Genomic DNA, 71,586 nt, shown 5'->3' on the forward strand with positions numbered 1-71,586 from the left:
CATGTATGTTTATTCCTTCATAAAATCCTCTGAAATCTCTCATAAAAAGATCTTTGCTGCTTCTTGCATTTGCAGCAGGACTGGTAACTCAGAGAGCAAAGATATTCAACTAAAGTATTTAAAAGCACTTTAAAAGCTCGATTTCCGAACTAATGTCTCTGTCCATCCACCTCAGAGACCCCAGCAGACAGAGGAAGGGACGGGATGGCTGTGCTCTTCTGCCCAGGGTTGCAGAGGAAGAACTCTGCAGCATTCGGTACCCTCTGGCATTTCTGGGGCTGGAGGCTTCATGCCCAGACGTACTGCACTGCTGGCAAGCAATACAAGCATTCATAGGGCCATGGCTTCACTTGTGAGGATACAGCTCAGCAACACCCACAGAGCAAAAGGAGCTTTAAAAAGGCAAAGAACAGTTTGTTCCCCAGGAAGGGTTCCTTCAAAGACTTTTAAGCATCTGAGTCCTATTTTCTATAGATGATTCAGACCTTAAAATAGTGGCATCTGGGGAGTAACAAAATACATCCACTTATGGATCTGCAAAAGTTTGGGTCAGGAGTTCAGACCGTTGGAAAAATACCTTCTCCCTGGGAGGAAAAGGAAAACCCAGAGACCCCAGTGATTTTGGGATAGAGGCTGGATAGCCCGTATTTCTTTGGAGGCTCAGTCAGCTCTTTAATTTATACAGCCACACTTTACCACACGTGTAAGATGTACCTCCCTGGTATATTCTCCTTCCTGGCCTTTCAAGTGCAGGATCTCACCTGCCTGCGTGTCCCTGAGTGATGCTCAGTGGAAAATAACCCTTGCAATGCCAAACAGATGTGAAAACACATCTGGGGAGGAATGTATGGCGGGACCCATCTGTCATCACCCCTTTCACCACCTCCTCTCCTCACCTTTCATCCGGTGCCCACCTCTGCCAGCTATGGCCAGAGGAGCTAGGTGAAATGCGAGACAAAGCCCCGTTACCCTGACCTCCATTTCTGCAGGGTGAGCTCGCCACTGGCCTATGCCTAGTCGTCTGAAATTCAGCTTTGCTTCACTGAACATTTGTTTTAAGGTGGAAGAAAAGTGCTTGGGTATTTTGGGCAGGTTGCTGTTGAAGAGTTGGTCCGCCTTAACAAAGATCGTAAAGATGAAATTTCATTTGTACTTATAAAGAAAAAGCACAGTCGCTACCACCACCACCCACACATGTAGCCAGTCTAAGAGATTGCTGCCTTTATTCCCAGCTGCCCACATTTTTTTCATTTCATTTTCTCTTTCCTGACCTGCTCAGAAATAAGCTAAACACTTCTAAACAAACAGTGGTTGGCATTTTTTTTGCTTTGTTTTTAATTTTTTATGTCAGAGGAAAATGCTTTTTTTCAAACAGATGTTTTTCCTCTGAGATGTTTTATATCAAGAAAATTTATGTAGCAAAATAAACACAGCCCTTATTACAGTGATTATCAGAACTTTGTTTGATGGAAATTTAAATGCAGGTAAAAACTAATAAAAAGTATATGATGGGTTTCTGGTTTAGAAAATAACAACCACACACACTCCCTCCCCAGAAGTACAAGAAACTTACAGAGGATCCCTAAGGACTTTTTAAAAATACAGAGATAGTCAACATTTCTCAGTGGAGGTTAAAAATAAGATCACTCTGAAACCGAGTAACACCATCTTCAGCTTCTTTTAAGAAGTTCTTTGTTCTTCTTCATCCATTTTGCTACATGATAAATTCCATTTTCTATAAGTAATTGAACAGTTACAGTAACTAAAACTCCCCTACAATCTTCTTAAATTATCGGCATTTCTCTGCAAATGCTTTGAAAGTCTCTGACTTCCAATGCTCTCAAAACAAAGACCAATTCTCTCTATCCCATTCTTCAGTGCCAGAGGGAGGGAAAGCACATTCCTGTTGCCCATACTGAGAAAAGAGAGGCATTGATTTGCTTCCTGCGACTATCAGAGCAGCCCCATTGCCCTAGAATCATTCCTAAATTTTTAACACCACAAAAGGAGAGTTACACTCTTCTTCACACGCAGTCATTTGCTTCTCTCTAGAAGTCCCCAGTGTCACTCTGGGGATTTGACTCACTTTGCTGCCACCCTCCCGAAGTACCCGCTGTTAACAGATGGATGGCTCCAGCATGCCCTGCTGGCTCCAAAGCTGAGCCTGGAAGATGTGACCCTGAAAGTGCACAGCTTGCTACTCAGAGACAGGCTGTCCACAGATGGGAAAATGCTGAAGAGACCCCAACAGCAGCTGCAGCACTGGCTGGGGGCAAAGGGCCTTGGACCACCAGCACCACTGGGGAGCTGCAGGAGAGCAGTCTGTCCTTGGAGAAAGGGGCTCTTCCAACAGCAAGAGCCATTGCATCAGAGCTGGACTTGCATTAAATGCAGAAGGTGCAAAGACGTGCACAGCTGTGAGCCCAGCCAGGCTTTCAGATGAGCTGAGGGCCTCCACCAGGAATCTGGGGAACAGGGATAGGTACCAGGTGAGATCCTTCAGGGCAGCCTTTCTCCAAGCAAGCTCCCATTGCCCAGGACACAGCTGGCTGCCTCCATCACTGCCCCATGTGCTGGGGTGCTGCCCACCCTGTATCCTCCATCTGTGCAGAAGCAGCACATCCCACCTCTCTGCTGGCAGCCCAGGAAATCTACTCTGTTTCTGCTTCCTTCAAAACAAAATTATGGTTCAGAAGCAGGGACTGTTGATAAAAATAAGCAAAACAAATCATTACTTAATAAGAATGGGCTGGATACGATCTTACTGTTGGGGAATTTGTGGAGGAAGCTTTACTTTAGGCAATAATATGTGGTCTCTCTCTTTTTCAAGAGGCTCTTGGCGTTCTTCAGTTCTCAATTTGCCTGAAACCTGAGCCATGTTGATATGGATCTTTTAATTAGTGTCCTCTGTTGACCCGGACAAAGCATTGTGAGAAGGCTTCAAATCAATCATTCCACCACTTTGACTGAGTGCTCACCTGTTCAAAGGTTCAGTTTTGGTTGGTTTATTTTTTTGAAAAACATGCAAGCAAGCAGAAAGATGGAATATTTTGTACCGTCAGTTAGCCCTTTCAAGCAACCACTGTAAGAATGAGAGAAACGTTTGTCCTACTCACTGATCCGAAAGCTTGGAATTAAATTCCCAGAGACAATAATAATTAAAACCAGAACAAAACAAATGAAAAAAAAAAGAGAAAACACTAAAAAAGCCTATGTCTTGGTTGATTGCACTGGAATGAATTCGACCAACAGATGGTAGCTATGAAAAGTAAGATGGGTCACTTTCCCAGCCATGTAAACAGAATGAAAACACTATAACACATCTGCCATTTAAAAATATTATGAGTCCTGCTCTTGAGACAAGTCATATAAAAATATATTCTCAAGTCAATTGGTTTTGGCCTATATACAGTAGAAAATGCTGTGCAATGCTGCTCATCGCCGTGCTGCACTTCAGCTGCCACAGTCTCCTCAGAGGAGGGAAGAGCATTCATGTCCTTAATGCAGAGGGTCCCATGAATGAACCCCCAGGTATCCTCCCTGCCATCTCCACCAGCCCTGACCCCCAGCCAGGTGGAAGGTATGAGTGGCCCACAGTGCCAGGGGAAACCACAGAAGGGGGATCAGCTACCAGCTGTAGTGAGCAGCACGCATCCACTGCCCGTGGGGTGAGGGGAACCACAGCATCTCCAGCACGGCACTTGCAGATGATTGGCAGTTCTCTGCCTGCTGGCCCCCAGCCATGCTGGCAAAGCACTTGGTTCCCTTCATGTGCAAGGGCAGCATGGGGACAACACGTGCCCTCCAACACAGCCCCAGTTTCAGAGACAGCATAGGGACAACCTATGCAACATGAGTGATTCTGAAGAAGCATCCCAGAACCAGGCTGCGTTTTGCTGTGAGTTGGTTTCCCCATCTGTAAGCATGCTAGAGCATTCACACCGCAAGGTGCTCTGCGAGGTGCAGAGATTTTCGCAACTGCCTTTGATATAGCTAATGGTGATGAGCTGAGCCAGGAACCTGGTGGGGTCGGGTTGTGTTGCCATGCACGCTGTCTCTAGTGGAACCAAGGCAGAGGCTGTAAATGTCAGGAATCTGTCTGCCAAATACAGCATCATCTGTCAGCAAAGCCTGCCAGCGTGATGGCTGTGATGGGGAGAGGTAGTTAGGTGAGAGATTGCTCACTGAATCAGAATGATTTATCTTGGGTTTTATGGACATCCCCAGCCAGCCAAGGAAGAAACAATCAGCTTGGAAGGACATGCACAATTTGTAGGGATGCAACAAGAGCACCATAGCTACAGCACTGGCTGCGCAGTGTGAGCTGCAGAGAGGTTTGCCAGTACCGATGAGCACGGCAGCAATTTGTGCACCGACACCTCTCACCTGCCTCACAGCTCCGTCTGCACAGTGTCACCTCCCCGGGACACAGTGCCGCTGGAACCAGGACTGCTGACTACGTGGTTTTTGCAGCTCACATGAGATTGCCCTGAAAAGCCTCATCTTCTGGTGGGGATGTGTTCTTTTTGTCTTCGTTGTTTTTATTTTCTCTCCAAAACTGCTTCACTCAGTGAGTCTGAATTTAATAAATTTCCTGCAGCAGCCAAACTCCTTTCCAGTCTAGGGGAACACATATACACATGCTTTCCTGAATGCCTATCTCCCAAGCTGGCTTGGACACCACTGATGAAAGTGAAGCCCTACATGTAAACTCAGTCCTCAGATGAGTGCACCTCGGAGCTGTGCTTCCTTTCCTCTTTTCCTTTCCCCACCCACACTGTCACACACACATTTTCCAGAAGGAGCTGTGTTTCTCATCCCATCGCCTTGCAGCACCACGGCAGCTCCTTGCACAAGTGCCAGTACAGGAGCCCACGTTTACAATCTATCACTTCTCCCAATCCCATCCACTACCAGAGCAGCAGAGGGTCAGGGTACACCAGTATTTCTCAGCTCTGTCCTTCCTTAGACTCTAAACAGGGTCAGACTCCAGGAGGCAGCTGCCCTGCCTGGCCTCTATCCAGCCTCCAGGTTTTACAAGTAGGAAGAGATTCTTCTCCGATAAACTGCCAGAGGTAACTCCAGTCCCTTTTTCTCATAGATCTGCCAGGTTTTCCCAGCTGTTCTCAGTGGATGTGAGTGCCATTCCCTGTTAAGGAATACACATCTCTTTCTGTCTGCAGGATCCATAGGTCTTCAAGTCTAGAAGAAAATGTTACAATCTAGTGTCTGGCATCGCACTGGTCAGAGATCATTATTCCCTGTGGTGGGACGAACCCATCCTTCTGCTGAGGAAAGCTGCAATTTAGAGACACCTGGTCTTGATTTAAAGACTACATGTGATAGAGAAGCCTGTAGAGCCTCCAGTAAATTATTTCAGTAGTTAATTCTCTTAACTGACAAAAAATCTGCACCTTATTTCCACACTGAATTTGTCTGTCTGCAGCTTCCAGCCCCTGGATCTGCTTGGACCACACCTCCAAGAGAAGCGCTCTAGCATCCAGCTTTCTCCCTCGGCAGCTCCTGTAAACCAGGATCTGGTCACCTTTAAAGCTTTGCATGAAGCACATCTGCAAAGTCTTTTAATAAAGTGACTTAAACCCCACCCAGCCACATGCACTGCGCCAACCACAATGCAAGGCAGATGCATACATCAGGCCCAAAGCCCACTCCAGCCTGATCTCCGAAGGCGTTCAGCCACAATATTTAAGTAAAAACATAAAACCCCAGAGAGGCAGAGTGACCCCTTACCTGGGGCACCTCCCCAGTGTCACTCCCCAGGGGCTTGGAGGCGCCAAGCTGAAACTCAGAGAGGTTTATCACCTCATGTTTGCATGGGTTCCAATCTGCTTGGGCAGGTTGAGCTCACATCTACCTGCACAACGCTTCATAGGCATAAACCTGGAAAAGCATAATGCAAGAGGCCGTGGGGCAGGCTTTCCAGAAACCATCCCTTCACCCGCTTTTGTCTTCTCTTCGTAAAGCTCAGTCGAAGTCCTGCGACTTCTCACCAAGAGTCCCCAGTCACTTTCCTCTAAGCTTTCCTTGTGCAGAGCGTGACCAGGACCACGGCTTGGTACCTATCCAGTCACACCTGTACTAAATTAAACACGGGGAAAAAGCTTTTGGCTGCATTTTGGCTGTCTCCTGGACCCAAGGCTCAGCATTTCTGGCTCAGTTTACATCACCACTACAAATGCCCTAAATTGACAGTATCTGGTTTACATTTATGGCAGTTTATACAACTCCTTTGGCTGGCTTTTTGCAAAATTTCCAGTGATGTATATAGCCAAATGCCAAAAATCAGAGCAGATTATTGTGTTTTTCCCTGACAAATATCACAAGCTTCTTTCCTATGCTTACTCTTACTACAGTGGCAGATAGGCACACCAGCCACACACCAGGACCCCTTCTGTGCTTGACACTGTACAGGTACAGGAAGACAAAGCCACTGCCTCACAAGGTTATGACAGCAAACACAAGTGAGAGCCCCAGAGGAGGCAGGAGTGCTCTGGGGCGCTGCCACCTCCCAGAATGAGGCGCTGACTCCTACACAGAAAGCTGCCAGCCACAGGGATCCCCGCAGGTCACCCACACTAGAAGAGACACCTGGTAGTTTCAGATGCACTGACTGGTGAAGCCATCTTAAGAGTCTGGCCAAATTTGAAATGCACCAAGTGCTAGCAAATCTGAAATCGGCTTCACCATTAGAACGTTTGTAGGAAACTGTAAAGCAGAGCTGAACTCAGTAGCCAGCTCTGTTATGGACAAAATCAGATTCTTGCCCCAAATGACTCCAAACACATTGCTCAAAGGATCGGTCCTACTTCCCTGCACCACCACTTATCTAGTGTTAGCCTTCTCCCTTTCTAAATGAAATGTCACTCCCATTTTTTGCTGGATGTTGCTATCCATTAGCTGTACCTTCTAGTTCAGTAAATCACATAGGCTTAACTCCATTTCTTCCAGTTTACTGTCCCACATGTGCTTTGGTTTAGTTTTATTACAGGATTATTTTATCTAAGTCACTGTAAATAAAACACAGAAGAAGAGGGATGTCTCAGGTGAGGGCCGCCAGCACACTGCTCCCAGCTGCTCACCTCGATCGCCCACAGGCATCGCTCAGCCTGCTCTTGAACTGCCTGGGTCTGCACGCTGAGGCTGTGCGGTGTGCACCCACCCACCTCGACGTGTGGCAGGGGCAGCTCGGGCAGGGGAGGACCAGGCTGTCCCACCGGGATCCAGCTAGCACCTCCCAGCTTTGGAGCTGCGTGGTTAAAGCCATCCCAGGGAACTTTAGGCGCCCAGCCCGCACCTCTTGTAACCCAGTAAGGATGGCTGGCAGCGTGCCTCTGTAGTGGGAGGTGGGCTGCAAGTCAACACCTGATTACATGCTGGTAGTCCAATGCCAACATTCAACTCCTGCATATAGCCAAAGGACACACATTCGCTCGGCATGCTCTGCCAACAACACCAAGAAGATTGATGGAGCATAACGGTGTATGGAGAGCAAACCAATTCTTACCATGACATTGCTGGATTCAGCTCCACTTCTTTGCACCCATCCACCCTCAGTGAAGCAAGCAGCACAGGGGGCAGCTGGCCGTGGTACAAGCTCCTGGAGTGCAGATAGAAAGCTCTCAGCTTTCTGCAAGCATTCTTGTGGCCAGAGTTTTACTCACAGGAATATTTGCGGAGAGCATCTGAGTGTGGGGAATAGCACGAACGTGGCTTCTCAGCTTTTGTCACACTCAAATTTCAGTATTTCCCTCCTTTAATAGATTCACCAGTCTGATAAAGATGTCACAGAGAAGCAGTGGAATGTTTTCCCAGTTGCAAAATGTAAACCAGCAATACAAGTGTTTGTTATTATGCTGGTACCACTACTACAGCACCCCACATGTGCGACAGTGGAATTAAGTGGTACCTTCTGTAGTAGGCTGTCAATAGGCAGTGCTCCCTCATTATAAGACCCTGGGACTTTGCACACACTGACATTGCAATGTAAGGCTAAGGCCTAGCACAGTTTGCTGTTAGTTGCAAGGCAGGGTCCAGCTGCCTTAACCCCAGCTCTCAAACGTGCTGCTTGCCAAGGTTTAGCACCAGTCACCACGGCAAGGCTGGCTCAACCTCCCGTGCAGTTAGAATGGGCCGCCCATGCCCGTGCCTTACAGACAAAGAGGCAGCAGAAATGAATACCCTTCTGATTTCTAAGAAAGGATAGCAAAAATGAGTGAGTTTACAAACCGCCCTCTTCACTTCTCTCTTTCTAATAATCACGGCATAATCACAGACTCTGTGACCGCAGTAGCCTGTTAACACAGCAATTGCTACACACACTAGGCAAACACCAGTTAGCTTACAAACACAGAGAGGCAGAGCTGGAAACACTGCAGTGTTTAAGCTGTTTTGTTTTTAAAGTTTCTTCTGCAAGCTCGTTGCCCCTCTTCTGAGCCCAAAGAGCCCCAGTTGCTTACAGCACAAGGTAAAACTCCACTGCATGTAACAAGGAAAACTCCTGTGTAGAAAAACGGGATGGAGTATCCAATAGCTCTGGGATGATCAGAGGAGCAGATGATTACCTTAGCACCCTCAGCTACATGTGCTCACTTTAATTTGGTGAGACAAGGAGAGAGGGCTATAGAAAAAGAAATCAAATGTAAAGCAACAACTTCACAAAAAAGAAAGCTGCCATTTATTCAGTCCCATTGCTGTAATGCTGATCCTGACCTGACAAGCCTCGAGGCTGGATCATGAGATCCAGTGGCTTGGCTCTGGCAGCATGCTGCAGGGATTGCAGCTGCTTTTTAGTGCCTGGGTATCACACACAGCTCATGAGCTTTCACAGCTGTGCAACTGTGCTCTGCAGCTTCAGCCAGCAGCTATTTTGATGCTACTGTGTATCATAAGTCACCTCTACAACACCTTCCATCCTGTGTCTGCAGGTAGCACCATAATATCAAGCCTGTGTACAGTCATGGTGATTTCCAAAGGGTCACTGGAGGGCTCAGGGGCTGCAGGTATGCTTTCCCTCTCCATAGCTTAATGCTCTTTAAACTCTTCCCCAGATTTTCTCCCCAAGAGGGACAAACATCTGAACTTCAGCCCAGCAGACCAGGGGCTGTGGGGTTTGTGTCCCTGCAGCCTTCCAGGGGCACCAAGCATCCTGTCGGGGGCCCAGGGGCCGATGCAGTTGCTCAGCATGCGGCCGCACTGTCAGTCCGTTGGGACACCCCCAGCTTCTGATCCCCTTACCGCTGCACGCGCTGCCTGCACCAGCGCTCAGGAAAACCTCTGGACTACTGTTTCCCCTCCCACCTTCTGACTATCCCTGGCAAACTGCAGCATGTGGAGGTCTCCTCCCTCCTCCTCTCAGTACATGAGTGTGCTACAGCTGGTCAGCAGATTATTTTTTAATGAAAAATGGCTGTAATATAATCGCTTGCCAGAAAATCAATTTTCAGAAGCAATAGCTAATCTTTCTTCTGAAAACATCCACACCCTCTCCAATATTAGTTGTTGACTTTTCTTTTCCTTTTTTTTTTTTTAAACTCTACCCTCTTAAAGTTTTGATTGCAAAGCACACAAACTCAACATGATCCAACACTAGAAATTTGGGAAAGGAGGTTATGGCATTTTCTAATGAAAACTTTTTTTTTTTCTTTTGGGGGGGGGGTAGAAAATGTCAACAAAATAAAAGAACACTGAAATAATGTTAATAGAAAAGAACTTGCAAAACCAACACCCTCAGCACCTGGACAAGGAATACCAGATGCAGGACGGAACTGAACAGTTGGCAGAATCATGAGCCGCTCCTCCTAGTGCACATCTGCAGCGTCCTGCCTACAGCAACACCATGACTTCACAACACCAAACAGAACAAGCCCTTTATCCTACTTCAGTTCTGTACCGAATAATGAACTACACTGGATAATGAGCTACAGTCATCTCTCCACAGCTTCAAGAGGAAGCAGCTCTGAGTTTATTTGGGCCCCTACTGCCCTCAGCATGAGAGGATGTTGATCTTTGCCGAGTCCTGGGCTCCAGTCTTCATAATCTCTATGAACACCACAGTTTTCTGCTGCTACCAATTTATTTGTCTGTTTGTTTCAAGACAATATATTTCATCTGGATCTGGTTCTTTGAAACAGATTGATACAGCTTGTTGTACCAGCTGCTCATAGAGACTAAGGGCTTCAGAAATTGATGCTTAGCCCATGCTGAGTGTCTCCACTTCCCTGCTCCTGGTAGCGGGTACAAAGCTTGCAGCCTGACTGCAGACTCATTGCCTGATGACAGTGCTGAAACCCCACAGTTACAGGAAGCCCAGATGCTTCCCAAGATCTAGATGGAAGCTTCCTAACGGCAAGCGCTGGCGCCAGGGCTGCTGCCACCATTCCCCATGCTGCGGGCAGTGGCTGTGCTGCGGCTGCCATTGGGCAGCCACCGCTGCTAACCACAGAGGAAGGACACGAGGAGGTGCCCCACAGCACCAGCCTCCGGCAGCCCTGGTGCCCCTGTGCCTCCTCTGCCACACCGACCAGGCCGGCTTCCTGAGAGAGGCCCAGCTGCCAGTGAGGCCTAAGCTGAACATTAATCACTGCCACAATGGGTTTAAAAATAATTACCTTACGATGCAAGAGGCTCACTTTCCTCGGCATGCACTGTCTCACAACTCCCCCATGTACTTCTCCACTAACTCCTCTAGTGACCATGTGCCAATTCACCCCCTTTCACAGTAAGCTCCTGAAGATCTATCTTCAGGATATATCTTCACTTCTATCTAAGTGAAGTTCCCACTCATTTTCTCGTCCCCGCAGACCCCTGTATGTGTCATCAGGATACAGCACTTTGTGCAACTATGTATTTAGGTGTCACACAGAGAATAGCCCTTATGGCCCCTTGGTCATGCTGCACCAGGCAGCTGAGCCTGATCTCCACTGCAGGCCTTCTCTTCCCACCAGGGCCATAAATGTCCTCCATTTTTTCAGGAAAATAGCTGAAATTCCTCAGAATGAAGAGTCTAAACCAGGCATGAATACGTGACCCTACAAATAAACAAACTTCCACGCATATTGTTTGGCTGCCTTAATATTTCAGTCAACACAGGAACCTTCTAGTAAAGGATGGGGCAATATTTCAGACAGCAAAAGCAGACTGTTAGTCGGCAGCTGGGCAGGAAAAGGTCCCTAAAAACACAAAAGGGGCTGGAGAGTCCCATGGATGAGCTGTGCTGTAGGTGGGGAGGCACACATCCCCCTGCTTGAACTACAAATAAACAGCAGACATCGATAATAATGATGGCCTTACTCTTAGAGGGGTAATGGATGGCACTCCCACAAAGAAGGCAGGCCACCACAGTCTCAATGCTCAAGTCATGCAAATAATTCAGTCCTCAAGCAGTCAAGCTTACTGATGCACATTGGAAGTTCAGGTCAAATAAATAGGTGGTCTTTTTTTTTTTTTCTTTTTCTTCACTGCTTTGTTTGGCACTGAAGTCACTGTACTGCAGCTGTTTCCAAACCAGGCCAAACTGTTTCTCACCTGTTCTTGTGGGGAAATCCCTCTCTCCACATAGCCACAAGGACCAAAGCGGTGGCAATACCTCCTGTCAGCTGAGCCAAGGCACAAAGCAGATGCACTTCAGTGTTTTCCCAGGGGCAGGACACGGTGTGTCCTCCCCACCTCATACAGCCAAGGCCTCTCTGGCCCAAGGTCCTTCTGCACCTTCATCTCATTCATATCAGCAGAAGACGGATTGCTCCCTGTCCATCCATGACCCTCTGGCGCTGGACACCAACAGCCCTCAGGCCATTGTCCCTGAAGACACTGTCCCCAAGGGGTGTGAGTGTGGAGGGAGGACATTTTTGGAGGACCCCCTTTGTAGAGCTCCCCAAGTCAGGTGTCTCCTCTCCCACTCTCACAAGCAAGAAACAAACAGCAGGGAAAGCATGTTTGGTGTTCAGGGAGCAAGCAGTACCTCCACCCTAGGGAGCTGCTATGCTGCACTGACCAAGTGCATTGCTGTTCACCCCAACTGCCCACCAGAGATGGGAGCAGGGACTATGGCACAGGGAAAAGTGGACAGGCCCACCCAGCCCCCTGAGGAGCCCCTGGGGCAGTGGCTGTGCAGGAGCAGAAGATGACCAGAGCAGCAGCAGCATGGTGCTGACATCTGGGCCCAAGCGGGGGGCCAAGCTCCACGGGGTGCGGCGTGGGGCCAGGCTCTGCCTTGGCAGCAGACAGGCAAAGGCACATCTGTGATCTATTTCTTGTGCTAACAAGGATTCCCCGCATGAAGTCCTTTCACTTCCTATTCCTGTTCTTGAAGATGAGGCTAACGATAGTCCTAGGATCTCCTATACAGAAACAGGAATCTTCATTAATGCCTGCAAAATCCTTCAGAAAACAGCCTGAGGATGAGCAAGGATGATTTCACTGATAAGCTGTGCATTAACCTGCAGCCTGAGGAGTCGGGTTTGCTTCCGATTGCTAAGCAGAGCAGCCAAAGGAAAGTAGCTGTGTTAGAAATGCTTCTCTTTTGCCCACCCGGATTGCAGTGGGATCAGCTCAGAACTGAACTAAGCTTGGGGAGTCATTGAACTCTGACCTAAACTAGAATAATAGGATGTGTTTATGTCTGACAATGGGGGAGCTCTGCAGAAACCTCCAGTGAGCTCCATATGCAGCACTGTTTTTATGGTCCTCCTAAGAAGGGAATTTCAAGGGATCGCATATGCCTTAAGTGTAAATTATGACACGCATTAAGGACCACCCGCATCAAATGGACGGTTGCCCCAGCCCAGGGTTTTCATGGTGAATTGAGAACAAATTCCACAGCCCCTCTGGTTTGTGCTTCCATGGAATTATATATTTTCAGGTCAGCAGAGCTGTCTGCTTCTCACACAATAGGTCCTTTCTCCCTTTTCCCTGTACCTGTCAATTGCTCTCTGCCTCTGCTGTAATTTATGTTTCACTTCCGAACTGTACAACTAAACTCTGGAAATGTGTGCGCATACAGCAGCTAAAAAAAGCCTGTTCCCAGTCATGGTAAGTGTGGTGTTACCACTCCAGAGATACAAACAGGCACAAGGAAGCCTTAGAGATGCACTGTATTACTGCATAACACGTGTCCAAGGTGGAAATGCCTGTGCTGATGGGGCTATGATTTGGAACTAGATGACCTTTAATGTCCCTTCCAACCCAAGCCATTCTATGATCTTCTCTAGAATAAAGAATCACTGAACTTTTTTTCATTGGCTAAATTTGAAACTTGTTCCTTTTAAGGATTGATCATTACTATTATTTTCAAAACGGAAAGATTTATCGAGTGCTGAAAATTGTTCTACTGCAAAAATACCCTTTGTAACAGATTACATACAGTCCTTCCAGAGGTTGCTTCTGTTGTCTCTCTCTAAACATTCCCTCCAATTCTCATATGCTTGTAAGCAAGACAGTGCTGTTGCACAGGCAGTTTTCCTGTTACTAATTCAGATAGGTATCTATATTTCTTGCTCTGCCTCAAACAGCTTTTTCCAACATGATATTTTCCACTGTTTCTTCCCCAAAGTGGGGATTTGGAGGGTAGGGTGGGGTTGTTTAATTTGGGGCCAGTCAATAGTTGTTAGCCCCAACAGTAGGTCTATAGTTGTTCTAATGTACTGCATTTTTACACTTTGAGCTTTCTGTGGCTCCTGTCTTTTTTCCATTTGCAAGAACATAATGGATCTTTGAATTGCTGAGCCTTTCTCCAGTGCTCATCTGGAGAATGGTTTAATGAAAGAATCCTCACATGGGACTGCTTTAGCATGACTATTAGACAGCAGGATACATCTTTGAAGAAGGGATGCAGTGCAGACCCTCTCTGCTTTTCTTGCTTTATTTCAGGCAGTAAGTAGCAGTGGAAAATGCCAGGGAACTTCCTGCTCTGGTGGAAATTCTTTCTAGTCTAGATCCCAAGCACTGGAGTTACTGGGCTCCCCACGGAGACTGTACTCTTACGTCTCAGACCCTGAGAGGCTAGAGATAACAGAGTGGAAACAAATCTGGGATTTGGGGTTTCCAGGAATGAACTGAGCACTGAGAATTAGCCCTGAGAAACAACTGCAATATAAATGACCCAAACCCAAGGGTGGCCATCGTAATTAAGAAATACCTCAAGACGTAACTTCTCAGCTTCCCCATAACACCCAGGCTCTGGGACGTGACTGTTATCAATCTGGATGAGCTTGTTACTCCAAAGAACAAATAACGAGTATATTGATGGACTTCTAACACTACTCAGTCTTGCACCCTGCCCTCCAAGCCAGTGAAACCACCTGTAAGGACCTTGTTTTTAGTGAATTTTTAAATTAATAATACAGAGCACCAAATATAACTGCTACCTAATTCTAAACTTTGCAGAACTATCTCTTACTAAAAAAATCCCCTTTTGTTGTTACTCTTTTTTCCCATCACTAATTTGCTCCTACCTTCCATCAAGTTTCTTCTTCCTACCTCCTTTTTTTTTTTGTGCATATAATTCATTTAACATCAGGTGCACCATTTTATACTACATGTTTATATCACAAAAGTGTTGAAAACATCTTGTCAGTAGGTTGCATTTACTGCCAATACTTACAACCTGACCTGTAATAAGCACTTCAAGTTTTTTTCAAGTTAAAATGATTTAACTTTTATATAGCGAATATTGTGCTGACTGCTTTTCAAACTGCCAGCCGCCTGTCTATTATTAGCATCAGACCTTGACAATGGGAATATTCTGCTCATTAAATCACTGCTAAGCAAAGTGTTTAGGTTTTATCATTAAGAAAAAGGAAAGATTTCTCATGTTGTGAATGGTTCTCAGGAGATACGTGCTACCATGTAAAGCCAGAACTAATAGGGTCCTCAGGAATCACGCAGTTTCATGTTTCCAGCTTCAAAACCAGAGGAATGCAGGCTTGGAAAGGACTTGCTGGATCATCAAGTCCACTTCTCATAGCACCACATAGAACAGTCCCTAGAGGCTTGGCTCATGTTTGGTTTCTCCATAAAGATTGGTAGCAGATGGTTGCAGTCATATAGGCAGTCAACTTCAAGGTACCAGCCTTTAGTCAAAAGGAGTTGCAGATGCTCTGTAAAACTGAATAGTCAGGTCATTAATTTAAGTGTTGAAATACTTTTCCAAAAATCTGAAAATGATAACTTGATCAATGCTAAGCACTGGACCCATCTCAGCTCTGCCATGGAGAGGCCTAATCTGCAAAACCAGACTGACATTTGCATCCTGCCTCCCCTTGTGACTTCAGACACAATGCCACAATCGGTCTTTGCAAAGCAATAAATCCAGCAGCATTTCCTCTGCAGCAAACCCTCCTAGTAGCTAGTCTCTTTGGAAGAGGCAATATCCCTCCAGACATGTCCCAAATCTTGCAACAAAAGCTCAGCAGCAGCCTTTTGCAGTTGGTAAAACCCGTATTTAAGAAGAATCATGTAAGCACATTCCCTGCTTGTGCTGAGGATCAGGCAATGGACTTTGGCACACTGAGTGAAGCCAAGCCACTGTGCACACTGCAAACCAGGCAGGATAACTGAAGGGAAGGTTCACTTCTGTGAGATGTTGAACAGTGACCTCAACCCCACAAAATCAACACTGATTTCACTTGCCTGAGTGTGCATCAACCTTCCAGAGTCAGCTCAGATAGACAAAGGGCTCAGATATATCATCTTTGCTTTGAGAATGATCTTTTAATATTAGGAAGGTAAATAAGTGAAGAAAAAAGCCAACACTAGAAACTAAAGGAGGAGTTCATTCTGCATCCAGTTGCTGTTCAGAGGAGCAAGACTACTTCCAAGTTATTAATAGCAGCATAGTTCAATAATAATAATAATTTTTAAAAAACATCTGGATGAGATCATATGAGGGGAGCAGTACCACATGTGCACCAGGAACCCAGGCATGTCCCAGGCTCACTCACATATTTTGGTACAGCAAAGCCAGAACATTTCTTAGAGAGGGGAGGAAGAAAACAGCCAGAAAGTACTTGAAACATGGAGCTGTGCTACTTTTAAACTAAACATCAGTGCATTTCTGCTTATCTCCTTACCCCTGCAAAGACAGCTTTTGTTGAACATCCAAATGTTAATGGAACAAGCCCACAGGGAAGGCAGCCAAGCTGAGTATCCCTGCCCAAAACTAGTTTTTCTCCTTGATTGTTCCTTTTTTTCACTTGTCCAATGTTTCCCAGCCTGCCTCTTTCTCCTTATTATGCACAAAGATCTTCCTGACATCCTCCTAATTCATCTTGACATGTACAACAGGCTCCCCACCCCAGCGCCCCTGTGGTTTGCAGCGATTAGGCAGAGCAGATAACAATTGCTTCGCACATACAAATCCCAGGATGGATGTCCCTTGGCAGGGAAAAGGGAGCTGCTTGCATTGCTCTGCCCCTGAAGGAGGAAGAGGAGCCAAGATGGAGTAGCTCAGTTACTGGGGCAACATGAGCTGTCTCAGCTATGCACGAGCTGAGACATCCTTAGACATGAGAGTGACAAAGGCCACACCATCCTGGGCTGTATTCCTTCTACTCGTCGATCAAGTCCAGTGGATGACCAAACTCCACTTTTGCTTGAGAGGACAAAACCAGCCAAGGCAGCAAGCCAAATATATTGCACAAGATCACTTGAGGGATCTATATGCTTCTTAGGCTGGCAAGTGTGTAAACATACAAGGGATGAGTCAAGGCACTCATCATTTCTGTTGAAGGCTGCCACAGAGCAGGAAAAATCTGAGATCCATAGGACCACAAGGGAGGAACAAAAGCTGTGTAGATGAGTACACTCTAGCAGGAAAGGCTCATCTGTGCTCCAGAGATAGTTTAGACTATCTATATGTAAACTATATATATAAACTATATATATAAACTATATATGTAAGCATACTATTTATATGTAAAGATGACTGCCACCAAATTGAGTATCAAACATTCAGCCATGACCCAGAGACAAGTCAAGAAACCTCCTCGTGCTCTGCCACAGCAGAGGAGCAAGTGAGTCCCTCCCACTGGAAAGCATGTTTAGAAACCCCCAAACAGCAGAGCAAGTGGAAGGGAAATATTTGAGAGGAGGGCAGCACATGGGCCCTCTCATGGCATGCAGCACTCCTAACTTTACAGGGCAGCCTCTGACTCTATTCCACCAGTGTTTCCTCCATCCTCTTAAATGGTAATCCCTTCACATCTGGCTGCCAAAACCACAGGCTAAAAATCACTGCCATGCCTCCATGGTAGACTGCAGTTTTACCCCTATGCAAGCAGAGATCCAGGAAAACTGCCTCTGCCCTAAGCAGCTGGAGATGCTCTGGGGCTCCTTGCTGCCCTGGGAATCACCCCGACCACCCCTTGACACCCTCAGCTGCCTGCACCCTGTCCATGGTGTGACAGAAAGCTGGGAAACCAGAGCTCGCTGTCAACATCTGGGCAGACCCTAAACACAGACCCTCATAATCTAGGTCAAAGTGTAATGGGTTCATAATGCCCATAATGCCATCCAGGACTACTCTGCTCCTTACACTACACTGACATCCTGGTCAGAGGACTTTTCTCAGAAGAAAAAAAGGACTTTTTCTCATATGAGCAGGCAGATAAAATCAAGGCGGGAGGGAGTAGCTTTCAGAAAATAAAATATAAATAAATACATAAAAAATTACCAGCAACATCCTCTTAGAAGCACTGGAGAGCTGACAGCATTCCCCACGTGATCTGATGACAAGATCATGGGAAAGCTGCAGACTGACTCCAGCACAGACATGAGACTGAAAATAAGGATTTATGGCTCAGCAGACAGGAGGTGATTAGTTTTTCTCAATAGTTACCTGGGGACTAATGACCTTGCACAGATGAAATAGTGGGGCTATTAAAGCTGATACACTGAAAATGCTCAAGTACTCCTTCGACAGCTGGACAGACAGGGACCTTGCTGGAATTGCTGGCCAGAGCAGCGTCAGTCAGCACACTGCCAGGAGAATATGTTGCAGGAATGGGGTCTGCTTCACGTGATGCTCACAGAGCTTGCTGGAGCAACTTAGCCTGTGAGCAATTTGTAAGGATGAGAACAAGGAAATCCCTTTTCCATCATCTGACATTAAGTGACTTCCTACTTTCCCACTATTTTTGTGAAGTCCATTATCATCTGTTAAATAAATGCACAGCCTAGGAAGGAATGTTATTAGTATGGGACCAAGAGAGATTAAAAAGAAGAAGAAATGATACTAGGAGGCTGCACACGAAGAAATCCAGTGACACATAGGAAGAGGAATTTCAGGTAACTGGATTTTTCCTGGGGCAGACACTCACTGTGAACAGAACAGTGCACAACAGAAACAAGAACACCAAATTGCAGATCTGCATGGACTTCTTGTCCCAGACCACAGTCCTTAAGTACCTTCTCTGAAGGCTGTAGGAATTCCTTTATAGTGGCTGCTTCTCAAATAAAATATGAGCTTTTTCCCTAAATAGAAATAACATGGAAAACTGATCTAATTTTGAGCCCCAAAATACAATACGTCTATATTACCAAGGAGACAAGAAAAGGAAAGAGAAATCTTTGAGGAAATAGCAATAAGATATGAGCACTCATTTTTACCTGATGTCTAGTGAACAACTGCAACACAAGCTAATGTTTTTAGTAACTCAAGAATGAAAGGACACCACAACCAGAAGCTACTTAAATGCTCATGTGCAAGTGGGTGGGGAAAATAATATATATATATATTATTGTCTATTATAAATGTCAGCCATTTTTCTAGTCCCTAGTGAACAAACAGCTCTGTCCTGGCTTTCTGAATATCAGCCAAAGAACTCAGTTATAAGCTCTGCGAAGGACCAAAAATTGAAATAGTCTGCCACTCCTCAAAGGATCAAACTAGAAAAACAGCCCTGATAATTGGAGAGATGGTCCTAACCAACAGGAAACATAGTAAGTTCAGGTGTACTGTATCACCATCGCAAGGAGAAATCAAGTGCAGAAACAGGAGAGAGGATTGATCATTAGCTACGCACTGACTGAACAGGCAACTGCAGTGTATAAAATGATCAAGTCATAAACTCAATGAGACAGCGTGGTGTTATTGCAAACAAGACAAACTGACTCCTAAGATGTATAATCAAAAGTATTATGTGTATATAACACAAGAGCAATGATTTCACTTGTCCGGAATACTGTGTTCATTCTGGGGCACCACAATCAAAGAGAGATGTAGGGAACTGGAAAGAGTCCAAAGGACAGTAACGAGAATGATTGAGGCGTAGAAAATGTGGCCCAGGAAGAATAGATGAAGGAAGTAGATTTGTTTAGTCTACGAAAGAGAAGATTAAGAAGAGATGTAATACCAATCTTCTCGCGTTTAAAAGGTCAGGAAAATGGTGATCGATTGCTGTCCATGTTCACTGAGAGTAAGAGAAGAAAAACAGTTGTACTTGAGGCAAGGTGGATTTAAAGGGGACATTAAGAAAGCTTTCTGACTATCGACATAATTAAACATTGCAGCAGGTTACCTAATGACCCACTTGCCTAAGTGCAGAGTGATGAAGGAGTTCTCTGCAGGCTCATTCCAGCACTACAAGACTGTAATGAATCTGTGATTTTTCATATTAACTTTAGCTCTAGGAAAAACTCAACACCTCTGGCTTCTTCAGCTGCAGGGAGGTTAAACTGACCTTAAGGGGGGACAAATTCCATCCTTGGGTCACCTGCACCTTCCTGCATCTGCTGAGCACAAATCACATTAGTATGTTTAGCAGATGAAAATTGATAAATACATAACATACATGCAAATGACCATGAATGTACACGTCTAGCATGCTTTCTTCTATGCCCAGAAGACAGTATAGGTTGGCTCTGAACACCAAGCTTCTCAGACCTGTTGGATTCCCTTTCTTCCTGCACAGCCCAACAATAAGACTCTTGGACAGCTGTGTTTCATGCATTCATGCAGCAGAAGACACGGGTTTCTCTCTCCAACCTGGTGTATCCCCTTGAGGGACTGCAGATTCCTGATTTCATTGAAAACCTGCCTGACTCTCACCTTTACCTTGCTCTTGCCTCAGCTGCTCCAGCAGACTTTTCCAGTCCCCCTGCCAAAGGCCTTTCAATCCTTACGCTGCCTGTGGTCTGTTCATAGTCCAGACTTGTCACATTACAAAACGCCATAATCAACCATATTAACATGGAATTGAGAAGCTGTCTTGAAAGAGACAAAAACCATCCCAGCCACTCCATCCTGCTCCTTCATTGCCCATGCATACATGCAAGTCAGATGAAAATGCTGCTCAGAGGAGCATATCAATGGTGGAAGAGACAGAGCAAGACGATTTCAGGGAGCCAGCTTGATTTGCGGTTGCACCAGGACCAAAAAATAAACGACATCATTATCAGCAAATTGAAAACAGATCAGGGGCTGAGCACGGGCTTGAATAATAATAGGAGCCCAACACTGCTAACAGGGAACACGGGCTGGGGGAGTTCAGAGAGGGTTTGTCGTGATGATAGATATCGTCCCTGGATATTTATCCTGTGGTATTAAGCTGCTCACCAAATGCACTGAAAGCCTGATAGCCAACGTTCATAAAATTCCTATCTATGCTCTGGCAATACATCACTCTTCAGGCTCTGCAGCTGCAGGGCCCCCACTGCCAGTGGAGGGGTTTTGTGCCTCCGAGGGCGGGGGGGGGGGAAGGAAAGCAGCGAGGCAAGGCAGCCCCAGCCCTCGGCATCCCATTTCCAGGCTACTTCCATGCCGCAGACGGATGGAGGCTGGCGTGTCTGTGGTTCAGGGACGTGGGTCAAAGTCGGGGCTGGTTCACTGAAGAAGTTCACTGAGGGTTATCGAGTACAAGCACTCGAAAGCCACAAGTATTTAAATGTCTGTCTACAAAGCTTGGGGTTAGATAATGCCAGGAGGCAGGAAAATTTGGGGTGGAGATTAGGCTTCCTCTGCCTGCCTCAGAGACTCTGTGGTGGCAGAGAATCCAGCAGGGACCTCATCTGGCCACCCTCCCCAGGGACTTTAATGAATCCCCCCCCCAGTAGACCATCCATAATTCCCCACATCTTCTTACCCTACATGCATTTCTCTCTCTCTCTAGTCAGTTATTTTCCAGGTTGCTGATTTTGACAAAAACATATATAAATAAAATGTTATTGAGAATTTTTTTTGGCAGAAAATACTGTTTTCTGCAACAATATTTATTAGCATTTGTCGACATAATGCTATAAATATACATTTTCCCATGTATCCAAAAATTTAAAACTGTGTGGAAGGACACCAAAGCTTCAATTTTTTATCCCTTCAGAGGAAGCTTTCTCCATGAAGCATGCAGACCTGCCTCCTGCAGGTACCAGCTCCACAGCACACAGGATGAGACAAGGTAAAATAATGGCTCGAGGGAATCCAGTTCAGCATCCTTGCCCATGTGACAACAAACGTATGTTCTAGTGGTGTTACAACAGGCAGAATATAAGGCGTCTGAGCCTCTGCAGCACTACAGGCACCCCACACCTTAAGGCCCACCTGTGGTGTTCCCAAGCCCCTGCTGCACGGTCAGACCCCACTCCTTCCCAGCCCGAACCCCAGTGCAGACCATGCAATCTGTTTCCACTGACAGCCAAAGCTTGCCAAGCCGCCAAATTTGCTGTTTCCTTGCCAGGCCCATATGTCCTCATCCTGAAGGAAAGCAGAAGCTGTAGATTAAAATTCCCACAAAAGACAATCCTTATATTAAATTTTTGTTAAGGGCTGCTTCAAAACTGCCAAAGATGTCTTTTCTTCAAATGGGCTCCCAAAACCTTCCGACATCAGAAGATATTTTAATGCCCACAGAAATAACACTGCTCTAGCCTCTACAGTTTGTCCCATCCAAGCCTGAAAATCTCTGCATATCTTCTCTACAGCTTGCAGCATTGTTAAGTTGAGAGCAGGGATTACTGCACGGAGCAGGATACCTCATGGAAGTTAACTGATGTGCCTGAGAGCATACAAAGAATTAGCGATGAAGTCAGATGAAATCCCAGAAACCCTGAATTTTGACACTACATATTTCAGTCTAAAGCAAACGAGTGACTGATTCCTTCAGGCAACTCTGGAAACCCAGGCTCCAACCACAAGAAGGGCACTTGGTTACGGGTGGTGGAAAAGACTCGTGTCGCCGAGGCAGCTCCAAGCATCAGGAGTTCTGGATTCAGTTCCTGACAGTTTGTTTTTCCTTCCCCTGTATGTACTCAAGTACTCTTTAATTTAGCTTGAGTGACAATTCCTGCCTCAGAGGTGGTTGGTGAGCAGCCAGCAGCAACCCCGTAATAAAACACCTTCCCGCTGCTGATAAGAGAGCATAAGGGAATTGTGCTGTGAAGCACCCGCCCTGGAGAAAGAATGCAGGTAGCCTGCGATGGATCAAGCCCAGCTTCCTCACCCCCTCCCTTCCTTCCTCCCCCAGAGTAGCCTGAGCAAAGCAGCAAATCCCCCCCTTGCTGGTCTTGCTCATTTGACAGCTGCTTTTTTGATTTTGGCTAGAACAGCCTGCGGTCAGGACAACTGCCAGCAACGCTGCCCACTTACCCTCTTGCCTTAGCCACGTGGGAAACTGGGCTACATGGGGGCTGCCGCTTCCTGGGGTCTGGGGTGCTCACTCAGGAGCTCACACCAACAGTCAGGCTCTGTTCTGTGCTATGGTTTTTAGGGCACTATTCAGCTTCTTGTACAAAGGCAAAAGCTGTGTGACCACCACATACCATGGCCTGGAGCATCGTTTACACCAGGCGGCACAAACAGGACATCAGGACCGAGCACCCCAACCTCACACCAGCTGGTGGACACTCAGATGCTACCATGGACCATTTCCAATTTTCCAGGTAGCCATGTACCAGGGAACTGGTCAATGTCAAAGAGAGACTGTCTTCCATTTCCACTCCCTAGCATGTGTCTGTTTTGGCTGTGAAGTAATGTGAGCAGTGCCCTGGAGAACATGCATGGCCCTGGGCAAGTGCCTCCAACAGTGGTAACCACAAACAGCTAAAATTGTTATTACAAGATGGTCAGACACCTGGTTATGAAGTCCCAGAGTCCGACTGCTTGCACCGTTTTATAGCAGGATACAGGAAGGCAAAGCCTGCATGTGATGTTTCTGTGCGTTGACCCAAACCACCATATCATCCCAGATGCCCACAGGAGGCCATCCCCACCCCAGCAGGACACACACACACCCCAGTGCAGGAAAAGAGGTGGTGTAAAATCTCTGAAGCACATGATTAGGTCATGAAAATATACACTTTATCACAGCTAGATCATGAGACAGTGTTTACCAGGAACACAGGAGTTTAGAGGATGAAAATCTGAGGATGATCTTTCAATAGTGGCTGCTTGCTACCACAGCCCAGCTGCTGCCAGCTTGCACAGAACAGACACATTGGCAAGAAACAACTCAACCTCCTCCTCAAAATATTCACTTCTTTTTTCTCCTCCCTCCTAAATTTATTATTAAAATCATTGGGATTGTCTGAAAATTTGGCTATGAAAACAACATTATGCAGAGCTCCCTCCAGAACATTCACATCTCTATTTCTTTCATGTCTTTATTTCTAGTGTCCAGCAAGCTGTACACTCCAAAGGGAGCTCATCCCATAAGTGGTAGGATCAGCTCACAAAACTCTGCCTCTAGGTCCAGCATCCTCCCAGCCAAAGCCAAGCCTGTTATTTCTAGGAGCACAATCAGACCGCAGCAGCGTTTCCAGCCAAGCAGAGATGAAGTAACAGACTCAGTCTGGTCCTGTTTGGCTTCGGTAACTACCAATAAAAAGCAAGAACCTGGAATGGTCATAGGCCTGCTGATAATTTGGGATGTTTCAATTTGTGAAACAAGCTCCATGTTTCTCTTATGACTAGCTGCGGAATAACAAACACACTGATTTAGTTTCACTGCTGCCTGGATTGTCAGTTTGATTTGTTCACAGATGTTTAGGGTTACATACTGCTTTACAGAGACATTCAGCAAAGCAGAAACACAGAGAGCTCCATGGGCTAACACTGAATTTCCTACAGACTTCAGTTGCTGCAGTTACAAATTTTTCATGAATTTGAAGCATGGAGTTCTCCCCTGAGCCCTCGTCTCCCCCCCACCTTTTTTTTTTGTGTTGGTGTAAGAGGGTTATAAGTTTATAATGCTTCATGAGTTTAGCTCCCTGAAGATTTTTGCCTTCACTGGTATCATTAATAAGGTCCTCCCTCCTCTCTCTTGACACTTTCACAAAATACACTGGAACACAGTTACCTTTAAGAAATTGTAAATTTGGATTAAATTAGTTGCCACAGTAAGAGACTGGATAGAGGAGATCAAAAGAAATTCATGCAGTTACAAATGGAAAAAAATTCTAATTAATTTTCTTAGAAATTTTGAAAACCCATGTTAAATAAAGAACTAAAGCTACTGAAAATAAGGGTGTGACTACAAACATTGCAGCCAAAACACTAGCCAGCGAATAAAGGTAGCGCATGTGCTTTCTGCTGCTCAGAGGCCGATAGGATGTTCTATTCTTCACAGGAGAGCTTGAGCTTTAATTCATTGCCTGACATTATTTTTATTAGTAACCTGAATGGCTCTGGAAAGAAAAGGGTTTAAATTACCAAAAAAAATAGTTCAGACTCAGCTGGCTTTGTGAACCCATAAACTGTTTGCAAGGTTCATAAAACCTCAAAAGCCAGAAAATCCTCCACCCCCTATTTCCGCTCCAGCCTTACTTCAGTTCATTGTAGGAAATTATGAGCTCCCTCCTCTAATGGATGGTAACTTCCATAACTTGGAGATAATCACATTGCCTTCACCCTTCCTCAGCATCTCCATGTTGGATTGAAGCTGGCACTTGAGCAGAATTCCCCGTGTAATGAACCTGACCCTCCAGCTTGCTTTCCAGTTGCAAATCGGAGCTGATGGGGTTACTGGGCTTTGCTCCAATGCCAAACAATTGTTGACACAACAGCATACAAGTCCCTAATGCCTCATTCTCTATTTTTCTCTTCCATTCTGTTGAATGAAATATATATATGTGTATATATATATATTCAGTTCCTGGGCAAGGGGAGTGTATCCTCTATTCTGCAACACCACCTGGGTGCCAAGTGATCTCGGGGGAATAGCAAAGTTTTATATTTTAACTCAAGCAGCAAGCTCCTAAGAGCCATAATTTCTTGTCCAGTTAAGCCCCCCAAAGGATATTTTTAGAGGGAAATAACTTACACTGAAAAAAAGCACCTGTGAGAATTTGGAGGGCACCAAATTCCTGGTAAATCCCATGACCCAGCACATGCACCAGAGCTGGTACAGCCCATAGTCTTCAGCTCAGGCCACCACCAAGCCCCACCTGCACTAGCAGCAGGTTGGTTCAAGCCTCTTCTGTGAAACTTTGCTGCAAGGGAAGCCTGTAAGATAATGCTGTGGGCAGACAAAAGAGTCTGGGCAGTGGTGCATCAGCCTAAGAATATCAAAGAACAACGAAAAGGTGAGCAAAACATCTCCCAGCTGATGCCAGTAAGAATGAACCAGGCACCTGTCACCCCTGAACACAGGCAGAACAGCAGAATTCTACGTTTTATTAAGAAAAATGCATACACTGGTCTGAGGAAGGCAGCAGCACCAGAAGCTTCAACTCCAACAGCACGAGGCTAGCAAAGATAGCTGCTGCGAAAGCCATTCACATGCAGGTGCTGGGGTAGCGAGCAGGGAGCCCAGCACAGCAAGAGGCAAGGGCACAGTGCCTCAGCTTCAGTCCTCCCCAGGAAAAGGCTCCCTAGGCTTTGAAACAAGTCTTCACCACCCAGCTATCATCTAGAACGTGATGGGAGTGTAAAGCAAATTGAATACCCTGCAGTAAACACTAGCTAATCAGTCTTGATAAACAGAAGCATAGTTAATTGGAATTTAATTGCTGTATTAGTCATTTACCAAACATATGTCTTGCATTAATGGCGGCTTTTCCTCTTCCCACAAACCACATTCAGTTTTCTCACAGAAAATAAATGCCTCTAAAATCTCCCGAAGATCCACGATCCTTCATGTGCAGCAGCTCCATGTCCACAAGAAACGCCGAGCTGTGTGAAACGTGGTACTAATCACAGGGACTGCCAGCAGTCACAGACCTCTGTGCAAAGAGGGAATTTTAACTCACTGAAACAAATGACTTACTTATGGAACAGGAACCCCCCAGTTTGCAACCACTGCATTCAAACAGGCAGACAGCTCCTTTCTGCAAGCCAATACAGATAAGTGGCTGCAATTTTCTCAAGTTGCCTTTAAAACACAGGTTTATTTTCAGTTTAGCCAGAAATGACCTTGTGAGACTTTGGTTCTAGTCTCTCCTCCTCAGCCTGCAAATTATTTTTCTGTAATAAGCAGGAGGACCTAATTCATGTTACCAGCACAGTGTAACTGATGTGCTATTTCTTGGAAAGAAGCAGGCTGCCAGAGTCCAGGGCTAGAGTCTGAGGGTACTCAAAGTTACATTCATTACACAGCAAGAGCAACTGAGAAAAATAAACACTTCTAGAGCTTATGACTAATCAAAGCTGTAAATTTCAACCACTTCTTACAGAGTCATAGCTTAGCAAAATGACACAGGATGTGTTATGTATCAGAGGGTAACCTTTAAAGAAGGTCTTACACACTAGGGAAAAATTTTAAACAGAACAGGATGAATTTTGTGCCTTTTTTTTATGTGGTTCTTATAATTAACCAAAAACTGTCACAGAAAATCATCCCAGAGGTCTGGATTCAATCCAGACCTCTAACACATCCAATCATCATCTCTGCTGCAGTATCCACAGTGTAAGTTAAATAATTAGAGCTGGTGAACAGCTTTTCAGCATTTTGTTTTCAACCATTCACTTCCCTGTTTACAAGCTTCCTCTGGGTGGATTTTGGGGATTTACCCCTCTTAATTTAATAGAGCCCAACATAACTTCTCCCAAGGGACCAGAGCACCAGGTGATTGCCAAACTGCTCTTAACACTGGATACCCAGTGCAAGTAATTTAATGCTGAGGCTTTGTGGCACATGGCATGGTTTGTGATTGTGACCTTACTTGACTTTAATACATTACCTTCATTTCAGAGTGAAACAAAACCCAAAATTTATTTCCTCACAAAATTAGCATTGGCCACAGGCTCAAAAATCACTCTCCATCAACAACGTAAATCTTCCCATGTGCAAGAACTTGCAGAACAGCAGAAAGGGAAAGCTGCACAAAGGGGCCAGATGGTAATTTAGTCTCTGGTTCAACAAATTGTTTGCAAACAGCTTTCAGTTTCACAACTACCTCTCCGTGTGATCATAAAGTACAATGGGTTCTTGAATTATTTTTTGGTCCAAAGCATTTGACTGTTCAGACCGGCATCTTGGCTTTTTCCATCACAAGGATCCAAACAGAGGGAACCTGCGTGTTGGAAGGAGGCTAAGGACAGCCCTTAGCCTGAAAAAAAAAATTGGCTCTGCATATCAGGCATGGGCTGTCATTCACTGGATGTCACAGCTGATTCAATAGTGACATGTCCAAAATTCTCTCAGACATCACTATTAAAAGAACAGCTGGGATGAAAACATGCATCAACAGAAATGTACACATTTTCTTCTCCATTTTCTTACCATCTCTCCATTGCTTTACTCAAATTCAATCCGTGAGAAAAATCTGTTGGGAAACAGGTAGACACAAGTGTGTTTAGCCATGTCAATATCTGGAAAATGCCTGCTGTGTAAAAAGTTAGTGGAAAGAAACAGCCAGTGACTGCACCATTTACAGCAAGAGAACAATCTCTTGCCATCTTGATAAACATTTAAAAAAAAGATGTAATGGAGCAGCAAGATATTCATACTTTATACTAGTCAGTGATGTAGTGAGTTGTGTGAAAAATCTTAAAACAGACTGAAGTTGGGTTATAAGATAGTTCTTACAGCAAACCACTTATGCTGAGCAGCGACTGTCTCCAGCTCTAGTTACAGTGTAATTGTGGAACCACAAGCCTGGAATGGTTAAGGTTGGAAGGTACCTCACCTCAGGAGGTCATCTGGTCCAAAATGTGCACCTTCTCCACGAGTCAGGTTGTCTCCTGCCTATATCCTGACAAGGCTACGTTGATTATACAGAGCAGTCTGCAAGAGCAGCTAACGTACCCACTCATTCTTAGTTTTGTTTTTGATTCACATTGGCAGTTGTAGATGCAGTCTGCTCTCCAGGTATGCACGTGGAAGTGACTGAGACATGCCAAATTTACCAGCAGCTTCTCATTAGTGGCTCTTCCTTGATTATGACATCTGTTGAGGTTGATGACAATAACAGAAGAAAATGTGAAGTTCAGTCATTTGGAAATGACTTAAGTGGAGGCCGTTCTGCACAGTATGATGTTGAAATGAATGATTGAGGCCAGATTTATAGCTCAAGCAGTCTTGCATCTGTGTTTCATTTGAGAACAACCAATATGAAAAAACACCTTTAAAAAATCTTAATCATTTCCCAACTGACCAAAACCTCTGGATATTCTGTCAGCAATATAATCTAGACCACAAAATCTTGTTGTTGAAAGGAATTTCCAGAGCATTGTTATATGGCTAGTCCAATGAACTTGTACTAGTCAAGGCTGTCAGTATGCCACTTTGGGCTCTACGGAAAAGTTTTCATCCACTGGTCAGTAGAAGTCCCTAAAATGCTCCTAGAGAGGACAAGGAGACCATTCACAGACTTAGATATGAAGAAAGTTTGGAAGCAGCTTATATCTCCCCTTCCTTGATAACTAGTGGCCATTCTGCAGTCTAGCTGCTGTAGTTTCTCCCCCAACACCCTCCACAGCTCAGTATGATTGAAAAGCATGCAGCCATAGGAGAAGAGCCAAGAATTTGGTGGCCAGACTTACTAAATTAACTGTTTTTCAGAGTTATGCATAACTCCTTTCATTTGCATTGATGTTTTCTGAGTGTTGGATACTTGCCAGTAAACATCTGATCCATTGAAGGCTCACAGTGAGGACAAACCGAGCTTAAACTGTACTTACAGCTACCCAGGTAGACTCCATACACAGCCCAAAGCAGAAAGCTCAGTCAAAACTTTATGTAACACTCGATTAACATGCCACATACAACTAACAATGGTCCAAGGAGATCAGGTTTATAAGTTAAGGGAAGACATCTTATCAAGCCAGCCAGCATAAAGCACGTGCATATATTGATTTTCCACAATAGTTAAGCTCCTAATGAAATACCCAATCACTTTCACAGGGAGAGTTCAGCCACAATACAAAAATGCACTTAAATTTCTACAATGTTCTCAGAAGAACAGAAAAAGTGTTCCCAAGGATGCATCTCCCCTGCTTCAACACCATGTAAGGCAAGGTGATAAGACAAAAGTCTTATCCAAGATACGGTAGATAAGTATGCAGAGCAGAGACATTTCTAAAGAAGTTGAGGAATCCCTGCCAGCAAAGGGAGGTTTTTGTTATTTTTGCATACATTTGAAGTCCACAGTCAGGTCATAAACCAAGATGCTGGTGATTAGCTTCAAAACTCCCATTTGCCAGTATTATAAACCTTTTTGCTAGGAATCATCTTTGTTACCTGCCTGCCAGACCCTCCTACAGGCTCCTTGGGAAACTTGATGAGTTTTGGTGGAAAATTTCTGACAGGATTTTCTGATGGGTTGCTGTACTCCCAGAACCGTCCTCCTGCACACTGACAACGTTTAGCATTGCATTTGCAAGAAGCAATTGGAAAAGAGTAGAGATACCTCCCTCTTCTCACCATCTTTTCCCCCCTTCTACATGCAGGAAGGTGGAGTACATTGCCTGCAGTGATGGAAACTCGGACTGAGGAAGGGGAGTTCTCTGAACATATGCCTATTGCTTATAAAGTAAATTGTTTACTACGGTAAAGCATGAAGCACATCGTAATATAGAAAACTTTTGCTGTATTTATTTCTAAACCAGAACTTCTCCCTGCTCTGAAGGATTTACCATCTCCTTTTGGCACCCTGGTCATGCAGAATTCACATTCTCCATGCTCTAAATGCACATCTTAACATGCACTTAATGCGCTGACTTAGCAGCAACATGACCTCTGAATTTTCCATATTGTCTTGGAAAGCAGCATTAACCACATAAAGGTGGAAAACAGTAATCAACTGCAAATAACTCAAAGTGGCATCTTCATCACAAGGCTAAGAGGCTCTTCTGTCTTGAGCATGGAACAAAAAACATTTTAAAGTGAGCTTCATACATTTCAGAAGTCTTGTGAGCTAGTAAAATTTGAAGGTAAGTGGCATGCTCATTACAAGGCAAATGAGCATTTAAATCACCAGTTGTGGTTGCACGTGCTGAATGCCGCCATGTGGCTGAACAATGAACAGAAGATCTGACTGGGAGCCTGATCTGGTTTTATCAGACTGATTGTTCACAGATTAACACATCCCCGTTGTCTACATGAATCTTTCTGGGGCAGGCTCCAAGTCTCAAGAGAAGTTCACATCCATGCCAGTGAGAAGGCTGCCTGATAAGCAAGTGCTTGTGCTCAGAGCTGGTCCTGTAGGGAGCTGAATGCCTCAGACAGCTACAGGCGTTAATATTGCTGAGATGCAACCCTAAACAGACTAGCACTTCATTTGGTGACCAACAAATGATATCTTAATTATTCAGGACCACTTGGGCTGAAGATTACTCCCAGATTAGGCCACAATCCAGTAAACTGCAGACTTCAAGGTAAATGTACGGGCATACCCCTAAAGTCAAAAGCTGGTCTGATATACAAAAAATTAGAAGTGCTTTGCTGAATCAGTGGTAATTACAAAGAAAGCAACAGTCTGCAGTAAAGGCCCCAGAAAGGCATCAGTTTTTGGCAAACTCTTGACTATTAGTAAACAAAAAGCAGTAACATCAAGAAAAAGTAATTGTCTATACAGAAAACTGTAATATGAAACATGTATAGCAATGAATAAAAAGGCTTTGTGAAACTGTCCATTTCTCACTTAGATGCATGTGAACAAGTTGAAACAAACTAAAGATATGCCAGGAGTTCTCAACACTGGTGCTAACAGCCTTTGAGAGCCTGGGCTGGACAACACCTCTCAAAAGATATTTTCATAACAGATGCTCTTTATTTACTTGAACTTCCCCATTGGCAAAGACACTGACCAAATTCTTCTCTGGTTTCAGATTTTCTGGCTACTCCATCTTATTGTAAACATCAGTGGAAAACATACTTGTTTAGAAGCACTCTCCTGGGATGACCAATGAAAGTTATTTCTCAAAAACCTGAAGCTTGGGCCAGAGTTGAGAAGAACTCTTTGGTGTCAAAGTCTTGTGATTTTCATCCTACCTCTTCACATGTAGGATATTTTGTCCAGAGTAAGTGTTCAGGAAAGGAAATGAGAATCTTGGATTTTGTTTTAAGCCTCACTACTTGATAAAAGAAAGTTCATAGGAACAGCAGCACAGGGTCAGCCAAGCACCAGGACAATCCGGAGCGGGAAGATGGGAAGGGTTCATGTCAGTGCAAGCTGGGGTTCTTCTGGGGACATGGTCCTGCACTGAACAGGGAGCTCCTGGACAAAGTGGTGCTTAAGTTTGGCAGGGAGGTTTTGCTATAGGTTTTCCTTAAGCATTGAAACATCTGAACTCTTTTCTCTCATCTAAAAGAGAAAAAAAATCAAGTTAATGCTCTGGACAAAGCTTTTCCTGGAGCTTTCAAACTGCCTGCAGGGGTGTTTGGTACCAGCCCACTATGGGAGCCAAGCGCTGCATTCCCCAAGCCCCTTGGACAACCCCAAACCTAAACAATCTCAAGTGGAAGGGGGGAGCTACCCATCCATGCTTGATTCACGAGTGTACACAGCCTGCTTTTCATGCACAGGAGGGTGGATATGAGGCTGGTGGGAGCTGGAGTGCCCCACACAGTAATGCTGCCCTCAGATGTAAGCATGCTTTATTTCACACCACAAGCCCCAACAGCAGCAGCATCTGCCTGCTTCTTTGATTAGCAAATCAGCAAATGAAGAGCCCAAAGTCTTCCTGCTGAGCTGAAAGCCAGTCGTTAATAGCCAGGCTTTGGGCATTTCCAGATGGCATGACATGAGCTGGAGAAAGCTGATTACCAAGTAGTTGCAAATAGTTTGTCAGGGAAATTATTTCTATCAACTGGCAAAATGGCAGTTTGCCATCAGGCTCCACAAGTTCTTCAGAGAAAGATAATACCCATCATTCTAGGCTTGCCATTTCTTACAAAAATTTCTCTTGATCACTATCCCTGTGCTCACCCATGTACTCTCAGCAGCCCAGCTGAAGAGGAAAGCTGCTCAGAGGGGTCAGCACACACAGAGCATCAATTGCATCTCCTATGTGCTCAGCATCTTCCTCATATGCCTCATGACAGTATTTATACCCATCACCACTTGAGCTATACTGAACAAAAGCCAAACCAACCATTATAACAGAAACTTCCAGTGTAGCTAGCATTAAAATACAGTTCATGGACTATTGCTCCACAAGATCCCAGCCTCAGTCAGCACACAGGAAGGACAGTACTCATTTAACAGCTTCTCACTATTTTCTTTCAAATTCCATTGCTCAGCATGGGCTTCTAAGCTTTGCTGTCTGCACAGAGCTCTTACTTTCACCTCCCTTCATTTATTCTGCTCACCACTGTTCAGTCTCAGTGCCCCACAAACACTAAATTTAACATGCTCCTGTGAGGGTAGGGCAGAATCACCCCAATTTACAGATAAGACAGCTAAAGGACAAGAATTGCCATGCTGAGAAATCAAAGCCCAGCTTCTTCCACCTAGTTTTAGGTGCCCACCTGATGTGAGGTGATCATAGCTTATTCACACTCCCCCCAGATGAGCACCAATGACAAATGTCTACCTATCTGTCCATCAGTCCTGTGCCATCTTGAGCATGTGCATGTGTTTTGGGACATGGATACAGCCTTTACATCATATTCCTATGATTTAACTTGCATAATTCATGCTGACCATAACAGCATCTCCCCAACTGCTCTGCAACACTACACATCCCCTCCAGACAGCCCCAAACCACCACAAGACTTTTCATCCACTCAACTCACAAGCTGACAGTGATTAAGCAGCCTCACATGCAACCAATTACCCAACTTCTCAGGCAAGTCCCCAGGACTCCGCACTTGTCTCCATAACACATTTTGATCATGATGGATAACCCATCTTCGGCACTGGCAAGTCCCTCCTGGGACAGGTAACTTTCCTAGAGAGGTACAGGCTGTTTGTGCAGCTCAGGCATGTATAAAGCAGAATCTGTGAGAGAAAGAAGGCCCAGAGCAGATGAAACTGGATGAATCTGACCAAAAGTGAACACAGACAGATAGGAAGAAAGAGCTTCTCAACCAAGGAGCAGTCCAGGCAAGACTGACAGATATCCCATTACTCAAGACCATTAAAGGTAGTTTGGACAGTTCAGGAAGGAATAATTGACTTGAGTTTTTGCATGCCTCATGCCAAATGACTACTGCTTCAGCTCTACTACACTGCATAATTGGCTCGCTACTATAGCATTTCTGTGCTGTATTTTACAGATATCATTTCAGCTACAGAAGCTGCTCTTTTAATACTCATCTTAGTCTTGCTCATTAGGTGGAAAGCATTACCTTACTCACACCTGACTGCCAAATCAGCCAGAGCCCATCCACTGCCTGCTGACACAGCCTGCAGCCATCAGTATTACAAAACACTGCTGCATCCCCCTTCCTAGGCAGAACATCAAGGTACAGAGAGCAAATGCAAGTGATCCTCCACAGAAATCCCACTATATTCTTTGCCGCAAAGTTCACTGAGCCTTTTGGTGCAAGTTGCATTTTATTTCAATAAGAAGGCATCAGAACCACAGGAGGCAAGAGTGAACATGTTAAACCTAGCAGCACATTTATGCCCTTGTTCTCCTGGAATTTGATCAGGAGCATAGCTAAACATGCAGCTGGCACTTACTGTCCCACAGGAAGTTTTTGCAAGGGAGACAGCAGTGAGGCTGGTGGAAATCAAGTACTTTTCTTATTATGTGGTTGAAACACGGCCAGGACAAAGATGCCAGTGCTGGAGCCAGGAAGCCCCAGGTTCCTGCCACTCAGCATCAGGGTGTATCTGCACATGTGCCCTCTGTTCTAGTGTCACTGCAGGCCTGAAGGACCAGGCTATTTCCACAGACAACTTTTTCCTGCCATAAGATCTCAGTGAAAATTTTCCAGCTGCCTTGGGGTTTTGCTTTTGTTTCATGGGAATGTCCTGGACAGTCAGTTGAAGTGAAGAATCAACTCCCCTGAAACCAGCCAGGACCTCCCTGACCCGTGTAAAACCCAGGTGTACATCTCCTTCCATAGCAGCTCTGGAGGAGCATCCAGGAGGAGTCACCACCAACGGAGATGAGAGGCAGTCATTCCTCGCAGCCTGCTCTGTATCACTTGCAAGCAGATTGTTCCAATATGCTGTGTTGGTTTTATAAGACAGAAGCGTCCATTGGGACATAAGGTGTAATTATAGAGCAATTTCAATTAAGAGTCAAACTATGGTCCAATAAGGTAAAAAGGTCAGTGCTATATCTAGTAATGCAGCTGGATGGTGGTTTTGCACTTGGCTACAAAACGAAGGGAAATCCTAACTGGGGCCAAATATATCCCTGTCTTCAGTCATGATTTTCTGCCAAGCATCAATCCCAGAGCACATTCTGAAAGGATATTTGCCCAGAATTACAGTTTAAAAAATGCATTATACTATTCTTCGTTTTAGCAGGTTCAGGCTGTGACTTCGACTCTTTCCAGTGAGTTTTTTTCTTTTTTCTCCTTCCCAGGCTTTGATTACAAAATAACTAAGCTGAACAGATTCTGTTCATGGTGAGAGTCTTAGCTGTCAAGTATTAGATTATAGCAGAAAAACATCAAAAAAGCTAGCATGCTGTCCTGGTGTGGTTTAAACAAAGATTTCAGGAACAAACTCAGAAAACACTCACCAGTTTATCAACAGTGGGAAATTATCTCAGAGCACCTCCTAGGGGAAGAAGTCTGAGAAAACATCTGGAAGGGATAAAGCACTAACTAAGACAACAAATAGCATGGCATTCAAAAAGGGAATCTCAAGACAGCAATTTTTGATCTCTAAAATTCCCTAGAAAATTCCATACACTCAAGCTCAGCCCAGTGCTTTGGAGAAATTAACATCAAAAAATCAATAGATGGGCCAAAGTGACAAGTATACGGAGACAGAGGCTGAATAGGAGATTAGCTAAAAAAGCCAGAAGGAAATGGGAGACCAGGAAAACTCAGATGGGGGCTGGGACAGGGGCTGTGGATTAGCCCTGGCAGTGGAATTGCTTATAGGGGGTCTCACAAGTGGTTTAGGACATTTACAAAGCACTACATCTTTCCCAGAATTCAAAGAAATATCAGACAACAGGACATTTTTCCTTCAAATAGGTCTTATGCTGGAAGTGAATGCTTCCAAGAACTGGGAATACCTGGAAATCTCATGTTTGCTTCTGCACAGTTGTAGATACGCAAAGGATTACAGATTTAATGAAATCCTCAGCTTCTCACACAGGGTCTGCAAAAAGGCTGCAGGTATTTGTTCATGAACACTGCTAATCGCAAGTGCTGGAGACAGCAGAAAGCTTTCCATCCCAGCCCCCTCCTGCCTCTGCCATCAGCCGGGATACTATCTATCCTCTTAAGTTTTGGGCAGGTTCAAGAAGGGAATCTGCTTTTAAGACTGACAACTGACAGGTCAGGCACTTCTTTGCTCATGTCAGCCAATCACACCATGTCATCCAGTTTTAAGTGGAAATATTTTTTTAGGTCTTATAACCATACAAGAGGGTGTCCAGGGGAGCAGCATCTGTGTAGGTGACTCCAGAAACAGATGATGCAGCCTGTGGAAGCAAAGACTGGGTCAGTGCAGTGAATTTTACATTAGATTGTAATAGCAGGGCCTTTCCAAATAGGCAGAATTCTGAAATGTTCTGTTCATCTGATGTCTGCTAGAAAGAGATTACCTGGAACTAGGTGAAAAGAAACAAGGCACAGAGCTGTGCCAGGGAGATCTGGACAGAGAAAATGGCTCTGAAAAAATGACATGAAAAGCAGAATGTAAGGCTCTGAAGTTATCACCCCTAATCCATGGTGGAAACTGAATGAACCCTGAAGAATGAAATAAAAGATCCAGCATGTTATTACTTAAACAGTAACAGAAATTGAATAGGCATATAGCCACACTGTCTATGCCTTGGGTGGAACCAAAAGAATTGTATTTCTGCTTTCTGAGCAAAACTGATTCAGTGCTCCTTTTGGCATGGGCAACATTTTCACCCCATTTAACCCTAAAGTATTAAATTGATGAGTTCAAAGCTGCCTCTTGTCCAGTATTAACTTGCTTCCAATAAAACTTTGACAAAGTAGTGTCTCCATAACAGATTTTAAATGTCTTATTTATCCAGACTTTCCAGAAAGTTGCCAAGGATGTTTTAATCTGAGCAGAAGATAACTAATTTGAACTTGCTCATGGGAGTTGTCTGAATTGCTATTGACTTCTGAGACAGACTTACACCATGGAAAAAGGAATTCCCTGGGAGAAGAGCTGTCTGATAATGGACACTAACAGTGCCCCCCAAATATACTCGTGTGCAATTGAGACAAATGCAACAGCAGGCTCACCATTTTGTTAAGGGTTTTAGAAGACATTAAATTCCTGGGCAATCCCATCATCGTAGAAAAAGGCATCTTAAACTCCTGATGTGTTCACTTCTGCAAGCAATATCCTTTATAGGCACCAGCAATACACTGACAGGATACTTTATGATGCAAAGGCAAGTACTGATTGCTTGAGCCTCATGCCAACAGGAAACCTTGTCAGCATCAGCACCAAGACAGAAACCTCCAGCAGCAGTGCAGGAACAATATTGTCCAGCTCTCACAGTTGTGATGCTGGAGCCAGAAACATGAACAGAATAAAATATAAAATCTGGGAGTGCCTGATGGCCTGCAGCTGCACATATCCTGAGAAAGCTGCCTTGTTTCAAAGGTGCTGTGCAAGAGGACTGGCCATTTGAGCTCTGCTTCTGATGATCCCCAAGCCAAAAGGAAGAGAAGGTGATCCTTAGGGATTCTGAGTGAAAATAAAGGCAGCAGCTTTACACACCAGCAACTTGAATTAAACTGCTTAGGAAAGTATTGGCTAGCAATTCTCAGCCTTCTGCACCTGACAGTGCAAGAATCCAATTGGTTTGGATATCTTGCCATTTCCAGTTTGATGTGACATGGGAAACAACTTCTTGTCCTGACTGCTATTTGAACCCAGCATTTAAATCTCAAAGGAAGATGCTTCCTTAAAGATGCTAACACAAGGCACATACCAAACAACACCCGGGGCTCTAGCTAATTAACCTTTTATCTCTTAAGCTCTCTGCCCTGTTGCTGGAATCACACCATGGAAACGCCACTCTTGCTCCTGCACCTGGTTTTCCATCCTTCCCTGTGATCCTAGTTAGTGCCTTTGGCTGAGTCTCAGTTCCCCTCTCCTCCAGACCAGCCGCATGCACTCAGCTTCCCCCCAGCCCAACAGCCAGATGCAGAGCTCAGCCTCAAGGCCACTTTGCTTTTCAGTCTGAAAGGTTGCATCAGCAACTACCAACTACTTGGTTATACTTCAGAATGATTTAACTTGCATACATGTGATCACCTGAGCAGTGCTCATGCTGCTGGCAAAAGCAGACAGCAGCGAGTCTACAGCTTGCCCTGTGGATGCAGCATTGGAGGCAGGACTCAATTTCTCAACAGGAATGCCTCCAAATCACACTGAACACGAGGATCAGCCCAGTAAGCCAAGCTGCTATACACAAACCATAAACTGTCTGTCAACACCCAGAACTGATCCTGCTCAACTCTCTAAATAACCCAGACCCACACTGTTCTGGTGAATCTCCAGAGTTCTGGCAGCATTTCTTGGACTGCCCATCTCCAGCTGGGAATATACTGAGACCTATATTCTGTTTACATGCATATTTCAAAAGCAGAAGCTGGAGATGCAAGCGTCACCCATTTCTAAAGCCTTACCTGCACGGATGTACCCACAAGGTTTGAGGACAAGCAGCAGCTCATTGTTCTCTCTGCCCAGGTAACAAATCTGCTGAGCATGTAGGAAGCTTGTGGCTCCCAACAACCTCCTCAAATGCCAGGTGCAGGTGGAGCAGCACAGCACACTGTCTGGTACCTATGAGTAAATGATAAAATGCAGGAAAATCTAGCACCTGCAGCAAGGAATTAGGGAACAATTGCATTTTACATAATTTAAATTGAAGTCCTTATAATTCCTGCCTGAAATGATTTGGAAAAAGATCTATAGCAGCCACGGGCATGTTTTTCTCCTGCTCCTATACAGGAAAGCTGGTTTAATACAGCCCTGAGCACATCAGTTGCATACAGTTAAACAGGCTCAGCTGAGGGCTGCTACAGAATCAGTTCACACAACTAGAGGTGTATGCCATGGATTTGGGCTATATATCATTTGCACAGCTCTCATCTGGGCTTCAGAGTTCTTTAAATATTATTCATAAAATAAAAGTTTCATGAAAGACAGCAGAGCAGAAGCTCTAAGAGTAGAAAAAGACCGCAATATGTTCACTGCTTCCAGTCTTGTTACAAACTGTGGTAGATGGCAAAGTTTCCAAATTCCCCTAAAATGCTGGAGTGCTGCAGGGATAACATGATGGATTTCAACTCAAGACACTAAAGAACTATCCAAGAAAACAAAGCCTTTGATTTACACTCAAGTAAATCTTCCTCTGGATTTATCTGCCCAGCTCTGAGATAACACGTAGATATTTCTTACACAGCCTAACATAAACAAATCTTCCATGCACAGTGAATAGACGGGCAGCAAGGAAAGCAGTTTGGGAGCATGTACTTTCCAGGGAACGGAAAAACACTTTGTCATTCACTCTGGGTTTGGCTTTCAGAAGTGCTGCCAGGGCACTGAGTGCTTGATATGCTCAGTCTGCTACCAAGAGCTTCGTTTTAGCGCAGAGCTGCCTGCATCACTGGGCGCTGCCCAAAAGAGAGGTCTGGGTAACGTCACCTCACCCACTTCTGCTCTCCCCCAGCTGAACACAACAGAGCAGTGTGAGGGCTCTGGGCTGACAAAGCCAACAGGCACTCAGGCCAGTACATAAACCAGTATTACTGATCCCCAGGGGGATACTAGCCCAGGAAGGCAGACCAGCAGTTTTTCAGCAGTAAGTGAAACAAGCCTTCACAGCTGTGCATCACACATCTTCTGACATCAGCACATCAGCTGCTGTGTGTTTCACTGAGGTTTCACAGGACAATGCTGCAGCATCATGGACTAAGGTGGGATGGGTTCTCATTTGAGCTTCACCAGCCTTACAGATAACATCCCTTTGTTCCCTGATTTTGCAAGCAGTGAGCCCAACCTCAGCAGTAATGAGCTCCCTGCCAGTCCCGGCTGGACCCAGCTCCTCCTGCCTCTCTCAGGCCCTGCCACCAGGCCACTCACCAGGGCTGGCTTTGAGCACAGCCCAGACCCTGACTTGCCAGCTGCAAACACACAGGTGCTGAGCTGGGTGAGGGAAGAGATCCCAGCCCCACAGTTGTCTGCTTCACAATTCCTGCTGTGTCTGTTAGTTTTTTTTCCCCCCAACAGCAATGTTTTAGGAACAGCTGAGCACTGGGGTTCCCCTTTTCCTGGGACAGAAAACCAAGCAACCCAGCTAGCACACACAGCTGCTCCTTCATTTAGAAGGACAGTGTTTTGCATTTTGAGCCACTCCTCAACAGCATGGTGAGAAAAAACACTTGGATAACAATTACCACAACAAAAGACTCTTGGAAATAAAAGCAGAACACTTTGCATACATCCTAGATGCTACTTCTGCAGCTGGGGTCTTCCGGATTTCTACTCCAGACATTTTTTTCACGCAAGAAAACTATCTACTTCGATCTGCTTAGAACATCTCAGGCACCACACTTCCTAAAGGCACAGATCTCATTGGAATAGCCAAATAAAGCCTAAGGAGCAATATGGGTTCTTCAAGCAATTTCTGCCCAGCAGACTCCTACCACCAGCAAGTCCGTGCCAAGTGCTGTGTGCATATTGCTCTGTAAGCAGTTACAGAGATCACAGCTGGCAAGTGACAGTCTAACAGTATTTGGCATTGACACATCCCAATATCTTTTCTCACATGGCTGCACTGAACTGCCTCACAGAAGCTTGAAGCAATAGTTTATACCCACATAGAAACTGGCACACAACCACGCTGACCATCCCAGGGCCACGTGGCAAGCTAAAGGAACCAGCTGAAAGCTCATTCCAGTTATTTTATACCACTGCCCTTTACCTACACACTGGGAATAGACTGGGGGGATGGAGCGGAAGAAGCCATAGGACCAGACCATCCCCAGCACACCAGCTCCCACTACCACCAACAACCAACTGCTTAACAGAGAGACCCTGGATCTGGGGGGTTCTCGGACAAGCGCAGCACTAAGAACATGCCTACATTTACACATCCCAAGCGGCCACACTTCCTGTACTACAAACCCCACAAGGGGAAGTTAGCTTTCTTCCTTCATCAATGCCTGGCTCTGCTCCAGAGGTTTTGGTTTTCTGTCCCTGCAGGCACTTCCCTGGGGAAGCTGTTTCCTCACAGTCCATCTTCCTCTTGTGCCCAGCCTGTGGGTGAGCAGGGGTTAGAGGGACCCTTCTCACAGGTCAGCCTGGACCCAGAACCACTGCGGCGCTCACTCATTTACACACTGCACCCCAAAGTTGCACCGGGGCTCCCCAGCAGCTTGCAGATGCAGACTATCAGACTCCCCTCCTCACAGACAGTGTGGCTGACACCTCCACCCCAACCCCTGACATTTAGCCAAAAGGCTCGTAGGGGAAAAGCTGGAATCCTCTCTTATCACACCCTCCCCCATACACAAAGTTGCAGGCTGAGCAGTGTGAGAGCAGCAAAATAACCCTGAGAAAAATCTAGTGACTGCATGTGACCCTAACCCTGCAGCACATTATCAACACTTCAATTTACTTCATGATGAAGTTTTAACAGGTCCTGACCTCCAGCATCAGAGCCCTTCCACCACACACCCAGCCTGGCAGCACGCTCCACTGTTCATGCAATGCCCACACGAGCACTCCAACAGTCAATGACAGGAACACACCAAATTCTTAGAATTGGCAATTGTCTGTAGACACTTCCAATACCCTTAACTTCCAGCTAATTACCACATGTAGAGAACTCGTTGGGAAATACAGCCATGACCACCATCCTTTCAGCGGAAATGCACTTCGAACAAGCCTGTACGGATCATCTCTCAGCCTGAAAGCTAGTGTCACTGCAGCAGTCAGCACTAAGGCCAGACTGACTAGCTGCAGCAACCAGTGTCACCCCACAGGGTACAAATCACCCAGTCTGAGGACAGAAGCAGGCCCCGGGCCAGAGCAGACAGGGGATGTGTAGGAATGGCCTCATTCCCCCAGGCCTGCCCCAGGGGCTTAGGAAAGGGTAAAGAATGGGTTGAGGCAAAAAAAAAAAAGCTCAGGCAGCAAAGTGAGATGTGTCCTGGCTGCCTGCTGGGCTGGCATTGCCAGCAGATATGGCAGGCCCACTCATTGCTGCAAGCAGTGCCCAGGACAAAGCAGCAGGAGGGTGGGCTGGAGCTGTGCAGCAGGACAGCCTGTAGGACACATCACAAATCCTCTGTATGGAAAGGCTGAATTATGCACTGCTCCCAGGATCCAGGTGACAAAGCTAAAACCTGCCCCTCTGGCAGCAGTGAGACTTTGACAAGGAGCAGCACAGGGCTTCAGGGGAGATACTGCTGTGGGATGGGTCAGATATGGAATAAGCTCCTTAACTGATACAACCACTAGTGAGAAAGCAAATGAGCAGAACAGCATTTCTACAAACCTACTTCACTAAATTTAGGGGATCGCTACACAATACAGTTGATGAATAAATAGCAAGCAATATCTTTTGTCAAATGAAACATTTACATCTTTTAAAGATGTTCCTGAAGTACAGATTTGCTTCCAAACTGCCACAGGGAAGATAGGGCTCGTTTCCATAACCTTCCTTACATACCTACCCTCTACCCTAACAGCTGTACAGCTTCAGTTCTGCCTAATACCTCTTCAGATTTATTGGATGCCCTGCTACAAGCCTGATTGTTCCCTGTTGCAGTGTTTGGCCATGGATGAAGAACGTGGGAGGGATCTATGATAATTTTTATGACTGTTGTATGACCTTCTGTTAGCTTGATAGGATGAGTGTCAGGGCTCTCCCCTGGGAGCAGGGCACACATCACTTGAAATAGATGCTCATGCAGAGACAGAGGTCAAAGCAACAGTGGGGCCTGAACACCAGTAGAAGTTTTAATTATGAATTATGAATGTGGCTACTATACATTGCTATTTTGGGAGCTGATAATTTAACAGGCAAGTAAGAAACAGGAGGATCTCCTCAAAAGATAGGGCACTTCCACCTCCTGCCTGTTAAGGGTTGCGAAGTCCTGGATCAGAACTATTGATTTGTGGTGCCTGCTTTATCAAGGTCACAGAGCACCAAACAAAATCTTGTCTCCATTTCTGTCTCTCCTCATGCCAATGGAGAAGCTAATCCCACCCAGATCCATCTCACCAGCATAGATTAGGTCACTTAAAAGATATAATTTTCCCTCACTTCACTTTACATTTTGGAAGCTAATGTTGGGTGGCTTCTGACTAGAACAGATAGCACAGCATTCTCGTGTAGTGTTACCTTGTTAAAGCTGAGAGTTTTTCAAGGTGCCATGAATCTGAAGTAAGTTTAACTTTTAACTGAATTTATTCCGTCATATTAAGAACTCAAATTCATTAAAATAATTTCACCTTCCCCCTAAGACCTCCCTTTTCTGCCAGGCTTTCTGAATAGTTTAACATTTTATTTGAATTTTGCACTAGAGTTTAAAATCAAGCTTTTAAAATCAAGTTTTATTATAGGCTACAATAGATTCACAATCCTATCACAACTAATTTCATAACTGGTAACTGAAAATGCTGCCACACCAACCCATGAAGGCGTTAAAACCACCAAAACAGTGGCAGTAAGCAAAATTTGTATCTGCTGACACTACTTAGATGCAGCCTTTGCAGGCCATGAAAGCAGTACCCTAAGCCCCAGCTCCTCCAGGGGCTCAGGATACTCCAGTGGGAAGGGAAAACCCCATCACAGGAGAGCAGAGCCACCGTGGGGTGCGGGGGTTTCATCTGCAGCTGGGGGATCAGCTCCTCCCCTCACCATAGCACCCCAGTGGCCCAGCTCAGGCACCCCGTAAGCACCGCAGGCGAGCTGGCAGCCTCATGGAAAGGCTGCCTGAACCTCAAAACACTGCTCATGCTCCCCTCTTTTTCCCAGCAAAGCACAAAACAGGCCAGGGAGCCCTGCATCGCCAAGTTTGGGGAAAAACGCCTTTTGTTCTCTTCATAATTAAAGCTCTCCTCATCAGAGGGCACAGGGGCAATTCATCTCCTCAGCGTGGGGGTCGCTAGCACTCAGCTAATGGGAACAGGCTGCTGGCTAACGGGTGGTCTGCGAGCACTGGCTGTTTGCTTAGGGAGAAATTCCAGCCAGGGCAGGTAAGCAGCACGCTGACCTTGCTGTTCAGAGAGCTAAACTCACGAACTGCACAGATCAGCAGCTACACGAGGCCTGCTGGGGACAAGGCTGCTGACAATTCAGCACAGCCTGCACCCGCAGCACAGGAGGGCAGCTCCAGGCCCCAAGGGCCCCAGCACAGCCCTCACTGCCATGGGACAGCCTGGGACACAGGGGAGTTGACATCAGGACTATGAAAACCCCATCTGCTCTGTTGCAATAGCTGAAGGAATGAGATGCACTGAACTTGGCATTCCTACCAAACATGTTAATAGAAGGAAAAGTCTTTCAGCAGGGACAAAAGGTATTTGTGGGCACAGACAGGCTCCAGCAGGCCTTTCAGGAGAAACATTACTGAAGCTGCAGCCAGGTGCATGGCACTGGAGATGCTAACAGGAACAGATGCACTTCACTCCCCCCATATGCATAGGAACAAGGTATTTTAGGAACTTGTTTTCATTCCACTTGAACAGCAGAACCAAGTCTTGAAGTCTTGGACTCTGGCAAAACAGGATGAGCAGCCTGCCCAGCTACCCAGCAGCTGTGATGTAAGGCTAGTACCAGCACCAAAACTCATTATTTTGCATTGCCTTGAGGATTAACTGATATCAGCTGAAAATTTCTTGTTTTCTGCCCTGTCTTTGCACCACACCTCACTCCCCACAGTAGAGACATAAAGCAGGAGCAACTCAGCTGAAGCCTCAATTTACTTTTAACCAAGGCTTAAACCTGACTGGCACACACAGAAACACCCGAATATCTCACACAAAGCAGCTTGCTAGCTTGTGGGAAAGATGACCAAGAAGGACTGCATGCCCAGAGATGCTGCAGCAGCAAGGTTGACTTCACTACAGAGGAGAACACCAATGGGCACCAGATCCCACTAGGATCCCATTGCAGCCTACCCAAGTCCCAGGCCCCCAGCTGAGCCAGGCACAGTGTGGGCTCCTGCCTGCTCTGCCAGCTGCTCTTAATGCTAGGGTAGCACTCTTCTCTGGACTGGACACTCACCTTTAGAGCCAGCCATTTCCAGGTTCTACTCACAAGGTGGTCTTTAGGTGTAGGGGAAAAAAAGAGACTCCTGAGGTGAGCAGTTTGATGGGAACTTCCAGCAGCAAAAAGGAGGCAATGCAACCATTGTGGGTGTGCTCCCATACCTCCAAACCCAGGCATCACGTGACAGCAGCAATAAGGCAGGACTTGTTCCCTCACCTCTCAAAGCCCACTTCCCAAAGAGCAGTTACATGCAGTTTAGATGTACTGCCTCTACATGAACAAATCCCAGACATCTCCCAGCAAACCTCACCTACTTCCCGCCATTGATATTTAAGCATCCTGCCATGCTCCCATAGGCCACCACAACCAGTCAAGCCCACCCTGCACCTGGCTATCCCAGGTGGAGCCTATCTTGGCTTCTAAAATTCCAGTCACCATTCCCCCAGGTGCAGTCTGGGAGGCATGAAAAAGTCCGGGGAAGAAACAAATGCATGTTAGCTAGTAGATGAGTGATGGTTATCTATTTGTGGCCCCAGATCACAGCTTTGAGTATTGGGATAATCCCAAAACAACAAAATTTCTGGAGGGCATGACAGCAAGCTGTGCTTCGGCAAGCTGAGGCAGTGCACGGTACAAAATAAAGTTTGTGATTAGATATAAATAAGTTGTGCTCAGGCACGTGGTCTGTTTGCATAACCGTCTGCCTGAAACATTGCTTTTTTCTTAACTGGAACAATCTGTCAAAAGATTTGTACCACAAACAAAGTTATTACTTTGTCCTTTGAATTAATAAGAATGCTTCTCCTTTCTGAACAGTTGCCATCCAAAAAGAAGGCAATGCGCACTGGTTTGTAACATTCCCCATGCAACCAGCAGCAGAGAGGAGGCAGTCCAAGCAAAGAGCTTGTTAACAATCCGCAGGCTGAAAGTCATTCATCTTTTTTTTTTTTTTTAAAGACTGCAGATGATTAGAAAAGCATGAGGTGGAGTTGGAGAAAGATGTAAGAAAACTTCATACATCTTTATTCTGTTTTTCACTCCAATTTTGGCTCTAAGATATGCTATGAGCTGCAGCACAAGCCCAACTGGACCACATTCGCGGGAGAAGATCTGCTGCTGCTGCCTGTCCATCTGCCACCAGATCTTAGCTGCAAATTTCTGCAAAATGAGTGTTATTTTCAACACATACTGTGACCATTTTTAATCCAAGCATTTCCTGTGAGGAAGACAAAGAAAACGAGGCAAGTTACTTCCCACTTGGCACCAAAACCTGGTCAGAAGCCATTCCTCAAAATCAACCCTGCTGCCCAGGGGCAGTCCAGACCTTTGCCATTCTGCCATCGATGGGCAGCACAGTGCCAGCAAGGGGGGAGGACAACCAGCAGTCGCATCATGCTCATGGCAGGCTAGTGAGCAACAACCCCATCTGATGTTTCATTTTTAATAAGTATTCCCAATCAAAAGCAAACACTGCCTCACAGCTTGTTTCTAGTAAACGAAAGAAGACAAATGCATACCAGACATGGTGGTGTGGGAGGAAAAGGAATGCAAAATCCGCTCCCAACTGTCATCGCATCTCTCGCTCAGGCGGCTTCCCCTTCTCGGGGGGTTTGTACTGAGGGAGCGGCAGCAAATCTCCTGGGGACTCACACAAGGAGAGCATCACAGAGAGCCCGGCATTGAGAAACCTCAGGTCTGGCGCTGGGCAGGCCTATGTGGTAGCCAAAACCAAGAAAACTGGTGTAAGGCTGTGCCTGCTTAAACAGAAGACACATGTAGGGCTGTATCAGGTAAAGGTACTTGTGTCATCTCAGAGCTCCTCAGTACCCTGCAATACTCAGTACCCCCACCCGGGGATACTGTGACAAACCTCTTTTAAACCTGTACACTCGAACCCCTTTGAGACAACACAGTAAAAGAGGTGATGGGTCCTGCTGTGCTTGTTTGCTTTGCAGCCTTTTGAAGGCAGTGCCAAGTAAGCTGAAGACCAAGAATAAATCCTACCAAACAGGAACGTTTACATAAATAACCTCAGCTACACAGCTTGCAAGTCCTCATCCATTTCTTCATCTCTGTAGCCAAAAAACATGTGTTTTGTGTTGCCTCACATAAATCTCTCTGGTTATTTATCTGCACAAACCCTTCTATAAATTGCTCATGGGGCCCCAAAATGCAGCAAGCAGGCTGTTTGATGTGTGTCTCAAACACCAGGTGAGTCAATCGCTGCTGCGTACACCTTGTTTGCTCCCACGCAGGGAGAAGTTACCAGTCCCCTTTGCCAGAAAAGAGGGCAAAAAGTCAAATGGTTTTGATGGATGGATAAATGTCTGTGGGCTGAAACTCCTGCGCAGAGCTTGTTTACGCTGAGACTTACTAGTACTCCCTCCTCCTGCTGGCTGATAAAACACTCCCCCATCTATCTTTATGAAATACACTCCAGACCTAGAGACTGCACATGAATATTTGATGTCTTTGTGAGCTCCTTTTCCACTACTGCACTTCCCCCGGTGCAATTCCTCTCTGTACAGGAACGAGCAGAGCATCAGCCCTGTTCTGTGGTGCTGAGGCTGGGTATCGGCCCTGTTACAGACCCGCTCTGCAGAGGTGGATTTCACTCATCAGCATTGCAGCACAGCCTTTAGGATTTACCCTGCGTCCTGTGAGCGAACCACGTTCATTTAGGTTACAGTTTAGCCAAGTAACGTGCCTGACTGGAGGTACCTTCAGGATGTGCCGACTCACTGGCAGGCATCCCAAATTCATTCTCTGCCCTCGGCTGAGCTGCTCAGGCATTGCTCCGTGCCCCAGCTTCCCCGTGTAGAACAGAGATGTGTCAGTGCAATAGCAAAACCAGGAGCATTTCTTCACGTCGGCACAGTGCTCCTGCTGGCAACGCCATCGGGTGTCACACGCAGCACACCTTGCGTGTCACGCTCCCCCAGGGCAAGCAATCCCCTGAGATCGCCCTCTCACCCCGCAGGGCTCCTACGGGTGTTGCTGCCTCCCCCGGGGGACAGCTCGTCTTAGAGATGTTTCTGCAGGGGGAGCCAGAGGGATGGAGGAGTTGGAAAAAGGGAGATGGAGCCTGTGGCAGCTTGGCAGTGATCTCCTGGAGGTGGGATCCAGCCATCCTGCGTGGCTTGCGGCACTGCCTCGGCGTGGCACCAGGCCCTGGGGCACCACGGGCGGGTCATCTCGTCACACCAGCAGGGGTGGTGCCAAGGGGAAGCAAGCCAGAAACCTTCTCTGATTCCCAGCAGGGACAAATATTTGAAGGTACAGCACCCAAAAGCCCAGAGGCAGAGGCCGTGGTGCCCTCAGGCCCCCTGACAGAAGCTCGGCTTGCCGCAGAGCTCTCGCAGCGTCGCAGTTTCACGGGGCAAGGTGCCTGCCGATGGCACAGACGCTGCACGGTGGCCTTGACCACAGAACGGCTGTGGTGGCCGTGCCACTGCTGAATTTCTAAAGTGAAGTGTGGGGTGGGAGAGATGAAGGTGGGGACTAACATTGCTATGAAACCCTGACATAAAACCCTCTAGCTCAACCCATACATCACTGGGAGCAGCCTGTAAATGTGAATCCTGGCTGGCAGCCAGTGTGCAAATGGCAAGCCTCTGTGCAAAGAAAGTGGCTTAATGTGCAGTGGGGACCACTGCTATCAAGCCTCCTAGAACAGGCTGTGCTGGTGCATAGGCTTTGCACTGTTGGTTACAGGTTATTAATCCCCTGTAAGGTCATAAGTTCTTGGTCCTCTTCCGACTGCATAAACTTATTCCTAAAAGCCTCACAGAAAAACCCCCAAATGGCTCACAGCTTCACAGAGGGTATCATCTCCCCACTGGAAAGGAGGCAGAATGACAGGAGACCCCTCTACTGATAAAGGTCAGGTTCATGTGAGGTTGCTTCATAGGAGCACTAGCCAAAAAATTCCTAAATGGAGGGAAGGAACTGCTAGAGGAGAGTTGGCGCAAAGCCACCTGAGGATGCCTGTCCTGCTCATGCCATGCCCCTTCCTGGGCACTCGAGTGAAAGAAGCACTAGTGCACCCCTGAATAGCGAGTGGAGAATTCACCCAGACCAGGGGACTCCTCAGGCAGGGGACAAGGACCCTCAGGAAGGCTAATTAAGCCAAATCCCATGACATAGGTTGGGCAAGAGCTAAGGGAATGATGGAAGGCTTAAATTGTTAATGTATTAATCTGCCTCTCCCAAATGGATTCTGTTCCTCCATTACCACCCCGCCCACAAATTTGCATTTATTTTAAACCCTGGGGCTTGTTCTTGGCAAGAAAGGAAACCTTGCTGTCAAGGGCACTCAAAGTCATTTTGTTTTGGGGTGAGACCTCCAGGGTGACCGAGCCCAGTGTGCTCCACCACTGGCACTGGCAGCAGGTCCCCTGCTAGGGGAAGTGCCAGGGACCACAGGCAGGGAGCCCCGCTCTGCAGAGCCGGTGGCTGCTGACACCTCCCAGGGCTGCAGCTTCTTCAAGCCTGGGCTAGCGGCTCTCAGTGATCCCGAAAGACTGCTTGCCTTCCTTTGGTCTATGTATTTAAGTCATTTTCTAGCTTTCGTATTTGTAAACAAACACCTGAAATTCAACACATCGATGTTAAAAAACAAACCAAAACAATAAGAAGACAGCAAAGAATAAGGTACCCAGACAGTTTGCATAGTCTTGGGGTTTTTAAGCCAGCTTGGTGATTTCTGGAGCCGTCGGCAGCAGGAGTGCAGGGGGCATCCCTGGCGGCAGTGGGGAGGGAGCGCGACACCCCAGCGGGGTCTGCTCAGATTCAGGGGGCTGCCCCGCCGGTGTGCCCTTGTTCTGTCCATCCCTCTTGAAAAGGAAGTGCAGGCACACCACCGAGTCATCAGCTGTGAAATCCCTAAAGCCCTGCTTCCTTCAGATAGGCGCCATGGTGCGGGCAGAGGGGAGGAAAGGGGAACACCTGCGTGCGGGGCTGGTGCTGAGTCCGCACGGGCAGAAGGTAGGGCGAGGGCAGGGGCTGCAGTGACTGGCCCTGCAGGTGGACTCATTGCCCTGTGAGCCCACAGCCCTGCAGGAACCAGACGTATGTGCTGCCCACAGGGGCCGGGCTGATCTTTCTATGGAGCAAGGGTCTGGAGCAGGCCAGCACTGGCCCATCTCAGCCTCTGTGCCAAGGGCTGCCCCTCTCCAGAGGCTCTGTGTCCTGAAGAGGCAAGCCACGGACCCCTGACCCTACTAAAGCCAAAACAAAGAGGCCAGAGTGTAGATGCACAGCCCTCCTCCTCTGCCCCCACTCCACGTGTCAGGACACTCGTGGGACCCCACTGCAAATGGCTGTGGTGCTGCTGAACGGCTGGGTGACTGCAGTACAGAAATAATGAGGTTCCCAAAAAGACAAAAACACACCTCTCCTGCCATGGCCAGCCTGGCTCTATAGGACCCTTGGGAACAGGTCTGACCTCCTCGTTCCTGTGGTTGCACATCTGCCTTGACACAGCACCTCTCACAGGCTGGCAAGCAGCAATCACGGCAGGGGTGTCAGCAGCAGGAGGCAGCGGTTGATCAGCAGCAGGAGGCACCCCTGGGAGCCCCACGATCTGCCAGGAACCTGCTGCTCTTTTGCCAAAAGCAAGCACCGCCATCCTCACAAACGGTTAACCTGCTGGGAGCCGCACAGCACTAATGACTTCACATGCATGTAATCAGCTTGGGCTTCCAGAGCTGCTGCCTCCAAGCAGGAAAGGCCACGCGTGCACCCCGGGTGCAAATGCTCCCAAAGCCGCACCCCCCCCTTACCAATCATTAATCATCCCCAGGCCAGCAACCCCAGCAAGCGAGGAGGAAAAGTGTCCGCAGCCCTGGAAGCAGAGCTGACCGGTTCCCAGCGGTGGCAGCTTGCTCTCCCCCGGGAGGCCCCGTGGAGGTGCCTGGTCCTTCGCAAAGGTCACCCTGCCCCGTGCACGGGAGGCTCTGCCTGCAGCTGGGTGCCGCACACGGCAGGAGGTCTGAGGAGGGAGCTTCTGCCTGGCCGGCATCGCCGCCTTCATCTCCCCACCATGCGGCACGAGGCGTTTTGGAGTGCCCTGGAGTACGCCTGCCGATTGCTGGGCATCTCCACCGCAGCAGGTAGGAGCAAGCTCTCTTTTTCTTTGCCGCCTTTTAAGGCACAGAGTAAGCGTCACGACAAGCTAAAGCGCAAATTGGAAAGAAAACTAAATGGTATGCTTGTAAAAGAGGCGGGGGGACAAGCATGATGTGAGTGGGACTGAAAAGCAAAATACCCAGGGCTGCGCAAACCGGGCAGGCTGCTCTGTGGGAGTCAAAAATGCAGGGGGAGCTCCTTGTGCTGGGATTTCTTCTGTGCCCGGGGCCAGGCAGGACGGAGAGGTCCCAGCCTTGGTGGCACAGCCCCTGCCCTCTCTTGCCAGGCTCAGGAAGCAGCTGGGGTCACAGCAGCGGTGCCAGCATCACCAGCTCACCCACCCATCTGGATGGGGTGAATGGGCAGGGCAGAGGCTACAGCCACCCGGTGTGCTCAGGGGCTCGCTGGCACCGCAGCTGACTCGCTGTCACGGGGCAGGGCAGGCAGCGCTCTCTGCCTCAGTTTCCCCATCAGCAAAGCAGGGATCAAAGGGTTTGGTTTGCCTCGAGGGTGGCAGTGTGAGCCAGAGCTTCCTGATGAGAGGTGTCTGGGGTGCCTGTGTCAGACCCTGGGAATTTCAGATTTCAGACAGCGCAGGGTAGGTCACAGCAGGCCCTCCTACCATGGCATTTCCTTTATCAACTGCAGACACTTTGCTCAAGTCAGGGGCCAAGTAGAAAGCACAAAGGTCTGCTGAAGAGAGCACAGGTCCCCAAGGACAGCCGAAGCCCAGCTGGAACGCTGGAGGCTGTGCTCTGCAGTGTACTTTGGAGGACTGATAACAGGCTGAGGTTTGAGTCCCGGAGTTTGTACAAACGCCCAGCAGATAAGTGCACATCACGATGAGGCTGCAACAGATAGGAGCCGGGACACAACTTTAACCAGCAAATGCAAATCTCTCCGTCCCCATCCCCCTCTGGCCCACATGAGCCCCATGCTGGTCATATTCGCTCTTAAAGCTCCTGAGAGAAAACATGAGCTTGCTGCTATGGGAAAACTAAAGCTAGAACATAAAAATTGAAAGTAGCTTACAATTTGGAGGTATCTTAATGGAATGTAATCTCTCTCGTCTGCTTGATCTCTTTTCCTCACTGTGCATCATCTACATCTCTTTCTGTAGTTCTTGTTGAAATGAGCAGTGCAGTCCCCTCTCAGCTGAGCATCCCCGAGCACAGACATCACACACCACAGAGTACAGCTGGTCTCTGTACTTTTCCATATCTCCACTCTGATGCATTCCCAGTACCACCTGGTTTTCCCAAAAGGCCAGCAAAGGAATGGGAGGTGCCTGTGTTTTATTTCTCTGTCTGTCTCAAGGGGGTAAGAAAACAGCTTGATGCAGTGTTTAGTGCCTGATGAGGTGCATGAGGTTTTTGCATGAAATGGAAACCATGCAGAAAAGAATCCCACAGGCTTTGCTGGAATAAAAATATTAAAGGGAGAGGAGAGTGCATCAGCCTCACTAATTGATCCTGAGAAGGCCTGGCCAACTCCATAAGCTGCTTGCAAACACAGAAGGTTGCCCACAAAATGTAAACCCCACCTTCCCACAGGACCCTGGAGTGCAATGGGGCTTGTTGTGTGGGACGCATCAGACAGTCCTGCTGTCCATGGCTAGTTAGTGAGGAATAATCAAACAGCCCCACAAATCCCTGCCATGTTTGGGGCATATCTGTAATTCAGAGATTTTAGGCCTTGTGATTTCTATGTGTAGGGAGAGAGTCCGTACTTATTTCTTAATTCTCAGCCTTTCAACCATTTAATTCCTAATCATGTGCCTTCAGCCACATGGTTTGGAGAAGATCCAAATCAAGGCAGCAACGAGCCCAAACAAGCACCTTGGAAACAACCCTTTGCTTTTCCAGATACTTCACCCAAAGAGCTTTGAGGATAAAGCATAAGCTGTGCAAAATCAGGAAACCTCCCCAGGCAGGGCAGGGACTCTAGCACAACAGCCAAGCTGTTGAATTCTGCGTTCGTCTGTAGGGAAGGAATGAATGGATGAATTCTGCATTTGTAGGGGAGAGTATAAAGAAGGCTCCTCAATCACAGGGTAGCGAAGGACAATTCTTTGCATATAGGATTGCACAGCTTGGTCCCTTCACAGCTCTCCAATGAGGCTGATTTCCCCCGCCTCTGCTCGGGGCTGGAGAGGCAGCCACTGAGGAGGAGGGCGGCACATGGGTCCCGTGTGTCCCCCTGGCAGATCGGGGACCAGCAGCTGCCGGTGACACAGCAGGAACCAACAGGATGACAGCATCCTTGTGGGGCTTTGCTTGGCTGGGCCAGAAGCACTGTGTGCTCAGGCACAGACCCTTGGCATTGACCAACCCCGTGGGTGTGAGGGACCCAGCATCACAGGCACCTGCCTCCCCACTTGTGAGCCTGGCCCCCTTCTCCGTGTGGGGCAAAGCCACAGCTCGGACAGCCAAAGCCAACCGGCTCCTCAGGCCATGGCAAGTGTGCATTAAACAGGATCAGTGGTGAACCAGTTTTCTGCAGCTGATGCGAGGCACTTCATTCCTGTGCCATTTTGGAAATACTCCTGAAGGATCTTGAAGGAAAGCTTCCATCCCATAAAGCTATTGGCCCCTAATGGCCAGTCCAGGGAAGATTTTAGCCTCACTAATACTCTTAATCACCCTTAAAATGACTCCCCTGTGTGCTGTGCTGGCTGGGGCACTGAGGGGATGTTCATTCCTCGTTTTTAATCTGCCTGCTCCTGTTATAGCTTTTTCTGTTTGCCTAGCAAAGGATTTTAATGCCATGGCTACGGCCTTTCGTGAATGCAGCTGGCACGTTTCCCCCGACCTGCTGCTGCCCTACAGCCACATGTGGGGTGCAGCAGGAGAAGTGGGGTGCAGGAGTGGTGGGCATGGTGGGGACCTGGGCAGAGATTTCCCCAGCCTAGGAGAAGCGTGGCGATGAGGGGCAGGGATGGATGGGGCGGTGGGAGAGAAGTCCCATGGCAGCTGTGCTTGAGCAGGGGGTGGGAGGGATGCAGGACACCGTTGCTCACCTCTTGTAGCTGCCAAAATCTGGTATCCTCAGAGCACCTCTCCCCAGCCCACGCAGCCGCAAGGCTGCTCTGGCAGGGGTGCCGCTGGGCTGGGTTCCTGGGCTGCACGTTGAGGCCAGCACTCGGCTCTGACCCCGGGGTTCGTGTGTCAGCGTGAGTCACCGGCGCTGCAGAGCAGGAGCAGCCGTGCTGGCAGCCGCAGAAATCGGGGCATGGATGCTGGCAGCTGGCGGGGCACCGGAGTCAGGAACTGAGCCTGCACTCAGCATCTTTCCTGCCTTCTCTTCTAGTGCTGATCGGCGTGGGGGTAGAAACTCTGCAACGAGGGCAGTTCAAAAGCCTGGCTTTCTATCTGCTGTGAGTATTTTTGCCCTTCTAGTCAGAGCTGGTAGGGGTGACACACTTGGCCCCTCTACATATGCAGCAACAAACTATCCTGGAACAACATCCAAGTCTTTGGGGAATCGAGATCTCCTTTGTTAGGTTTCAGAAGAGTAAGCTGATCCTGTTAGAGAGAGTGACCTTCTCCACATGCTCCTGCAGACTCAAGCAGGCCAGAGGTGATACTGGCTGCAAGCCGACCCCTCCTGGGTGGAAGGTCTGGGTCTTTCCTCCACAAACCCAGGCAGAGTGTTCAGACCTCAGCACACAGTCTATATTGTGAACTGGGTAGTAAATCCCAGCCCCCTGTGCCCCTTCTGCCATCTGCAGAGCGTGCTCCAGCCCAGCCCTGCCCCCCTGACAGCTCCACCTTTCAGTTTTTCAGGGATTGCAGTCACTGTCTGTGAAGGCTTCTTCTTTATCAGTTTGTTCCTGGAGATGTGTTTCACGTGAGTAGCCTCTGGGCAGTCTTCTCCAGCCTTGGTGGGCCCTCCCTAGGGCAACCCGTCCTTTGCAGGCAGCACCAGACCTAGCCAAGCTGCAAGTACCAAAGGTCCTGCCCCTACTGCCATGGCCAGCACACTCAGGCAGGGGGGAGGTGAGTGGGGACATGTCTGCAGCCAATTAAACTTTTATTTTAACCCAAGCTTGTGCCATAATTTGCTGAGCATTAGCACAACAAACCCTGGTCTGCAGCATCTCCTTAACACGCAGTGTGAACTCCTGCGAGGCACCGGGGTTGAAGAAAGAGCCAGATCCCCAGAGCTCCCTCCCAGAGACAGCACAGAAATTTAAATTAAAATCTAGAAAATATTTATGCACTTCTCAGAGGCCGGGCCCTTCTGCTGTCTTGTAGCATAAACTCAAAAGCCCTGATAGCTAGGAGACAACACCTTACTGCAGCTAGTAGGCACAAGTGTGCCAAGGAGAGGTCACCTGAGATGCTGACCTCTGGCAGATGAAGCCCCTGGCCTCTGCCCACTACAAGGAGGGCTCAGACTTTATTTACCTTCCCTCACCAACACACCGGTTTCCTGGTGAACTAGAGTAAGGGTCTGAACCTTTAGGTGGGTCATGGTTAGGTCCAAATCTTCTTGTCATGCACCTGGTGCCCTATCCCACAAGGACTTCTGTTTCTCTCCCCAGATATGAGCCCGACTCCCTGGCACACGCCTGCTGGAAGCAAGCTAGGCGCCCGGGGAGCTTCCAGAAATTCCTGGGGTACACACTGCTCTCGGTGGCTTGCTTCCTGCATCCCGTCCTCGTCTGGCATGTCACCATACCCGGTGAGGAGCCTGTGCTGGGGTGGGGAGGAGTGCAGATGGAGGAGGAACATGGTCTGTTGGGGACAGTGGACCAGAGATGGTGGGGATGTGTGGGATGCTGAGCTAGCAGGACCAAACACTGCTTGGCTCGCACTTGGCCTTGGGCCAGCCCTCAGCCACCGTGCCCTTCTCCCCAGGCTCCATGCTGGTGCTCACCGCCCTGGCCTACTTCCTGCTGAGCAAGAGGAGAAAGAGCCCAGAGCACAAAGAGGCACATCCCCAGGCGGGCCAATATGTGGATCCTACAGCCACTACAGCAGCCTCGACCATCGCTGGTGATACCGAGCAGACATACACGTTTCACGGAGCCCAGAGGGAGCAGCACCGCTCGCTGCTGGGACACATGAAGAGCATCCTGAAGGGCAGCAAGGACAGGAGCCTGCCACCAGCAGCCCCTGCCCAACCAGAGGCCCTGCCAGCTCCTCGCAAGCAAGTGCACTTCCAGGAGAAGGTGGTGCAGATCATCCCCTCTGTCAGTGAGAGCCTGGATGACATGGAGAGCGAGGCTGAGGAGACCACATCAGACACAGCACCTATCCTCACCCCTCCTGATGCCCCTGTTGTCCTCACTCCCCTCAGCTCCACAGGCCTGTTTTGAGGGCTCACCAGCAGCAAGGACGGGGCAGACACACTTCTCCTGGTGCTGGTGTCCCTCCTTGGTCAGCTGAAGGACCTTGTGCCATGGGCAGCGCTGCCGTGCAGGCCAGATCACCACAGGCACCCCCATGGGCCAACCCTGCAGCCACTGAGGAGACAAGGGGTAAGGGAGTGCAGCACCCACACTCCGGCATGGAGGGGTGGTCCTCCCTGCTCCCCTGCCTTCCCTGCCATGGCTGTGCCACCCCTCCTGCAAGGGGCTGCAGGACGAAGTAGTCCTGCATCTGGTGATGGGCCCGTGGTGGTTCCCAGCCCCAGTGACACCATGCCAGGGGACAGGCCATGGGCTTGCAGGGGACAGTAAGGTTTCTCCACCCAGGGAATCTCTCTCCGTGGACTTATGCACGGCTCACCTCTGTGTTACAGCACTACACGCCACAGCACAGCAGCAGCTCCTGGCTAACACCACAGCCCCAGCATCTGCCTGTCTCAAGGCAGCAAGAGGTAGCACCATCCTCCCAGAGCAGCCTCTGCGAAGGGCAGTTGTCTTCTGCCTGTCCTCACTGTGCTTGGAGAAGCTCAGGGAAACTTGGAGGCACACCTGGGGCTAGCACCTGCTAAGTGTCCTCCCCCGAGACACGCTCTGGGCCCACCAGGGATATCACCCCTGGCCCTGGGGACACCTGCATGGGGCTTCCTGGTGTCCTCTGCCCAGACAGCACTTGTGAGTTTGAAGAGCTTCAGTATGCTGTAGCAGCTCAAGTTACAAGGTTCAGCACTGTGTTGTTGGCACAGCAGACTGTGTGCAATTCCCTGTGCATGTTAATTATGGGCCCCAGAGAGCAAAGGTAATAATAAAGTGACAATGCTGCTGCACCGGTCCCCTCTACACCAGCTCTTCCCTGAACTCTTCACCTCTGCCTTAATCCTCCCATATTTTCTGCCCTTTGAGCACCATTTACCTATCATCAGGCATTTCTCTCCTGCTCAACCCATCAGGCAGGACCTGTCACCTCTCCAGGGTGCTCCCATTGCAGCATGGGGGCAGCCAAAACAGGGCTCCTGTCTCTTCTCCTTGCCCCATGTAGGAAGGGACCCACAATTTAATCTGTGCGTACAGATACACTCACCAAGACCATCCCATCAGCATCAGGCAATTCTCTTGGCTGCACGTGGAGAGGAACTCAGGCAACTGGGATTGCTTGGGCATGGGATGTGAGGCCACGTTGTCACTTCTGCTGGGACAGAAAACTGTGACTGCTCCGAGCCCAGATACAGAGCGCTGGGGTGAGGGGTGTTTAGGAGGGAAGATCTATGAGACTTGCTTAGACTGTAAGGCAGAAGCCAGCAGGGCTGGATGTTTTTCTTGGAAATACATTACTTTTTAAATGTTCAGCTCTCTGAGTCACAATCAACATATCCACTTAGGAAAGCAATGTATTTTGAAGGGAAGTGGGAAAATGTGAAGTTACAATTAAAAGGCAAATGATAACCCAGTGCTACATTTTAATAAATTCTGATCAAGTTGCTCCTGATTTGGGAGACAGATGGGGTAGAAGGCAGAAGATACTGACTCATAATCTTTGCCTGCCTGTGTTTGATAATGAGACTCTGTCCTCAACAGCAGCTTATGAATGGTATCATGCACTCATTTGTTCCTACAGCCAGACATGAACAAAATACTTGTTGTATCACCGACATTTGAAATGCTAGCTGCTATCAATCTGTTCTATACATGATGCACAGATTAGAGACCTCCTCCTTCCAGCTGCACAAATTAACCCTCCACCCCAAAATTGCATGCTAGGGAAGAGTCACGTACACATCCGCCTTCATGGACGTTTAGTCTCCTCCTGCACCTGCAAAGCTGTCTCCAGAAAATTGCACCAATTCACAGCCTAACGCCGCACCACTGATAACAGCAGGCCCAGGACCTATCCACAGCTCCACCCTCAAGCTAGTGTATTCAACACATGAAGAAATAAAAATCAAGATGTTTTCTTTCAAAGCAGGTGGTCAAACAACATACCTGCACCAGCAAAGGTCCCAAGCCAGCCATGCTAACAGGGCACCAATCCTTGCCTGCTCTGCCCCAGGAGGCTGTGCTCAGAGCTGGCTCTCCAACTCGATCACACATCTACACCCACTCTCATTAGCAGGCTCCGCTTCCTGCATCATCCAAGGCTCCTCTTTGAACATTGCGTAACTAATTATATAAGCAGAGGCATGGGTTATCAAAAAGGCAGAGCTCCTCAGAGATCAACCAATCTGCTGACGAGGGAAAGATCACATTTATGCCACTGCCTCTTTAGCCCCGAGCAAAGCACCGGGGCAGCCTGGGTGCGGACAGCCTCTCTGCAGCCAAATTTCATCCATCAGCCCTTACCCAACCAGTCCCACACTTCAGACCTGTGGGGCAGCGGGGGCAGCTGGCCAGGGGAGCAGCAATGGGGTGAGAGTGCCTGTGGCACCCTGAAGTGTGTGTGGGGGGCAAATTTCATTGTGCTGTGAAATGCATATGTAGAGTTCGCAATCTCTAGCATCTGCAGGAGCAGGCACTTTGGTGTTTAGGATTGTCTTTGGAAAGCCAGCTGTAGGCTTCCCTTGGAAGTGGGGCTGGAGGGGGAGCTGCCAGTGAGCCAGTTGTTCAGCCTTACTGGGGACAACCCTGGGCAGGGTCCTCTTTTCCTATCCCACCACCCTGGCTGCTTTTCTTGCCTGTTCCCTTGTGTTGGCCTGGCTCTTCTCCAACCCCACAGCTAGCTGCTCTAGGACAGAAAGGCTGGAAAAATGCTGCTCATTTCTTCAGTGTTAAATTGCCCATTAGTTAAGGTCCACCTTTGTCTCACCCTGGAGAGGTAGCTCCAGGGTAGCACTGGAGACAGGGTGATCCTTCAAAGGCAACCAAGCTGTGGTCCAAAGCAGCACTGAAGGATGCACTCCCACCCTGTGGGCTGAGCTTCTGCCCTAGGTCACCCTGTCTGTGCATCCCCAGCTCTGTTCCCCACCACCCATCCCACCCCGGGTGCTATCTGCCAGCTCCATCAGCTGACAGACCTCGTTAGCCCAGGGGAAAAATAATTAGGAAAAAGAAAGCAGGTTGCTGTCTTCTGAGGTAATGAGCCAAATAAATCCATGGAAAGAAGGGCCAGCCACAAAATGAAGGGGACAGGGGATAAGAGCACCCCTTTCAAAAGCAGCAGACTGTTAGAGCAGCTCAGCTGCTCAAAGAAATGCAGCCTCAGACGTTCCTTAAAATCCCAGTGCAGAGGAAATGCCTAGCCTCAGGGGGTGTTGGATTACTTTGCAGAGGGCTCAGAGATTATTTGCTAAATTGTTTGCTTCTCTGTTGGACCCTCTCCCTATGTCTTCCTCTGAGTGGCACCCCAGGGGCTCCTGAAAGCACCAGAGGGAGCTGAGAGCTGGAGGTGGGGGAGAGAACTCTATGCAAAACTTGTGTAAAGGCAGGGTAATTGCAAGAAAACAAAGAGGAAGAACTTGACACCATTAACCATGCAGGGCAGTGATACCTGAATTTGAGCTGCCTGAACTGTAGGTCCACGCACCACATGAACATGATTTTTGCATGCATTGTAGTTGGTTCATGATGCAGCTAATCCACTGCAATTAACCCCCTGAGTTAGAGTTGACTGTATAGGGCTATAAACTCCTACAGATTCATGTGCTGAAAGGAAACAGGATGAATCATCCAAAAGAAATGCATGTGTAAGGTGACACTCAGAAAGGTAATCCTCACAGAAACCATTTTTTCCAAAGTTTTCTCCAAAGATTTTTCTACATGAGTTAAAATTTTCCTGCTCTGCATGTATATGTGCATTGGAAACACCCCACAGTGCTATTTAACAGCAACACTGGCAGCAGCAAGCACCACTGTTGGCATCAGTGGCATGGGTGGCTCCTGACTCAATACTGATTCATGCCCACATGCAGGAGAGGACCTGTCTCCATTCACTTCCCTGAACCGGGAGCAAATGCTGCATGCTCACATACCTGCAGCCCTACCACGCTTTCTTCAGCCCTGCACCTTCTCCCATCCTATTCAGGAGTTCCTCCCATGGGCTGGGCCGGAATTGCAGGTCCTCTTCTGGCTGGACTCCTGCATTTTGTGCTGTGCAGACACTTACAGGAACCAGAAACCAGGTCCCAAACCTGCCTGGGATTCCTCAGAGCTGTCTGCTCCCTTGTGTGCTTGGCATGGGGTGGGCAACAGCAGGAATCTGGCTGCCGGCTGCTGTATGCCAGCTTGCATACCATGGGTGTGATGACTGCACTTAGGTTATATCCTAGTAAATGATTATGATACCTTTAGGAAACTAAATTCTGAGCAGCTACTCACTCAGCATATGACTCTACTGGGTCCTGTTTTGAGGCTCTGCGTAAAATACCAGGAACCTGGCTTCCCAACCAAGCTCTTTGGATTACACACTAAGAGTCGAGAGAACGGAGTCTATATGGCAGCCCTACCTCTCAAAGGCCGGAATGGGAGTGATGCTTTTTGGTAGCTGAAGGTGTTCAAGCCCTTTGGCAGATCCAGTCCAGAGATACATTGTCTCGGTGTCAAAACCAGAGTAACAACGCCTCCACGTCCCAGGTCTGCATCATCTCCATAATCTAACTGGCAGCCACGAGCTGTTTTGCCTGCACATGTCTACAGTGTCTTCTGCAATGCTCTCAGATGAATATTTTTGGTCCTCTATGCCCTAGAAGAAATAATTTTATGCAAATTAACAGTAATTCTTAAAATTCTAGAAGAAGTTTTTGTTTCTTCCCCCACATCTTTGGAAAGAAAGAGAATACTGACTACATACATAATTTTGCCTTGTTATGAACCTTTTACATTCATTTGCTTGCCTTCTTTAATGGGTTCTTAATGATGTGCTTGGAAATATTATTTCAGGATAGTAGATGATGCAGTTTAGCAGTTATTACCGGTTTACCTAGTTATCTAGTCTCTGACTAGACTATTATGTTTAATAAGTTTTGTAATTATAAACTAAAAATGAATAATTTAAAATCATTTTTTATATTTTCTTATACCATTAATTAAATTAATTCTTTTTGTTGTGAAGAAGAGCATGTCTGAATTGACCAAAAGCACACTCCAAGCCAGTATAACTGCTGGAATAGAGAATTTTTAACTCTTTTAAAGCAGTGAGAAGAACAAAGGAATTAACTATGTAGAGATTAAATTAGTTTACATTTTTTCTTTTGTTTTCAGGCAAAACTCATTCCCTGCTGATGTGCTACAAATCTTGCACCATTAAAGAGTAAGGCTGGCTTTGTGCTAGACTGTGTTACTTCCTTCAGCAGCATGGGAAAATAGAAGTACAAGCAGATTTGCACACACACAAAAAAGAGCTTTTGTGCACAAAACTGAGCTGAAGAAGCTTTTCTGCATTGGCTTTTCTCCCAGCCACACTCAAGAACACTGAGAATTTTCCATAGTGACATTACTTTTTAATTTGATATAGTAGCACTACATTTCCCCTTTTCAAGGTAGGAAGGTTTTGTCTGGGTTATTTATTTCTTCTTTCACTCTCGTGCCTATAAGGCCATTGAGGATACAATCCTCAAAAATGGGAGCAAGGTGCCTCCGAGCCCCATCAGATGGAGGGGCCACATCCCATTTTATGTCACACCGCATAGCTATGTTCCCATGCCACGTGGCAGGAAGCCTAAAGCACAAGGCTTCCAAGGAAGGCGCGGGTGTATTACAACACACAGACCCTCTCCATGCTCCCAGACCTGCTGGGTGAAGCCAGGAGGGCCGGGCAGCGTGGAGTTCTTCCCTGGGCACGTGGGCATATGCCTTCATGCCTTTGTAGCAGCATGGCAGGGGAGCTGGAGCTGGGAGGCCCTTGAGGGGAAGGGTTTGGGAAGGGAATTACACCTTCTAGCCATCCCTTCCTTCAAAAATCCATGCTCAGGCACGAAAGTGAGCTTCAGCTCATCCCTCTCTAGTTAGCTGTTACTCCCTCCCAGCATCTGCTTCTCATGCAAGCATCTGCAAGCTCAGAAGAAATCAGCAGCTGTATAAATGGAAGTCAAAGCATCTTCTACAGCAAAAGAAGTGTTATGTGCTTCACACCAGGACTACATGTGGTGGCTGTGTAAAAAAATGACAATCCTATTGTCAGTATCTCTCATGTCTGAGTTCCACAAGAAGGAAACTGCAAACAAATGCTTGCTGACGGGTTTCGAAATGGAGGAGGCTCTGTTGCTGTCATTACTTGTCCTGGCTCTTACCCAGTAGCAAACTATCTCATTCATGATATCATTACTTTATCATCCCCATGCTAACTTGTTTTATGATTTCTTCACTTCCAACTAATAGTCACAGGCACAAACATTCTCTCATTCAAGCTGTTTCTTTCCAAACCAAAACTTCAAACAAAAACACATCACAGTCCCTCTGCTGATGTGTTTATCAGATAGCTATAAATGCAACTATCTTCAGTTGTTTTAGCCTGATATTACTCATAAGGTTGCTGTTACTCTGCGTCTTGCTTTATAAATAGCTTGCTTAATAATATAAACAGCACTTAAGTGGCACTTTCAACCATGGAAAAACTGGCACAAAATGACGGAATATTTTTTGTTCTATGTCTTGCAGCCACAATGTCTCAAGCCTATTAATTACAGCAGTGCTATTTCCTGAAACAGCAGCGCATGTATGAGTTACCAACAGTGAACATGCATTTTTTAGAAAAGGTACCATGACAGATAATGCAGTACAAATGCCAGGCAAGGCAAAAGCAAACGTACCCCACAAAATTTATACTGCCACAGAAATACTAATGCAGCCACTATGCTGATTCTGCCTTGGGAGGACCAGCTCCTTTCTCATTACTCGCTAAGAGCTGTAAACGACAGCAGTGAAATACCCGCAGTTTGGCTCCAGGTGCCATTCTAGCATTTTCCATGGTTTCTACTCCCGTGTGGCTGACAGCTGTGAAACACTTATACAGACACCTGAGACTGTGTGGAGCTACCATGGAAAAGTTTATTTTTGTTACTCAATAGTTTTATTAGCAAAAGTAATTATTGTAGATATTTCCCCACAAGCAGCTAAGGCAGTAAAGCAACTAAAAAGTGGAAGAAAATTCAGCTTAGGCAATGTCTTAAACGTCTTATGTGAGTGTAACTCCCATGTTACTGGCATTCTGATGAGCAATTCAGATGGCTTTTTTTTTTTTTTTCCCCTCCCTAAAAAGGATATAATCATAGAATCATAGAATAACGTGTGTAGGAAGGGACCTTAAAGCCCATCTAATTCCACCCCCCACCCCTTCCACAAGCAGGGACATCTCCCATCTCCCACTAAATCAGGCTGCTCAAAGCCCCATCCAACCTGGCCTTGAACACTGCCAGAGATGGGGCACCCACAGTTTCTCTGTGCAACCTGTTCCACGGCCTCCCCACACACATACAGTGAAGAAATTCTTCCTTATATCTAATCTAAATCTACGCTCTTTTAGTTTAAAAGGATGATATTTCTCAGGCAAGCCCACTGAAAATTATGAGTTGAATGGGATTAAATCAAAGATAGTCTCAAGTAGAAAATCGTTAACAACAAATTGTAAAAAAGATTTGCAGAGCTCTCATGTAACTGTAACTAGAAATTACAGGATAGATCACATTTCTGAAAACATTCCTTTCTTCTGGCAGTCTCTATGTTTTTAATGCTGTGCTTACTAAGATGAAAGGTATTTTTATTAATACCTTTTTGCCTTTGTTCTATCCTTTAAGGAAAAAAAAAAAAGAAAAAAAAAAGCTAAAATCTTTACGAAACTTTCTTATGAAGCTGAGTAGGTGTGTATATGCTTATATGGCTCAGTCTTTACACAGGACAGCTGTTAAAAAGCTGCACTGAAGCCAAGTAAAATTTCTGTTATAATACACTGTATTTTATATTTTTTGTTTGATCTATCTAATCATGTTTAAAATCTGTTTTTTTCAAAATAGTCATGAGAACCTTTAACAGGACTCTGAGTTCAGAAATCTATACATTTACTCTGTCTCAAATGAGTCACTCACAAATAGATATATATGAAAAGCAGTCAGGAAATAATTTTATGACCAACACGTCAGAAATAATATCTACTACACATGCCTGAAATACAGACAAAAGACCTGACACAACAGGTTGTATCTATTCTATAAGAAAGAATATGTTGACTTGCAGGAGGATACATGGATCAGTAAACAGACTACATGTAACAGACAATAATTAGGACTGAACAGAGTAGAGTAGAGTAGAGTAGAGTAGAGTAGAGTAGAGTAGAATAGAATAGAATAGAATAGAATAGAATAGAATAGAATAGAATAGAATAGAATAGAATAGAATAGAATAAACTTCAGCTAATATAAATCTAAGTCTAATGTAGGTAACACTTCAAATTTCCGCTACTAAAGAAATGGAATTGCTGACGGCTGTTCCCTGAGGAAACTTACCCAAAGTCCAAAGGTATGTTAGTGTTCCTGTTTTAAAACTATGATAATTTCTCAAATATATCTATTTTCCCCCACGTCTACCTGTCTCCACCATGAGGTAAAAAAAGGGCCATGCCAACTGGTGTATGGTCTAGGGAAAGAGACCAGTGGTACGACATTGAAATGTTACTTCTTCAGATCAGCAATCTGATTTAATTGAAGAAATTCCATGACTGAAAGCACTGGGATTGCACCTGGTGCCTTGGTATGCGTGAGCACTTGATAGGACATAAAGGACTATGGTGGACAGCAGAGAAACGGTGGAAAGGCAAGAAAATACATGTGAGGATCATGAAGGCAGAGTAGAAAAGGGTGTGCAGGAAAGCTGAGAAACAGGAAATAGGGGGTTTATGGAAGGCTGAAGAACTGAAAAAGGACAGGTAGGTGAGAAAACATGACAAGACACAAATGAAAAGCAAACATGAGGAACAGGAGGTGCTGAGGGACACACAAGAAAACGGTGAGAGCAGAGGACATTGACAGGACTGTAAGGAGAACTGAAGTACGGAAGAGCAAGGGACAAGGGACAGAGACTGGCTAGGTTAGGAGCTGGCCTCACCTCATAAACAGAGAGAGGTTAAAGGATGGCTTGTTTCATTTATCCCAAGCAGATGTATGGCAACGCATGGTTCAATTTGAAACTCCAAGTTGTGTTGCATAAATTAGCAGTAGTTCCCTCCCCTTCAAAGACCAGAAGGCAGACCGAAAGAAACAAACAAATGGCAAGCATAAGCAAACATGTGGATATATACTAATTAATTATCCCGCATAACTTTTTCATCAGCTTTTTAATTCTGAGATGGTTTGAACACATTGTGCAATACTCCTCTGCTTCTTGCAGCATAGCTGTGTGGTTTCATGGGAGGAACAGCGGGACGATGTGCACCACCTCACAGTGCAGATGTAGATGACTGGATGCGACTCAAAGACAAAGCACACCAGGGTGTGTATGGGAATGGGGCATGTTCATGGCACAATTGCAGCTAATCAGCTTTCCCTCCACGTGTACGGGAGATACCACACCTCTTCATGCTACGATCGTATTTGGAAAAACAAGCTCATCCTAAATGGCCTCCCTATCTATTATGAACAGACCACACAAATGTGCATTGCATAGTGAGAGTCTGCTATTTCATTCTGTGCCACTCCAGTAAATCCACATTGCTTTGGTGGGAAGTATCATGATGATTGTCTGCGATTAGGTGCAGTTACACTACTTCTGACTGTGATTTCCTGGGCAGAAATGCATGTGTGCTTGCTGGGTAGCTGACGCATCATGCATTTGATGTTTCAAAGACAGCAAGCACTCTGGGATTAGCTCAGGAATCATGCCAACCTCTGCACCACATGCTCTTCAGTTCTCCACACAGACTGGCTCAGTAGGGGTTGTACAGATGTACACAAGCACAATGGCCTGTTGCTTGGTAATCCATGTAAAGAAACATAGCATGATTAGAAATGTCTGGGCATAGAGTAGCCTTACCACTAGAGGTAATTCCAAAACATCAGTAATAAAGTAATAAAAAAAAATCTAACCCTCACAACATCAAATTACTAGATACAAGGCTATAAAATTATCTATCAAGTATTCGGAAGTCTAAGAACAATACAAAACCCTATTTGCTCAAAATTCATAACTCATAGTTTGTAAGAGCAGTGGTCACAGCCCCAAGCCTGCTGGGGTTCAACTAGCATCTGGACAATGCTCTCAGACATGGTTTGAGTTTTGAGTGGTCCTGTGTGGAGACAGGAGTTGGATTTGATGATTTTGTGTATCCTGTTCATGGCTCTGAATGCCAGGAGCTGGCTATTCGGCATTGCCTGTAAAAAGGAAAACTATTCAGAATTCTCCTCATAAATGACCTCCCACTTTTCATTCATCTGTTTTCTGTAATGTTCAATACAAACAGTAAACAATTTGCAGACAGCAATGTTCACAAATATTATGGGCACAACTTGTGCCCATAATCTGTTTGCTGCTTTGTCTAAACCAAGAGAAGGTTATCTGCAAACCTAGTCTTCATTATTTACTAATATTTTTGTGAATAAAGTGACCTTTAACAGATAAGGATAAAACACTTAATACCTCCAAACATGATCCAGGAATAAGCTGGTTCAATCAAAATGAATGTACGCAAAGCCAAGGAGAAATCCCAGAGGCAGGTAGGATGTCCGAGGACATCTCAAATAGCAAGAAACCACATGTTTGGGTACTTTCTGTTGATGGATCAACACACTGGTTACTGGGGCCTCAGGTAGTCCCGTGTCTTGCTGCACTCCTCTTCTTTTTCCAATGCCCCATTAATAGCAGAATCCAGAGATTCTGGAAGGCAGAAAAAAAAAAAAAAAGGAGTGGGAGGCAGATCAGTGGATGAAATTCAGCAATATTCTCCTGACATTTTTTTTTTCCCCTAAAATTCACACTTTTCTGCCTTGTCATTTAGGGGAAAAATAACCATTATGAGTAGAGGGTTGCACACACACACCCTGTATTGTACATACACCCTGTATTTATGATTTCACCCCATAGTATTTGACACCTAGTGTACCTTGTGTAGAAATAGGTTTGCCATAAGCAATTATCTAGTCTGGCTTTGATTTTATTTTCTAATAAATAAACTCTAGGGCGTAATTCTCTGCAGCCCCAAATGAAAATTACAGACTAGTTGTCACCAAAGCCATGTCAGAGCTGACCTGCTCCCCCTCCCTGGCGCCAGCAGCAAGAGACACCGTGGGGAAAGCATGATGCAGGGGGTGGCATCACACATGGGGAAGGCGTCAAGGGGGAGATCACCTGGGCTAGGCAGTGTTGTGGTGGGGAAGGGAAGCCTGGCTCCTTCCGGAGATCATCCCAGTGGCCATCCTCACTGTCCCTCACTAGGACATCAGGTGTGAATAAGACATGATGTGGCTCATTTCTGTACAACGTGTAACAACCTCCATGGTGATGAAGATGTCAGGTGAGAACTCATACAACACAAAATGGTAATGTGTCTTTCTGTATAACTGCCCAAACACCTGGAGGCCAGAATCTCATGACTATTTTTTGGAGTCTTATGAGGTTTTCTGTGAATATGTCTTGTTTCAGTTCCTTCCTCCTCGAATCTCAACCATGTTCAGCAGTGCAAAAAGCAATGGCACTAACTTCAGGGTGCTTCCTAAGGTGGTGCCTTCTGCAGAAAACATTTTCTTATGAAATTAACAAGGCAGGCAGCCAGTATATGTACCAGCCATGAGTTTTACACTGCATATTGCCTATAAGGCCAAGGGCAAGTCTGTAACATCAGAGGAACTTATGCAAAACATTTGTACTTGTCTTTATCATTTGAAAATTATACTGGTCTAAAAAAATTGTCTTGTTTTACAATAGTACAGTCCCTTTTCAATACATGAAGCCAGTAGCAATCCAGCAAAAGTACAGAACCACACAGTGATTTTATGTTTAAGGGAGGATGGCTAAGCTGTCTTCCTAGGGAAACAATGCTCAGGGTATTACGCTCTCTGTGTGTCTGTCTGCATGTTCCTGCAGCCAGTTCTCACTGATTGCAGCATAATCCTGGGCAAAATAATTAAGCCTTCGTGTGTTTCATGAAAAAAAAAAAAAAAAAAGACCAAGTAGAAGAGAAAGACTGAAAGTGTCCTGATCAGGAAAGACTGCAGTGTGTAATCACATTTTATCCAACTCCACAGAATACACACATCAGTAGAGGAGGGAGCAGAAGAGCAAGAGTGAAACCCCAGACATTGTTGAAATGTTGAACCTGAAACCAGCTGTAAGGTACAAACTGGTAAGGAACTGGTGTTTGCTGTATCTCGTGCTAAAGGAACAATATTTTAAACACAGAAGAATTCTGGTATGATCAAACAAACATTTTGACAGTATTGCTAGCTCCAATCTATTTGCCTGTTAAAAATCTGTTTATATCTTTTTTTTTTTCAGATATTATTCCTTATTTTAAAAGCAAATACTCATCAGTAACTTCTTTGTCTCCACCATCTACTAAGTCTTTGTCAATACACCTTGTAATTAATGACATTTCTGTCATTATGGCTCGTGTGAATCAAATCTGATATCCCTTAGGGCACGAAAGCAAGGATTTTAGCCATAATTTTCATTTAGTTATCAGCTAACTATCAGCAATTGGAATATTCAGATTAACAGGAATGCAACTTGAACTGAAATACAACTCAGTTGTTCAGACAAGTACTAGGAACAGCCTGTGCACAAAGTACTTGTAGTTGGAGGTGCCAGTTGGACAAGGAGAAAGGAACAAAAACCCTGGAGGCTGAAGTGAGATGGGCACAGCAGAGGCGAGCAGCTTGGTGTCCTGCTCTCTAGACCTGGCCACCTGTTACTTCAGGACATTGGGACGACCTGGGTGAGACTCCTCTCACATGCCACAAGTGCAGAGCACTTTGGGCGAGCAGCGCTGGGTGACAGCCCTGTGCTGACTCCAGCCCCGTGGTGCCACCACAGCGGGCTCTGTGCCAGTGCCTCTCCTTACCATAAAAAATATATGAATTTCCTGTGTGATGGCAAGAATTTTGCCCTGTCTGGTATCACTTGGGTTAATGAAAGAATATTGTCTCGTTTCATGGACTTTTTGAATGCCCAGTGAGACCATCATGCGAAGTAGCAGCCGAGTCCAGAAGCTTCATTTGTCCTGGTTCTGTGCGGCAGCGTGAAACTACCTGGTGGCACTGCATGTTAGAAGCTTGTTACATAGCAAGAGAATAAAATATTGCCAATGTAAGTAAAATAGAATGTAGAGGTTCTTCATTAGTTTTTGAAAAGTATCGCTTTGGGTTCAGCAGACAAATTTTATCTTTATAAGGGAAAGCTTGTATTGAAAACACAGCCCGTATCTGGTATGCAGCCTTGCTATTTGAAGTGCATTCTACAGATAAGGTTAAAACACTTCTCTTGTGTTCCTTTTTCCCTGCAAAAGTTCAGAACAATATTCTATTCACTAAGTGCAAAGTAATCATCTTAATTTTGTAATTTTTTTTTCTTTTTTATTACTTTTATGATGCACCATTTAATGAGATAAAATTAATGCTGATGCCCTTTCCAGGCTGCACCCAACTCATCTCAGTCCAGCCCAGTCACAGGTGTGCCAAAATGCCAGGCTGAATGCAGGATGGAGGCTTTGTGATGCCACCTCTAACTTCCCCAGCAGCCTCTTTCTGTCTCAGAGCAAACCTCTTACTTTAAATCTTGCCTCTAAAAGAAAAACTCACTGTCCACAGACCCTCTGATCCTTAAAATTAGCAGGGTAGCTCCTGCTGATGCCAACACAAAACTGAACTGAGGAAATTATCCAACCCAACCCCAACCACACTCACCAGACCAGCTTGGCACTAGTACTGGCTCTAGTTCTTCAGCCAGAGGGTTTGAGTTCACACTCCTGAGGCTTTAATTTAGCAACAAGTGTATGAGAAAAATGCATACACAATGAACTTTTCTGCACACACATGCACATGTATGAAATCCTTTTTTTTCTAATTGAAATTGATTCATGTAGGGGTAAGAAGAAATGACTGTATATTACTACAAAATAAGCAGAAGGATAAAAAGAATTACCTGTGGATTCTGGGGCAAAACAATTTGAACAGTTATGCAAAACTCATGAATTGCAACAGAGACTTTGTCTCCATCCACCCTCAGAGATGAAGAAATCCTGTTTTGCATACATTTCATAAACTTCAGCATCGGCCAAAAAGTACTACAGAAATTATTTCTGTTTTCTGAAGCTGGGTTTTCTCTGGATAAGTCAACAGAGAGGGGCCAGTGCTGAGCTTTTTGCCTGCAAGTTGCAGCCTTCTCTGGGTGACTGAGGCTCTAAAGAGGCTTGGGCAGGAGTTTCCCCCAGCATTTCCTGGGGCATTCCCAGCCGAGGAGTCAGCAGTGTGAGTAGAAGAGACAGGCGTGCAGCCCTCCCCGCTTCTCCTGAGCTCTGCCCGTTGACACTTCAACTTCACCTTTGTTACACGAAAGATTTGTAATTGTGTAAGTGCTGATTCAGAGCTACCTCACTCATCACTCCCGAGTACCGTGTCACTCAGACCTGGTTGCTGGAACCCCTCCAGGCAAGCCCATGCTGTTTGCCTTGATGGTGAGCACCAGGAATATTTTGGCAGGCCTCAGAGAGCTGAGAACAATCCCTCACCCAGCTCCAGCAGTCCCCAGCGCATTGTGCTTTTGCACGATGTGTGTGGACTCCACATGAAGTGCTCCCTTTCACTGCCTGGAGTGCAGGGGCCATTGCTGGCCCAGATTGCTCTGGCTAAGGAAATGGCAGAGGGGCACAACGGCTGAGGGCAGGCCTTGCACCCACCCTGCTGGAAGCCAGGCATTGCCCCAGGGATGCAGGGAGAATGCACTAGTAGGCCTTGTTCTTAGTTTTCAGCGTGTTTTGCTCACTCTGGAGTAACAACTCCTCACACCATTATGGCATGAAGTATTTTTAAAGCCATAAGGGTACACAGAGAGTTTCCTTCTGTTTTTTTTTTTTTTTTTTTTGCTGTTGTTTGTTTCCTTGGAGACTACTGGCTGGCAACTCACACAAAAACAAGTCCGTTTCTCAGTAAAGCATACCTTGCTATAAAGGCCCTCCTCAGCACACTCAGAATAGCCAAATATTCCTTCCTGATAACTGCATACACAAGCTGGGTGAAGAAGCCAAAAGGACATATCTGATCCATGAAGAACTGCTATATTCAGCTGCTTGCAAATATCTTCCATTTCCAAGTCACTTCCAGGCAGAGCCTAATCCTGAAGCAAGAGGGGATGGGAAGAGCAATGAATCTGCAGAAAACACCAAAATGCTACAGATTATATCCTGTGTGTTTCTTTTTATCCAGAGAGAGCACAGGAAGGAGTACACAGCCAACAATTT

The 71,586-nt window shown here is 46.6% G+C and overlaps 2 protein-coding genes and 1 long non-coding RNA gene across 6 annotated transcripts in view; 2 read left to right on the top strand and 1 right to left on the bottom strand.

Moving 5' to 3' along the window:
• Window positions 1-22,907: 22,907 nt before the first annotated feature.
• On the bottom strand, window positions 22,908-47,114 carry LOC310902738. 2 transcript variants are annotated; one of them, XR_014586957.1, is made up of 6 exons: window positions 44,884-47,114; window positions 44,738-44,778; window positions 38,124-38,280; window positions 28,072-31,689; window positions 27,666-27,708; window positions 22,910-26,116 (listed from the first exon to the last, which is right to left on the bottom strand). It is a non-coding gene; the product is annotated as an uncharacterized lncRNA (long non-coding RNA). The 2 variants fall into 2 exon arrangements; XR_014586956.1 differs by having other exon boundaries at window positions 22,908-27,708.
• A 3,309-nt stretch (window positions 47,115-50,423) lies between these two features.
• On the top strand, window positions 50,424-57,706 carry TMEM72 (transmembrane protein 72). Of its 3 annotated transcripts, XM_083844613.1 has the most exons (6): window positions 50,590-50,835; window positions 54,161-54,227; window positions 54,629-54,700; window positions 55,398-55,537; window positions 55,714-55,926; window positions 56,241-57,706. In XM_083844613.1, exons 1-6 carry the CDS (start codon window positions 50,766-50,768, stop codon window positions 56,447-56,449), a joined length of 771 nt encoding a protein of 256 aa, XP_083700739.1. In that variant the 5' UTR covers window positions 50,590-50,765; the 3' UTR covers window positions 56,450-57,706. The 3 variants fall into 3 exon arrangements, with proteins under 3 accessions (XP_083700741.1, XP_083700740.1, XP_083700739.1); XM_083844615.1 differs by having other exon boundaries at window positions 50,424-50,835; window positions 55,714-57,706; XM_083844614.1 differs by lacking the exon at window positions 54,629-54,700 and having other exon boundaries at window positions 50,582-50,835; window positions 55,714-57,706.
• Window positions 57,707-70,503: 12,797 nt separating this feature from the next.
• LOC310902852 (lipase member M-like) overlaps window positions 70,504-71,586 on the top strand; it is a 15,193-nt gene continuing 14,110 nt past the window's right edge. The window contains exon 1 of the mRNA XM_083845006.1: window positions 70,504-71,586. This exon is cut by the window's right edge and continues 150 nt beyond it. The gene's annotated coding sequence lies outside the window, so the exon portion shown is untranslated.

Source organism: Anser anser (genome assembly GCF_964211835.1).
Source record: "Anser anser genome assembly, chromosome: 7".
NCBI lineage: Eukaryota > Metazoa > Chordata > Aves > Anseriformes > Anatidae > Anser > Anser anser.

Excerpts from the sequence above, each read along its gene's own strand:
- TMEM72 (XM_083844615.1), top strand. The coding sequence starts at position 50,766 with ATGCGGCACGAGGCGTTTTGGAGTGCCCTGGAGTACGCCTGCCGATTG. Across the intron at positions 50,836-54,160 it reads GGGCATCTCCACCGCAGCAG|TGCTGATCGGCGTGGGGGTA; the intron begins GTAGGAGCAAGC and ends CTTCTCTTCTAG. Across the intron at positions 54,228-54,628 it reads AGCCTGGCTTTCTATCTGCT|TTTTTCAGGGATTGCAGTCA; the intron begins GTGAGTATTTTT and ends TCCACCTTTCAG.